Genomic DNA, 72,089 nt, shown 5'->3' on the forward strand with positions numbered 1-72,089 from the left:
GAAACTTTGGGGCACTCTTTGAAGTACTTTGTGTTGGTTGGATGAATCTGAGATTGTGTGATGCATATCGTATAATCATGCCCACGGATACTTGAGGTGACAATGGAGTATCTAGGTGACATTAGGGTTTTGGTTGATTTGTGTCTTAAGGTGTTATTCTAGTACGAACTCTTTGATGGATTGATCCGAAAGAATAGCTTTGAGGTGGTTTCGTACCCTACCATAATCTCTTCGTTTGTTCTCCGCTATTAGTGACTTTGGAGTGACTCTTTGTTGCATGTTGAGGCATTGTTATATGATCCATCTATGTTATTATTGTTGAGAGAACTTGCATAGTGAAAGTATGAACCCTATGCCTTGTTTCCTATCATTGCAATAATGTTTGTGCTCACTTTTATCATTAGTTACCTTGCTGTTTTAATTATTTTAGATTACAAATACCTATATCTACAATCCATATTGCACTTGTATCACCATCTCTTCGCCGAACTAGTGCACCTATACAATTTACCATTGTATTGGGTGTGTTGGGGACACAAGAGACTCTTTGTCATTTGGTTGCAGGGTTGTTTGAGAGAGACCATCTTCATCCTACGCCTCCCACGGATTGATAAACCTTAGGTCATCCACTTGAGGGAAATTTGCTACTGTCCTACAAACCTGTGCACTTGCAGGCCCAACAACGTCTACAAGAAGAAGGTTGTGTAGTAGACATCACTCCACCACCGACCTTATAGTAAAATTCCTGTAGCCGAGGCATTTGAACCATCGCCCTCCCCCGTCCACCACCATCTCCACCCACCATTACTAAAATTTTCAATAGTCATGGCGTATCCTCAAACACCACCCCACCCTCCCCCTCCACAGTCCCCCAACCGCCCCTCCCCCCTCAAACCCTAGCTCGCCGTCGGTGCCGGCGCCGCCAACCCTTGCCGGTATGCCCGTGCTTCCTAGCTTAGATAATAAAGTTTAGGTTACCCAACGATTCCCATAGAGTCGCCCCCTAAGTTTTTAGATGAGGCCTGCAGGGCCCCTCCCCGCCAGCTCCACATCCCCTGATCCAGAGAGTCGCAGCTTAAGCCTTACCACGTATCCCGGGGAGCCTGACGAGCGTTCGGCCAAAAAGAGGTTTATCATGGCCTCTCCAGTGGACGTTGGCGAGGTTGCTGTCGTTCGTCCCGACATGACGATCCCGGAGAAACACCTCGCCACGAAAGCCGGCGAGGACATTGACAACGTTGCCATGCCGAAGGCTTCATGTCAGCAAGCTAGCATATTACTGTATCTCGGGAAAGCTAGCTATAACATCAAGCTCATCGACAACGACGGCTTCACGCGGCCCATGTCACAGGTTAAGTGGTCCATCCACAACCCCTCTGGTTCAACCGTCGTCGATCTCTTCGAAGGCCCTGACGCTGATCTACTCCACCACACGGTCAAGGATTTGCGATCCTTGTATGCCATCGAGCCAATTTTGTCATTTCTGAAGGACACGTTCTACGGCGGCGGCTTGGGCTCCTCAATTTCCAAGTTAGATCTCATCGACCACCATCATGATACGTCTCCAACGTATCTATAATTTTTTATTTTCCCATGCTATTATATTATCTGTTTTGGATGTCTTATATGCATTAATATGCTATTTTATATTATTTTTGGGACTAACCTATTAACCTGGAGCCCAGTGCTAGTTTATGTTTTTTTCTTGTTTTTGAGTTTTACAGAAAAGGAATATCAAACGGCGTCCAAACGGAATAAAACTTCCGCAATGATTTTTCTTGGACCAGAAGACACCTGTGGGACTTGGAGATGAGTCAGAAGACCCTCGAGGAGGCCACAAGCCCTAGGGGCGCGCCCCAGGGGGGCGCTAGGCTTGTGGGCCCCTCGAAGGTCTCCTAACCCTAAACCTTGGCCCATAAATTCCCAAATATCCCCCCAACATCAGAAGCATCCATGAAAATAGTTTTCCATCGCCACAAGCCTCTGTTCCCATGAGATCCCATCTTGGGACCTTTTCTAGCATCCCACCGGAGGGGGATTCGATCACGGAGGGCATCTACATCAACTCTATTGCCCTACCGATGAAGCGTGAGTAGTTTACCACAGACCTACGGGTCCATAGCTAGTAGCTAGATGGCTTCTTGTCTCTCTTTATGATCTTCAATACCATGTTCTCCTCGATGTACTTGGAGTTCTATCCAACGTAATGTTCTTTTGCGGTGTGTTTGTCGAGATCCGGTGAATTGTGCATTTATGATCAGCTTATCTATGAATATTATTTGAATCTTCTCTGAATTCTTATATGCATGATTTATTATCTTTGTATTTCTGTTCAAATTACTAGTTTAGTTTGGCCAACTAGATTGATTCTTCTTGAAATGGGAGAGGTGCTTAGTTTTGGGTTCAATCTTGTTGTGTCCTCACCTAGTGACAAAGTAAGGGTAGTGAGGCACATATTGTATTGTTGCCATCAAGGGTAAAAAGATGGGGTTTATATCATAGTGCTTGAGTTTATCCCTCTACATCATGTCATCATACTTAAAGTGTTACTCCGTTCTTATGAACCTAATACTCTAGATGCATGTTGGATAGCGGACGATGTGTGGAGTAATAGTAGTAGATGCAGAATTGTTTCGGTCTACTTGACACGGACGTGATGCCTATATACATAATCATTGCCTTAGATATCGTCATAACTTTGCGCTTTTCTATCAGTTGCTCGACAGTATTCGTTCACCCACCATATGTTTTCTTTCAAGAGAGAAGCCTCTAGTGAAACCTACGGCCCCCGATTCTATTTACCATCATATATTTTCAGATCTATAAAACCAAAAAACCAAAAATACTTCACTGTAATTTATTTACTTTTATTTATTTTTAAGTTTTACTAATATTTTATATCTATCTCTATCATATCTCATCCTTGCAAGTGACCGTGAAGGGATTGACAACCCATTTATCGCGTTGGGTGCAAGTGTTTGATTGTTTGTGAAGGTGCATAGATTGGAGACTTGTTCGTACCTCCTGCTAGATTGATACCTTGGTTCTCAAAATGAGGGAAATACTTATCTCTACTTTGTTGCATCACCCTTTCCTCTTCAAGGGAAAAACCAACGCAAGCTCAAGAAGTAGCAGGAAGAATTTCTGGCGCCGTTGCCGGGTAGGTTCAACGTCAAGCCTAGCAAGTACCCATCATAAACTCTCATCTCTTGCATTACATTATTTGCCATTTTCCTCTCGTTTTACTCTCCCTCACCTCTGAAACATTTTCAGAAAATCACAAAAATGTTTGCCTTTTTATTCGCCCTTCTTTCCGTCCAATCCTTTGTTTGCTTGAACTCATCATCATGAGTGACTTTGGTATGGCAGAAACTGATGATGGTCTGACTCCTAAAATTGGACGTTCAGGAAATTTGGATGTTAAAACTTTAATTTGGGGACAAGGGAATTTTATGGGAAAAGAACATATACAAGAATTTTCAATTGTGTAGGCAAGTTGCCTCTCGATGATATTCCCATACTTCAAAGAACTAAGACTTATGCGGAAGCTATTTCAGCACTAGTTCTAAAATTTGAAAGTAGATTTATCCGTACTCATCCTACCTTGCAAAGATTGTTTTATGAGCTACCCGTTACAAAAGATCCTAAGGCTAAAAAGATAGCTACCCAAGTTCTTAGAAATGAATTTGATCACATAGTACGGGAAGCTAAGGAATTTTTTTGATCATTATGGTATGAGCCGTGAAAAGCCGGTGATAGATGAGATTCTTTACAATGGTGACTATACTTTGAGACATTTGTTTGGAAATAATCAAATTTTCGATGAAAATATCAAAAAGAAAATCCCCGTTTTAGATATGATCCAACACGTTTTCAATGATGTTAATCAACAGTATTCTTGGATTGTAGCCGGAAATCAAAGGGGATATGTAGAGGGGCAGCTTAATGATGCCAACATTTCTATGGATAATGTGTTCCAAGTTATCTTTGCAAAACCTTCCGACGAGAACACATCTATGGAAAAGCATACCAAAGATGACAACACTTAGATCTATGTTTTATGCCTAGCTAGGGGCGTTAAACAATAGCGCCTGTTAGGAGGCAACCCGATTTTATTTTTATGTTTTTGCTTCTGTTCTTGAATAATTGAACATTGTTACCTCTTTAGTAATTGTGTTTTGGTGTTTTAAATTAGTGTTTGAGCCAAGTAAAGCCTTTGGGATACTTTGGTATATCGTTGATTTGATCTTGCTGAAAACAGAAACTTTTGCACCCAGTAACAGAATTGTTTAAAATCATAGAAGTGCGATAAAATCCTGATTGTTTTGCGCAAGATTGATATACGAATTTCCTCTATTGTCCTAATTTTTCAGAATATTTTGAGTTACAGAAGCATACGAAGTTTCAAGATTACTAAAGATTGTTCTATTTTTGTCAGATTCTGTTTTCTATGTGTTGTTTGCTCATTTTGATGAACCTTTGGGTAGTATCGGGGGGTATGAACCATGGAAGTTGGAATACAGTAGATATTACAGCAATATAAATAAATAATGAGTTCACAATAGTACCAATACGTGGTGATTTATTTTCTTATACTAACGGATCTCATGAGTTCTCTATTGAGTTTTGTGTTGTGAAGTTTTCAAGTTTTGGGTAAAGATTTGATGGACTATGGAATAAGGAGTGGCAAGAGCCTAAGCTTGGGGATGCCCAAGTCACCCCAAGGTAATATTCAAGGACAACCAAGCATCTAAGATTGGGTATGCCCCGGATGGCATCCCGTCTTTCGTCTTCAATCCATCAGTAAATTTACTTGAGGCTATATTGTTATTTACCACATGATATGTGTTTTGCTTGGAGCGTCTTGTATGATATGAGTCTTTGCTTTTTAGTTTGCCACAATCATCCTTGTTGTACACACCTTTTGAGAGGGACATGCATGAATCGCGAATTTATTAGAATACTCTATGTGCTTCAATTATATCTTTTGAGCTAGGCAATATATTCTAGTGCTTCACTTATATCTTTTTAGAGCACGGTGGTGGTTTTATTTTATAGGAATTGTCGTACTCTCTTGCTTCACTTATATTATGTTGAGAGTCTCTAAATATCATGGTAATTTGATTAGGTTATGAATTTAGTCCTAATACTATGTGCATCCAAGAAGGATATAATAAAAACTTTCATATAAAGAGAACTGAATACTATGAGAAGTTTGATTCTTTGCATTTGTTTTGAGATATAAAGATGGTGATATAAGAGTCATGCTAGTGAGTAATTTTGGATTGGTAGAAATACTTGTGTTAAAGTTTGTGATTCACGTAGCATGCACGTATGGTGAACCGTTATGTGATGAAGTCGGAGCATGATTTATTTATTGATTGTCTTCCTTATGTGTGGTGGTTGGGGACGAGCGATGGTCTTTTCCTACCAATCTATCCCCCTAGGAGCATGCGTGTAGTACTTTGTTTCAATAATTTATAGACTTTTGAAATAAGTATGTGAGTTCTTTATGACTAATATTGAGTCCATGGATTATACACACTCTCACCCTTCCACCGTTGCTAGCCTCTCTAGTACTGTGCAATTCTCGCCGGTGCATTAAACCCACCATATACCTTCCTCAAAACAGCCACCATACCTACCTATTATGGCATTTCCAGAGTCATTCCAAGATATATTTCCATGCAACTTCCACCGTTCTGTTTATTATGACACGCACCATCATTGTTATATTGGTTTGCATGATCGTAAGATAGCTAGCATGATGTTTTCATGGCTTGTCCGTTTTTTGATGTCAATTCCTATGCTAGATCATTGCATATCCCAGTACACCATCGGAGGCATTCATAAAGAGTCATACTTTGTTCTAGAATCGAGTTGTAATTCTTGAGTTGTAAGTAAATAAAAGTGTGATGATCATCATTATTAGAGCATTGTCCATGTGAGGAAAGGATGATGGAAGCTATGATTCCCTCACAAGTTGGGATGAGTCACCGGACTTTAGGAAAAATAAAAGAGGCCAAAGAAGCCCAAATAAAAAAAGAGGCCAAAGAAGCCCACCAAAAAATGAGAGAAAAGAGAGAAGGGACAATGTTACTATCCTTTTTCCACACTTGTCCTTCAAAGTAGCACCATGATCTTCATGATAGAGAGTCTCCTATTTTATCACTTTCATATACTAGTGGGAATTTTCATTATAGAACTTGGCTTGTATATTCCAATGATGGGTTTCCTCAAATTTCCCCAGGTCTTCGTGAGCAAGCAAGTTGGATGCACACCCAGTTAGTTTCTTTTTGAGCTTTCATACACTTATAGCTCTAGTGCATCTGTTGCATGGCAATCCCCACTCACTCACATTGATATCTATTGATGGGCATCTCCATAGCCCGTTGATCCGCCTAGTTGATGTGAGACTTTCTCCTTCTTTTTGTCTTCTTCACAACCACCATATTCTATTCCACCTATAGTGCTATATACATGCCTCACGCTCATGTATTGCATGAAAGTTGAAAACGTTTGAGAATACTAAAGTACGAAACAATTGTTGGATTTTCATCGGTGTTGTGCATGATTTAATACTTTTTGTGATGAAGATGGAGCATAGTCAGACTATATGATTTTGTAGGGATAACTTTCTTTGGCCATGTTATTTTGAGAAGACATGATTGCTTTATTAGTATGCTTGAAGTATTATTGTTTTATGTCAATATTAAACTTTTATTTTGAATCTTACATATCTGAACATTCATGCCACAATAAAGAAAATTACATGGATAAATATGTTAGGTAGCACTGCACATCAAAAATTCTGTTTTTATCACTTACCTACTCGAGGACGAGCAAGAATTAAGCTTGTGGATGCTTGATATGTCTCCAACATATCTATAATTTTTTTATTTTTCCATGTTATTATATTATTTGTTTTGGATGTTTTATATGCATTAATATGCTATTTTATATTATTTTTCAGACTAACCTATTAACCTAGAGCCCAATGCCAGTTTCTGTTTTCTTCCTTGTTTTTGAGTTTTATAGAAAAGGAATATCAAACGGAGTCCAAACGGAATAAAACTTTCGCGATGATTTTTCTTGGACCAGAAGACACACGCGGGACTTGGAGATGAAGTCAGAAGACCCTCGAGGAGGCCACAAGCCCTAGGGGCGCACCCCCTAGGCTTGTGGGCCCTCAGAGGTCTCCTAACCCTAAACCTTGGCCTATAAATTCCCAAATATTCCGCCAACATCAGAAGCATGCACGAAAATACTTTTTCCGACGCCACAAGCTTCTGTTCCTATGAGATCCCATCTTGGGGCCTTTTTCGGCATCCTGCCGGAGGGGGATTCGATCACGGAGGGCATCTACATAAACCCTATTGCCCTACCGATGAAGTGTTGGAAATATGCCCTAGAGGCAACAATAAAAGTATTATTATTATATTTCCTTGTTCATGATAATTGTCTTTTATTCATGCTATAACTGTATTATCCGGAAATCGTAATACACGTGTGAATACATAGACCACAATATGTCCCTAGTGAGCCTCTAGTTGACTAGCTCGTTGTGATCAACAGATAGTCATGGTTTCCTGGCTATGGACATTGGATGTCGTTGATAACGGGATCACATCATTAGGAGAATGATGTGATGGACAAGACCCAATCCTAAGCATAGCACAAAGATCGTGTAGTTCGTTTGCTAGAGCTTTGCCAATGTCAAGTATCTCTTCCTTCGACCATGAGATCGTGTAACTCCTGGATACCGTAGGAGTGCTTTGGGTGTATCAAACGTCACAACGTAACTGGGTGACTATAAAGGTGCACTACAGGTATCTCCGAAAGTATCTATTGTTTTATGCGGATCGAGACTGGGATTTGTCACTCCGTGTAAACGGAGAGGTATCTCTGGGCCCACTCGGTAGGACATCATCATAATGTGCACAATGTGACCAAGGGGTTGATCATGGGATGATGTGTTACGGAACGAGTAAAGAGACTTGCCGGTAACGAGATTGAACAAGGTATCGGTATACCGACGATCGAATCTCGGGCAAGTAAAATACCGCTAGACAAAGGGAATTGTATACGGGATCGATTGAGTCCTTGACATCGTGGTTCATCCGATGAGATCATCGTGGAACATGTGGGAGCCAACATGGGTATCCAGATCCCGCTGTTGGTTATTGACCGGAGAACGTCTTGGTCATGTCTGCATGTCTCCCGAACCCGTAGGGTCTACACACTTAAGGTTCGATGACGCTAGGGTTATAAAGGAAGCTTGTATGTGGTTACCGAATGTTGTTCGGAGTCCCGGATGAGATCCCGGACGTCACGAGGAGTTCCGGAATGGTCCGGAGGTAAAGATTTATATATGGGAAGTCCTGTTTTGGTCACCGGAAAAGTTTCGGGCGATATCGGTATTGTACCGGGACCACCGGGAGGGTCCCGGGGGTCCACCAAGTGGGGCCACCTGCCCCAGAAGGCTGCGTGGGCCATGTGTGGGAGGGGACCAGCCCCTAGGTGGGCTGGTGCGCCCCCCACAAGGGGCCAAGGCGCAAGGGAGAGTGGGAGGGGGCAAACCCTAGTCCAGATGGGCCTTAAGGCCCACCTAGTGGGCGCCTCCCCTCTCTCCCCCTCCTGGCCGCCGCCCCCTTTGCCATCTAGGGCTGGCCGCACCCCTTGGGGGTGGGAAACCCTAGAGGGAGGCGCAGCCCCCTCTCCCCCTATAAATAGTGAGGCATAGGGCTGCCCATAAGGCGCGATTTGATCTCTCGTTGGTGCAGCCCTGCCCCTCTCCCTCCTCCTCTTCTCCCATGGTGCTTGGCGAAGCCCTACGGGATTGCCACGCTCCTCCACCACCACCACGCCGTTGTGCTGCTGCTGGATGGAGTCTTCCTCAACCTCTCCCTCTCTCCTTGCTGGATCAAGGCGTGGGAGACGTCACCGGGCTGTACGTGTGTTGAACGCGGAGGTGCCGTCCGTTCGGCACTTGATCATCGGTGATCTGAATCACGACGAGTACGACTCCATCAACCCCGTTCACTTGAACGCTTCCGCTTAGCGATCTACAAGGGTATGTAGATGCACTCTCCTTTCTACTCGTTGTTGGTCTCTCCATAGATAGATCTTGGTGACACGTAGGAAAATTTTGAATTTCTGCTACGTTCCCCAACAGTGGCATCATGAGCTAGGTCTATTGCGTAGATTCTTTGCATGAGTAGAACACAAAGTAGTTGTGGGCGTTGATGTTGTACAATATGCTTACCGTTACTAGTCCAATCTTGTTTCGACGGTATTGTGGGATGAAGCGGCCCGGACCGACCTTACACGTACTCTTACGTGAGACAGGTTCCACCGATTGACATGCACTTGGTGCATAAGGTGGCTAGCGGGTGCCAGTCTCTCCCACTTTAGTCGGAACGGATTCGATGAAAAGGGTCCTTATGAAGGGTAAATAGCAATTGGCATATCACGTTGTGGTCTTGCGTAGGTAAGAAACGTTCTTGCTAGAAACCCATAGCAGCCACGTAAAACATGCAACAACAATTAGAGGACGTCTAACTTGTTTTTGCAGGGTATGCTATGTGATGTGATATGGCCAAGAAGAATGTGATGAATGATATGTGATGTATGAGATTGATCATGTTCTTGTAATAGGATTCACGACTTGCATGTCGATGAGTATGACAACCGGCAGGAGCCATAGGAGTTGTCTTTATTTTTTGTATGACCTGCGTGTCATTAAAGAACGCCATGTAACTTAATTTACTTTATTGCTAAACGCGTTAGTCATAGAAGTAGAAGTAGTCGTTGGCGTGACAACTTCATGAAGACACGATGATGGAGATCATGATGATGGAGATCATGGTGTCATGCCGGTGACGATGATGATCATGGAGCCCCAAAGATGAAGATCAAAAGGAGAAAAAAATGATATTGGCCATATCATGTCACTATTTGATTGCATGTGATGTTTGTCATGTTTATGCATCTTGTTTGCTTAGAACGACGGTAGTAAATAAGATGATCCCTTACAACAATTTCAAGAAGTGTTCTCCCCTAACTGTGCACCGTTGCTACAGTTCGTCGCTTCTAAGCACCACGTGATGATCGGGTGTGATGGATTCTTACGTTCACATACAACGGGTGTAAGACAGTTTTACACAGCGAAAACACTTAGGGTTAACTTGACGAGCCTAGCATGTGCAGACATGGCCTCGGAACACGGAGACCGAAAGGTCGAGCATGAGTCGTATAGTAGATACGATCAACATGAAGATGTTCACCGATGATAACTAGTCCGTCTCACGTGATGATCGGACACGGGCTAGTTGACTCAGATCATGTAATCACTTAGATGACTAGAGGGATGTCTATCTGAGTGGGAGTTCATAAGATGAACTCAATTATCCTGAACATAGTCAAAAGACCTTTTGCAAATTATGTCGTAGCTCACGCTATAGTTCTACTGTTTTAGATATGTTCCTAGAGAAAATATAGTTGAAAGTTGACAGTAGCGATTATGCGGACACTAGAACGCTTATGTCCTTAATGCACTGCTTAGTGTGCTAAACCCCAAAACGTCATTTGTGGATGTTTCGAACATCGAACATACACGTTTTGATAACTACGTGATAGTTCAGTTAAATGGTTTAAGTAGAGGCACCAAAGACGTTTTCGAAACGTTGCGGAACATATGAGATGTTTCGAGGGCTGAAATTGGGATTTCAGGCTCGTGCCCACGTCAAGAGGTATAAGACCTCCGACGATTTTCTTAGCCTGCAAACTAAGGAGAGAAGCTCAATTGTTGAGCTTGTGCTCAGATTGTCTGAGTGCAACAATCACTTGAATTAAGTGGGAGTTGATCTTCCAGATGAAATAGTGATAGTTCCTCCGAAGTCATTACCACCAAGCTGCTAGAGCTTCGTGATGAACTATAATATATCAAGGACATATAAGATGATCCTTGAGGTATTCACGATGTTTGACACCGCGAAAGTAGAAATCAAGAAGGAGCATCAATTGTTGATGGTTGATGAAACCACTAGTTTCAAGAAGGGCAAGGGCAAGAAGGGATACTTCATGAAACGGCAAATCAGCTGCTGCCCCAGTGAAGAAACCCAAGGTTGAACCCAAACCCGAGACTAAGTGCTTCTGTAATAAGGGGAACAGCCACTGGAGCAGAATTACCCTAGATACTTGGTAGATGAGAAGGCTGGCAAGGTAGATAGAAGTATATTGGATATACATTGTGTTAATGTGTACTTTACTAGTACTCCTAGTAGCACCAGGGTATTAGATACCGGTTCGGTTGCTAAGTGTTAGTAACTCGAAATAAAAGCTACGGAATAAAACGGAGACTGGCTAAAGGTGAGCTGACGATATGTGTTGGAAGTGTTTCCAAGTTTGATGTGATCTAACATCGCACGCTCCCTCTACCATCAGGATTAGTATTAAACCTGAATAAGTGCTCTTGCACCTAAAGGAATGGTTTATTGAATCTTGATCGTAGGGATACACATTTTCATGCCAAAAGATATAAAATAGAATGATAGTACCACTTACTTGTGGCACTGCCAGGTAAGTCATAATGGTATAAAACGCATGAAGAAGCTCCATGTTGATGGATCTTTGGACTCACTTTTTTTGAAAAGTTTGAGACATGCGAACCATGTCTATTGGTATATATGCATGAAGAAACTCCATGCAAATGGACCGTTTGAACTCACTTGATTTTAAATCACTTGAGATATGCAAATCATACCACATGGGCAAGATGACTGAAAAGCCTCGGTTTCAGTAGGATGGAACAAGATAGCAACTTGTTGGAAGTAACACATTTTGATGTGTGTAGTCCAATGAGTGCTGAGGCATGCAGTGAATATCGTTATGATCTTACTTCACAGATGATTCGAGTAGATGTTGAGAATATTTACTTGATGAAACACAAGTCTGAATTATTGAATGGTTCAAGTAATTTCAGAGTGAAGTAGAAGATCATTGTGACAGGAGGATAAAATGTCTATGATATGATCATAGAGATGAATATCTGAGTTACAAGTTTTGGCACACAATTAAGACATTGTGGAAATTGTTTCACAATTAATACCGCCTGGAACACCATAGTGTGATGGTGTGTCCGAACATCATAGTTGCACCCTATTGGATATGGTGCGTACCATGATGTCTCTTATCGAATTACCACTATTGTCCATGGGTTAGGCATTAGAGACAACCACATTTACTTTAATAGGGTACCACGTAATTCCGTTGAGATGACACCGTATGAATTATGGTTTAGAGAAACCTAAGTTGTCGTTTCTTAAAAGTTTGGGGCTACGACCTTATGTGAAAAAGTTTCAGGCTGATAAGCTAGAACCCAAAGCGGATAAATGCGTCTTCATAGGACACCCAAAACAGTTGGGTATACCTCCTGTCTCAGATCCAAAAGCAATAAAGGATTGTTTCTTGAATCAGGTCCTTTCTCGAGGAAAGGTTTCTCTCGAAAGAGTTGAGTGGGAGGATGGTGGAGACTTGATGAGGTTATTGAACCGTCTCTTCAACTAGTGTGTGGCAGGGCACAGGAAGTTGTTCCTGTGGCACCTACACCAATTGAAGTGGAAGCTTATGATATTGATCATGAAACTTCGGATCAAGTCACTACCAAACCTCGTGGGATGACAAGGACACGTACTACTTCGGAGTGGTAAGGTGATCCTGTCTTGGAAGTCATGTTGCTGGACAACAATGAACCTACGAGCTATGGAGAAGCGATGGTGGGCCCGGATTCCGATAAATGGCTCGAGGCCATAAAATCCGAGAACGGATCCATGGACTTTGGTGGACTTGCCCGATGATCGGCAAGCCATTGAGATAAATGGATCTTTAAGAAGAAGACGGACGTGGATGGTAATGTCACCATCTATGAAGCTCGACTTGTGGCGAAGTGTTTTCCGACAAGTTCAAGGAGTTGACTACGATGAGATTTTCTCACTCGTAGCGATGCTTAAAGTCCGTCGGATTCATGTTAGCATTAGCTGTATTTATGAAATCTGGCAGATGGATGTCAAAACGAGTTTCCTTACCAGTTTTCGTGAGGAAAGGTTGTATGTAATACAATCAGAAAGTTTTGTCGATCCTAAGGATGCTAAAAGGTATGCTAGCTCCAGCGATCCTTTTAAGGACTGGAGTAAGCATCTCGGAGTTGGAATGTACGCTTTGATGATGATCAAAGATTTTGGGTTTGTACAAAGTTTATGAGAAACTTGTATTTCCAAAGAAGTGAGTGGGAGCACTATAGAATTTCTGATGAGTATATGTTGTTGACATATTGATGATCAGAAATGACGTAGAATTTCTGGAAAGCATATAGGGTTATTTTGAAAGTGTTTTTCAATGGAAAGCCTGGATTAAGCTACTTGAACATTGAGCATCAAGATCTATAAGGATAGATCAAAACGCTTAATGGTACTTTCAAAATGAGCACATACCTTGACATGATCTTGAAGGTATTCAAGATGGATCAGTCAAAGAAGAAGTTCTTGCCTGAGTTGTAAGGTACGAAGTTAAGACTTAAAGCTCGACCACGGCAGAATAGAGAGAAAGGACGAAGGTCGTCCCCTATGCTTAAGACGTAGGCTCTTCAGTATGCTATGCTGTGTACCGCACCTGAAGTGTGCCTTGCCATGAGTCAGTCAAGGGGTACAAGAGTGATCCAAGAATGGCTCACAGCACAGCGGTCAAAGTTATCCTTAGTAATTAGTGGACTAAGGAATTTTTCTCGATTATGGAGGTGGTAAAAGAGTTCGTCGTAAAGGGTTACGTCGATGCAAGCTTGACACCTATCCGGATAGCTCTGAGTAGAGAAACCGGATACATATGATGGAGCAATAATTTAGAATAGCTCCAAGTAGAACAGTTATTTGGATTAGCTCCAAATAGAGCGTGGTAGCTGCATCTAGGAGATGACATAGAGATTTGTAAAGCACACACGGATCTAAAAGGTTCAGACCCGTTGACTAAAACCTCTCTCACAAGCAACATGATCAAACATAAAACTCATTGAGTGTTAATCACATAGTGATGTGAACTAGACTAATGACTCTAGTAAACTCTTGGGTATTAGTCACATGGCGATGTGACCTGTGAGTGTTAATCACATGGCGATGTGAACTAGATTATTGACTCTAGTGCAAGTGGGAGACTGTTGGAAATATGCCCTAGAGGCAATAATAAAAGTATTATTATTATATTTCCTTGTTCATGATAATTGTCTTTTATTCATGCTATAACTGTATTATCCGGAAATCGTAATACACGTGTGAATACATAGACCACAATATGTCCCTAGTGAGCCTCTAGTTGACTAGTTCGTTGTGATCAACAGATAGTCATGGTTTCCTGGCTATGGACATTGGATGTCGTTGATAACGGGATCACATCATTAGGAGAATGATGTGATGGACAAGACCCAATCCTAAGCCTAGCACAAAGATCGTGTAGTTCGTTTGCTAGAGCTTTGCCAATGTCAAGTATCTCTTCCTTTGACCATGAGAGCGTGTAACTCCTGGATACCGTAGGAGTGCTTTGGGTGTATCAAACGTCACAACGTAACTGGGTGACTATAAAGGTGCACTACAGGTATCTCCGAAAGTATCTATTGTTTTATGCGGATCGAGACTGGGATTTGTCACTCCGTGTAAACGGGGAGGTATCTCTGGGCCCACTCGGTAGGACATCATCATAATGTGCACAATGTGACCAAGGGGTTGATCACGGGATGATGTGTTACGGAACGAGTAAAGAGACTTGCCGGTAACGAGATTGAACAAGGTATCGGTATACCGACGATCGAATCTCGGGCAAGTAAAATACCGCTAGACAAAGGGAATTGTATACGGGATTGATTGAGTCCTTGACATCGTGGTTCATCCGATGAGATCATCGTGGAACATGTGGGAGCCAACATGGGTATCCAGATCCCGCTGTTGGTTATTGACCGGAGAACATCTCGGTCATGACTACATGTCTCCCGAACCCGTAGGGTCTACACACTTAAGGTTCGATGACGCTAGGGTTATAAAGGAAGTTTGTATGTGGTTACCGAATGTTGTTCGGAGTCCCGGATGAGATCCCGGACGTCACGAGGAGTTCCGGAATGGTCCGGAGGTAAAGATTTATATATAGGAAGTCCTGTTTCGGCCATCGGGACAAGTTTCGGGGTCATCGGTATTGTACCGGGACCACCGGAAGGGTCCCGGGGGCCCACCGGGTGGGGCCACCTGCCCCGTGTTGGAAATATGCCCTAGAGGCAATAATAAATTGATTATTATTATATTTCCTTGTTCATGATAATCGTTTATTATCCATGCTAGAATTGTATTGATAGGAAACTCAGATACATGTGTGGATACATAGACAACACCATGTCCCTAGTAAGCCTCTAGTTGACTAGCTCGTTGATCAATAGATGGTTACGGTTTCCTGACCATGGACATTGGATGTCGTTGATAACAGGATCACATCATTAGGAGAATGATGTGATGGACAAGACCCAATCCTAAGCCTAGCACAAGATCATGTAGTTCGTATGCTAAAGCTTTTCTAATGTCAAGTATCATTTCCTTAGACCATGAGATTGTGCAACTCCCGGATACCGTAGGAGTGCTTTGGGTGTGCCAAACGTCACAACGTAACTGGGTGGCTATAAAGGTACACTACGGGTATCTCTGAAAGTGTCTGTTGGGTTGGCACGAATCGAGATTGGGATTTTGTCACTCCGTGTAAACGGAGAGGTATCTCTGGGCCCACTCGGTAGGACATCATCATAATGTGCACAATGTGACCAAGGGGTTGATCACGGGATGATGTGTTACGGAACGAGTAAAGAGACTTGCCGGTAACGAGATTGAACAAGGTATCGGTATACCGACGTGATCTTGACGTGAGCACATGCCTTGACGTGATCTTGAAGGTGTTCAAGATGGATCAGTCAAAGAAGGAGTTCTTGCCTGAGTTGTAAGGTATGAAGTTAAGACTTAAAGCTCGACCATGGCAGAATAGAGAGAAAGGAACGAAGGTCGTCCCCTATGCTTAAGACATAGGCTCTACAGTATGCTATGCTGTGTACCGCACCTGAAGTGTGCTTTACCATGAGTCAGTCAAGGGGTACAAGAGTGATCCAAGAATGGATCACAGGACAGCGGTCAAAGTTATCCTTAGTAACTAGTGGACTAAGGAATTTTCTCAATTATGGAGGTGGTAAAAGAGTTCGTCGTAAAGGGTTACGTCGATGCAAGCTTAACACCTATCCGGATAGCTCTGAGTAGAGATACCGGATACGTATAATGGAGCAACAATTTAGAATAGCTCCAAGTAGAACAGTTATTTGGAATAGCTCCAAATAGAACGTGGTTGCTGCATCTAGGAGATGACATAGAGATTTGTAAAGCACACACGGATCTGAAAGGTTCAGACCCGTTGACTATAACCTCTCTCACAAGCATAACATGATCAAACCCAGAACTCATCGAGTGTTAATCACATGGTAAATGTGAACTAGATTATTGACTCTAGTAAACTCTTTGGGTGTTAGTCACATGGGGATGTGACCTTGAGTGTTAATCACATATCGATGTGAACTAGATTATTGACTCTAGTGCAAGTGGGAGACTGTTGGAAATATGCCCTAGAGGCAATAATAAATTAGTTATTATTATATTTCCTTGTTCATGATAATTGTCTTTTATTCATGCTATAACTGTATTATCCGGAAATCGTAATACACGTGTGAATACATAGACCACAATATGTCCCTAGTGAGCCTCTAGTTGACTAGCTCGTTGTGATCAACAGATAGTCATGGTTTCCTGGCTATGGACATTGGATGTCGTTGATAACGGGATCACATCATTAGGAGAATGATGTGATGGACAAGACCCAATCCTAAGCATAGCACAAAGATCGTGTAGTTCGTTTGCTAGAGCTTTGCCAATGTCAAGTATCTCTTCCTTCGACCATGAGATCGTGTAACTCCTGGATACCGTAGGAGTGCTTTGGGTGTATCAAACGTCACAACGTAACTGGGTGACTATAAAGGTGCACTACAGGTATCTCCGAAAGTATCTATTGTTTTATGCGGATCGAGACCGGGATTTGTCACTCCGTGTAAACGGAGAGGTATCTCTGGGCCCACTCGGTAGGACATCATCATATGCGCAATGTGACCAAGGAGTTGATCATGGGATGATGTGTTACGGAACGAGTAAAGTGACTTGCCGGTAACGAGATTGAACAAGGTATTGGATACCGACGATCGAATCTCGGGCAAGTAAAATACCGATAGACAAAGGGAATTGAATACGGGATTGATTAAGTCCTTGACATCGTGGTTCATCCGATGAGATCATCGTGGAACATGTGGGAGCCAACATGGGTATCCAGATCCCGCTGTTGGTTATTGACCGGAGAACGTCTCGGTCATGTCTGCATGTCTCCCGAACCCGTAGGGTCTACACACTTAAGGTTCGATGACGCTAGGGTTATAAAGGAAGCTTGTATGTGGTTACCGAATGTTGTTCGGAGTCCCGGATGAGATCCCGGACGTCACGAGGAGTTCCGGAATGGTCCGGAGGTAAAGATTTATATATGGGAAGTCCTGTTTTGGTCACCGGAAAAGTTTCGGGCGATATCGGTATTGTACCGGGACCACCGGGAGGGTCCCGGGGGTCCACCAAGTGGGGCCACCTGCCCCAGAAGGCTGCGTGGGCCATGTGTGGGAGGGGACCAGCCCCTAGGTGGGCTGGTGCGCCCCCCACAAGGGGCCAAGGCGCAAGGGAGAGTGGGAGGGGGCAAACCCTAGTCCAGATGGGCCTTAAGGCCCACCTAGTGGGCGCCTCCCCTCTCTCCCCCTCCTGGCCGCCGCCCCCTTTGCCATCTAGGGCTGGCCGCACCCCTTGGGGGTGGGAAACCCTAGAGGGAGGCGCAGCCCCCTCTCCCCCTATAAATAGTGAGGCATAGGGCTGCCCATAAGGCGCGATTTGATCTCTCGTTGGTGCAGCCCTGCCCCTCTCCCTCCTCCTCTTCTCCCATGGTGCTTGGCGAAGCCCTGCGGGATTGCCACGCTCCTCCACCACCACCACGCCGTTGTGCTGCTGCTGGATGGAGTCTTCCTCAACCTCTCCCTCTCTCCTTGCTGGATCAAGGCGTGGGAGACGTCACCGGGCTGTACGTGTGTTGAACGCGGAGGTGCCGTCCGTTCGGCACTTGATCATCGGTGATCTGAATCACGACGAGTACGACTCCATCAACCCCGTTCACTTGAACGCTTCAGCTTAGCGATCTACAAGGGTATGTAGATGCACTCTCCTTTCTACTCGTTGCTGGTCTCTCCATAGATAGATCTTGGTGACACGTAGGAAAATTTTGAATTTCTGCTACGTTCCCCAACATGAAGCGTGAGTAGTTTATCATAGACCTATGGGTCCATAGGTAGGAGCTAGATGGCTTGTTCTCTCTCTATGATATCCAATACCATGTTATCCTTTATGTACTTGGAGATCTATCCGATATAACATTCTTTTGCGGTGTGTTTGTCGAGATCCGATGAATTATGGATTTATGATCAGATTATCTATGAATATCATTTGAATCTTCTTTGAATTCTTATATGCATGATTTGATATCTTTGTATTTCTCTTTGAATTATTGGTTTAATTTGGCCAACTAGATTGATTCTTCTTGCAATGAGAGAGGTGCTTAGTTTTGGGTTCAATCTTGCGTTGTCCTCACCTAGTGACAAAGTAGAGGTAGAGAGGCACGTATTGTATTATTGCCATCAAGGGTAAAAGGATGGGGTTTATATCATATTGCTTGAGTTTATCCCTCTACATCATGTCATCATACTTAAAGTGTTACTCCGTTCTTATGAACTTAATACTCTAGATGCATGCTGGATAGCGGTCGATGTGTGGAGTAATAGTAGTAGATGTAGAATCGTTTTGGTCTACTTGACACAAACGTGATGCCTATATTCATAATCATTGCCTTGGATATAGTCATAACTTTGCACTTTTCCATAAATTGCTCGACAGTAATTTGTTCACCCACCGTATATTTTTTTTCAAGAGAGAAGCCTCTAGTGAAACCTATGGCCCCCGGGTCTATTTACCATCATATATTTTCAAATCTATAAAACCAAAAAACCAAAAATACTTCGCTGCAATTTATTTATTTTTATTTTGTTTTATGTTTTAGTAATCTTTTATATCTATCTCTATCAGATATCATCCTTGCAAGTGACCGTGAAGGGATTGACAATCCCTTTATCGTGTTGGATGCAAGTGTTTGATTGTTTGTGCAGGTGCATAGATTGAAGACTTGTTCGTACCTCCTACTGGATTGATAGTGTGGTTCTCAAACTGAGGGAAATACTTATCTCTATTTTGCTGCATCACCCTTTTCTCTTCAAGGGAAAAACCAACGCAAGCTCAAGAAGTAGCAGACCACGAGGAGGGCACCCACAAAGGTTCTTCCAAGGTGAAACAGCCCATCTGCGACATCATAGATCACACCATGGGTATGTGCTCTTCCAACTGGAAGGATCCCGTCCATGACAAGTGCGGCAACAGCCTATCAGCAAATCTTACCTTTTCTAGCTAGCCAATACGTACCCTTTGTTGTAGTAGCTTTTCCCATGTGGTGTTTTAACTGTGCCGTGTTTAATTAATTCAGTTATGCAAAAAATGTAATGTTCAATATAAGGATATGTTATGTTTAAGTATTAATTGTCCACTTCAGTTTCACGAATGGCTATATTTGGTTGTTTATAGTGAGTAGATGCCTTGTTTATCTGTATTTTGTTGTTAGGTTGGTTGTAGCGAGCATTTGTCCAGTTATCAAGCAGATGCCTTGTTTATCTGTATTTGGTTGTTAGGTTGGTTTCAGTGAGTATTTGTCCAGTTTTCAAGCAAATGCCTTGTTTATTTGTATTTGCTTGTTAGGTTGGTTGCAGTGAGCATTTTGTCCAGTTTTCAAGCATATGCCATGTTTATCTATATTTGCTTGTTAGGTTGGTTGGAGTTAGACTCTGTCCAATTTTCAGATGGCTATGTTTGGTTGTTATACTGATCATTTATGTCTTGTTTATTTCAGTCATTCACAATGTGATGCTCATTATGTGCAAGTCGGAATTGTGCATCTCGATTTCACCAATACCAGTTTGAAGGCTATATTTGGTTCCAGTTATGCCTGGTGTAGTTAACACATGCCCTTTATTTCAGTTTTACACATTTATCTAGTGTGATGTTTAAGCATGAGCTATGTTCTATTCATTTTCGACAATACCAGTTTGAATTGCAATATTTGGTGGCTGTTAAGCCTGTTGTAGGTAACATTCCCTTTCATTGTATATCCGCTTTAATAACATGCTGAAACCAACACATCCAAGCTATCATTTGGAGATGATGTTGTTTACCTTGGCTATATTTGTTTGACGTTAAGCTTGTTGTACTTATCATGCCTTTCCACTACTTCTGCATGACAACAACGGGAGTGGCCAATATTTTTCGCCGAGGTTAGTTTCATCCCTCGGCTTGTACTCCCCCTGTCATTCCATAATGTAGTGCATATAGATCCAGACCTATACACTTTTAGCTTCTAATATTAACTTTGTTGCTTGTATGTACATATGCCTTGGCAAAGATCCACGCATTGACCTTTTTGCGTAGGGGGCAATGAGATATTCATGAACCAACATCAAGTGAGGAAACTGATAAGGATTATTAGCAAAAAGATACGAATGGTGGCAATCAAATTATTTGTGTACGCTCTATCCAACACAACAGTGAGCTGTAGGATGGTAACTACAAACTCTGTAGCCTTCTCTTTTTACTGCCCATAATGAGTTGTTAGACAACAATGTCTGAATCTTTTTCATTTGTAGTTGTTCCCAAAGCAGTTTAGTCAAGATTACCTCGCAAAGTACATGATTGGTGGACAAACAATGAAGGTTAAAGTATTTCATCGAGACTACAGTGAGCATCGAGAAGTTCTAATGAAGACAATGAAGGATGGGCGGGCAGCCATCACAAGGGGTTGGCCTAGAGTCGTGCGCGCATTACGCATGTAGGAGGGCACAATATGGGCATTCCGCTTCACCTTCTCCAGCAACAAGAATGTCTTTCGCCTCTCTCTTTACAGTCTTTAGTACAATTGTGGTTCATCATTCTTTACTTGGTGCTTGTAGTTCTTTAGTATATGTACATGTGCATCGAATTATGCATTCGTGCTTGAACCTATATTTGGAATAAACATGGTTCAATATGAAATAAGTGATTGCCTACTTTCAAATTCAAAATCTAAGATTTTTAAATGCAGGGTAAATTAGGGATTACACCGCACATGGTTTGTGAAAGCAAAATGTTTGCGATAAACGTACAGACCAGACACGTTTCCCGGATCCACTACGTGTGCAATCAATCTCTACTGCACACACGATCAGCCAAGAAAAAACGTGTGAGATTAACAACAATAGCACACATAGTTCCTTCTTATTAAATGTTTGGAAAAGTCACCTTGTCACACACGCTTGAAATTATGGACTGTTTGATGTCATGCTCATCGTAAATGTTTGCTCATAGAAGAACGTGTGCGATAGGCCCTCATCCGATGTGGGTAGGACGGATGAATCGTGTGGGATATATTCAAGCTTTGCATACAGTTTTATAGGGATAATTGTATGCACTCTTACATCGAATCGCATACAGTCGAGGAAAAGTAAATGTGTGTGATTGTCTTCTTATCATACACATTCTATAATAGTGAACTGTTTGTGATGGGGCGCGCATCGTAAATGTATTATCACGGAAGACCGACTGCGATAGTAATACAAGCACAAACAGTAGCAAGGATGGAGCGTTTGGGATATGCGAGATATCACAAACAGTTGTCTGAAGACTCGCGTTTGGGATACATGCCAGCAACACATACACTTAGTTATGCAAAACGTGTGCATTGCTACTCTCTATCACCAGCGGTTTCTAGGTCGTGTGGGAAGGACCCCCTATCGACAACACTCGCTAGGCAACGTTCAAAATGCCATCACGAAAAGGGGTTAAAAACTGTTTGTATAGCAGCTCGTTGTACCAGTGAGAGTCTTACTTCAGAAAGTATAATAAGGATATGTGTTACTTTACATGATTTGTATGATCTCAAATACGCGCTCCAACTCTCTAAATTTATCATCTTGAGGAATATGTAGAGTCAAAATCTGAAATTTAACAACCATTATCTTGAAAATATAAAGTTATAAGATTAGCCAAACAAAATTCTTAAACAATATCAAGTTATTTTTGGATTTGAATGTATTTCAAGATTTTATCATCAAAGGTGGACTATAGAAACATCCTTATAGTGAAAAAACACTTTCTAGAGAACCATAAAAAGGTACAGTATTTAATGTTATTTTCAAATCCAAAAATAATTATAGTTATTCCTAGAAATAACTCTAATGTTATTTTCAAATGTATCATGTTCATGCATCAGTGGCCCGGCCGGGGAAGGCGAAGGACAAGGAGATAATGGACGTTGCGATTCAGCGGCTTAGTCATTTCCGTCCCATCGCACGGATACCCCATCACTAATCCCTTAGCTAGCCTTTTAGTTATAAGTCTCCGGACTCGCCTTGAGCTGTTGCTATGTATCTGGGACCCTCTCTTATTCGTGCCTTCCGCCGCAAAATGGAGATCAAAATTCCTTTGTAGATCTAAACGCGGACCTTTTTCCCTCCCGGGTCACCGTCGTGCAGCGACTGGGGGGATCCTGAGCCCGCCGCTGCACTGGGGTTCAACTGGGAAAAGCATGACAGGAGCCAGCGGCGGCAGGGCCTCTTCATTCCCACGACATCGAAGGTTGGCGTGGCGCGGCCGCACGCGGGGCTATTGGTGGCCTCTGGTGCTTCGGTCGGGCCGCGGGGCGCATGGTGGTGGCTGTGGCAATGGGGGTTGGCATACCAGATCTACGGGGCGGCAGCTGCTTATGGCGAGGGCCGAGGATGACACTGATGGTTGTGCGCACCTCGCTATGGCGGCCAGCTTGGCCGGCAGGCGCCGCGGGCTTAGATGGTGTTGGATGGCTGCCATGGCTCGGTCTTGGGCGTGGTGGCTCGTGATGGCGGGTTCGGCCCTGATTAGCGTTGGGGTTAGGCTGGGGCTAAGCAGTGGTGCGCACTTGGAGGAGCAATTTGAGAAAATGCCACACCTTTTCTGAGACTTTGGTCCTATAGCACGCCTTTCTTTTTATTAGACTAAAAAATAGGACAGCTTTGATTGATAGCTAGACAAAATACCACAAGTTAATGTTTTTACTACTTTTTCACGTCCTGGCCACATCTTATATTTGTTAGGACTAAACTGCCCTCAGATCGTTGCCTGGTCATATGAAACGAACGAGACAGAGAACAAAGCACAACGCCAGCGCCTCACCCTTCCTCCTGCCCTGAGCCGCCGCCTTGCCGTGCTTACTTCCCGGCGCGCCGCCGCCTCCCTGTGATTCATCCCGTCGTCCCCTCGTCCTGCTTCTTTTCCTCCCGGACGCATGAACATGTTCATTCTGCTGCCTCGTCCGACAGGTCTGACATGTGTACTCAGGAACCCTAGATCATGGGACATTATGATGGAGGAGCGCTAGTGGGCAAGCTTCAAGTGTACGAGTAGAACCTGTTGTTCATATGGTGAAAATGCTGTCGAAAATTTGATTCTATCCGTATCAACAAAAACTATACGTCAACACATGTTACGTCCATCCAATCTGAATTTTGATACAGCCATATAAAGAAGCATCCATATCTTCTTGTAATAGTTGCTACAACCATCAACACGTAAGACAGTTGTTAGTGTGTGTCACTAGTATTTGAGCCATATGCTAACAAAGCTAGCAACGAGCAGCTACAGCAGGCTCCAGCGAGCACTTCTCCATCTAGGCAGCAGATGCAACGAGCAGCGCCTGGACGGGAGACATGGGGGAGGAGGAACGACGAGGTGCTGGTGCGGGGAAGGAGGCACGGCCAGGCAGCGGCTCACCGGGCGGACGCACGGCGAAGCGGCAGCGTCAGAAGGACACACGTCGAGTCGGTGGAGCACTGCTTTGTCTCTCTGACTCCTTGGTTTCATATGGCCACGAAACGATCCGAGGGCAGATTCGTCCTAACCAATATGATATATGGGCCTGGACGAGGAAAAGGAGAGGAAAAACAAATTTGTGCTAGTTTGTCCAGCTATCAATCAAAGGTGTGCTATTTAATCCAATTAAAAGAAAGGTGTGCTATAGGATCAAAGTCTCAGGAAAGGTGTGGCATTTTCTCAAATTGCCCCACTTGGAGGTGCTACAGTGTCGTGGGTGCTATAGGTTGCAGGTGTCGAGGGGTGGCGGTGGCGACCTCCTTCTCTTGGATGTATGCCGGAGGCAGGTGCAGATCTAGGGTTCGTGCTCGGGTGGGCCAGGTCGGGGCCCCGGGCGGATTGTGGCTTGTGCTCCGGGTAGGAGAGGTCGGGCTTAGCCTAGGAGGTGCCTGCGGGTGGTGCTCGTGCTCTCCTCGCAGGTGCGATGCTCGATGGTGGTGGTCGTGTTACCGTTGTGTCGGAGCACGGATCAGCGCCGTGACCATGGACTTGGCACCGTGTGAGCTCGCCTGGCCATGGGCCCCGTGCTGGCTTGCCGGTGGCCGTCGGCAGTCTCGGAGTCATGTCCCCCCAGTCCACCTGGCACTGGCTGGGGATGCAGGTGTGGGTGTCTCCTACGGTGGAGGCGCCTACGCAGACCCGAGAACTGATATCGTGGTTGAGTGTGTTGTGATGGGTGCGGCACACGGTATCTAGCGATAGAGATGTCGGGCCCCGGATGGCGGCCTGCATGGTTGCTCTTCAACAGGCACCATTGCGGTGGTGGTGGCTTCACTCCCCAGTTGTGTGGGCAACGGGAGGTGCTGCGTCGGGTAGCTCGGACGTGCCCCCTCCCCTGGATGGGTGGCGCCCCAATCTGGATCTGGGGTTATGTCATCGTTGCGCTCCTCCTGGTGGCCTCGTAGTGTCTCTGGTGAATTGCCGAGCGAAAGCTTCGTGCCTCGGCGCCGCCGACGACGACACACGAGGGTGCTGATATCTTCTTGCAGACGTCGTTGTGCTTCTTCTCTCCGTGTTAGGGCTCCGGGTGAATACCCATTCTGGTGTGGACTCGGCAGCAGCGACGCTGTGTGATGTTTTCCCTCTTGAGAGCGTTGTCGTGGAGCTTAGGTGTGTTAGGTCGTAGCGTGGGGATGTTTAGTTCTTCCGGTGTTCGTTGCTGGTAGCGTAGTCGTGTGTGTTCTACATGTGCTGGATATCTCAAGATCGGTTTTGTAAGAGAGCTCCTCATCAATGCCTGTTTCGAGAGAGATCTAAATGCTCTTATATTCTTTACGGAGGGAGTACCTCTTTTATGGCATGAAGGAGCCTAGCCGCCTCTTTGACACCGCAATTCTATTCGCTTGCTACTATGTTAGATGTCATTGTAAGAACACTTGACTACTTTGCATGTTTGATGATTTATTAATTTAAAGCCGAGCACATCTTATGCCTCTCTTCTAAAAACAAGAATCAAATGTGCAATTGTGTATACCAATATGCTGGAGACTTAAGCTTCCCCAAATAAATATTGGAGGACAAATATTTTTGCCGGTCCAGCAAATTTACTTTAAGAAATTGCTGCTTCATGGATAGAACCACAAGCCCACAACAACGTTGTAGAAATGACACATATGTCACAAACTTGTGGCCCCATGACTCATGCCTATTTCTAGGTCTTTCCCTTCTCGATATTAAGGGCATGTTTGGATGCCGCCCACGCCCGCCCTACCAAATTGGGGCGCAGCCATCGAAACGCCTCGCCCACGCCCTCGGTCAACAATAGGATTTTGGTAGGGTGGTTACTGGCTGCAATCCAAACACGCCCTAAGTGCATATACAAATTCAAATTTTATGCAAATTGGACTACTCGAAAGTAACACACGTCAACAGGAGGCAGTGACTCTAGAAACAGGCCCTAAGTGCAGATGCAAATTGTACTAAATCAAAAGTAACACACGTCAACAGAAGGCAGTGACTCTGGAAACAGGCCACAGACTCCGTTCAGACATGGAGTTAGAAGGTAACCACTGATTAAAGTACTAGTACAAGTAACCGTTACAGCAATGGCAGAAATCACAATGAACAGCCCAGAACAAATTGAAAAGTCTCTCCTAATTAAGGATCACGTAAGAACATCACCTATCACTCTATCAGATTAGGGCTAAATTGTCCTCACTCTAGCCTAGCTTCTCCCCCAACTGGACTGCTGATGTAGCTGATTAGGATAGAACCCAGTCAACGCCCTGCAAAATGTGTCAGTGATGAGGAGACCAAAACAAAACGGCAGCAGATTCTACTCCTGGGGAGTCAAGCAGAGGTTGATATCAGGGGAAGGCCTGTGACCCATGATGGGTTGTGCGCCAACAGGCCAGCCGACCATGGTGAAGCCTGCGGAGCTTGAGTTGAGGTTCATGGGGCCGGTGGTTGCAGTGTGCTCCACATTGGCATGGACTTGCAGGGGCGCCATGGGGACTGGAGGCCCATGGCGACCATTGCTGGGAGCCGCCTGAGAGATGGGCATTGCAGCTGTGAGCACCGGAGGAGGGGCGTCAGCCACCGGCAGCGCCGGAACGGCAGATGGTTGCGGGTGCAGGCCCATCCTCCTCTGATGCTGCTTCAGACTGTTTGGTAGGAAGCTCCCCACAATCACCTGTTCAGACGGTTTGTGTTAGACAAGGAAGAAAAGATGGTTTCAAAATGCAAAAGGTGTGAGAGATCTTGAAAAGCCGGGGCTATACCTGGATTGGAGTGGCAGCACGCAGCATACCGGCGACTACTCCGCCAATGACACGACCATCGGGGCCAGCAAGTGACACACTGAGCCCACCGGTCCTCTTCCGGCCACCCTCCTCGGCCATTGTAAAGGAGCCAGTCAGCTGAAGAATCTCAAACAGGCCCTGGAAATCATATGCACCAAATATTTTCAGTTTGAATCAGTAAGACACAACAGACCAGTTAAAATCCACATATGTACATAGCCATTAGCCAATTTGCATTGTGTACTACTAAACAATACTGTAACCTAAATAAAGACAAATTTGCAGAGTCCAAACTACTCAGGGCAAATGAAACATTCAACAGAGATTCACAATAGCAATTCTTGTAGAATGTTTGGTTGCTCTCTCTCTCTCTTAATACATAGGCAGGCAACCAAAGGGTGCGCGTTCTTGAAGGAAAAAAGTGATAAGAGGCAAACAGCAAATTCTTGATGTCATTTTTTTTGCATAGTAGTACCTCGTAGGTGAAGGTGCTATCAGATGAGCCAGAAGAGCCAGGCTTGTTGAATGCCACATTGGAGATGGTCCCACTGGCAGCGAGGATGCAGACCGAGCGCGGACCCCTCTGGGAGAATGACATTATGCGCGCCGCCACATCCTACAAACCAAATCGGACAAGAACATGGATGTGTTTCTCAAATTACAACACCCATCCGCCACAAGATCACAAATTCACAATGTAATGGAAAAGTAGAGGTTTAAGATGTCAAAGACGCTAATTAATTAATTACCTCTCTAGCTGGGACGATGATGACATGCGGTGTGAAGCTCCCTCCAGCTGAGAGCGCATACCATTCCCCTTCACAAATCACAAGTATTTAAGGATTGCAATCAGGCAAACAATTACACTAGTTTTCTAGGTCGCTGAACTACTGGAGAGCATGAAACAAGGACCTTAATCAAGGTTAGCATATAAGTACGAAATCATCTAACTTTCTAACGGACCAGAAAAATCTGACAATAATGCGTACGCAAGCTAGGTTGGTGAGAATAAATGGGAGAAGAGCACAGGTAAAGGTTGGTGAGAATAAGTGGAGATTAAACATAGGAATCACTTTAATAACATAGGAGATGGATGCGACAACATGAGAGTCAAGAACAGCAGAACTGTCCTAACAGATACCGCCCAAACTGGACCCCATTCCAGCACTGGAATAGAAATGCACAAGGGGGAGCAAACATGGCAAGAGCCCGAACAGCAAAAATGGAAGCTTTGGGTCGCTCAAGAAGAAGGTTTGGATTCCAGAAGGAGCATACGGACCTAGGGTGGCTAGGATCTGTCGTCTCCCCGAGCCGCGCGGCCGGCCCCTGCGCCGCCCGGAGCTCAAGCCGGCCACCTGCTCGCCGTCACCCGCCATCTGCATGCCGTTGCCGTTGCCCTTGTCCCCCGCGCTGGCCTCGCTCGGCTTTTCCTGCTCACCGCCGAAGCTCCACGCATGCGGCGTCGCTGCCGCGTACCCTCCTCCGTGGCCAGCCGAGGCCTGCGGCGGGGACGGCGTCGGGGAGGTCGACGGCGAGGAGGGAGAGGAGCGGTACTCCACCTTGGCTGCTCCTTGCGGCTCCGCCATGGAAACATCTGCTCTGAACAGGCCGAGACCGGCTTCATGGCCACCTGCCACCGCAATGCCCACCCTCCCCTCCATGTAGCATGTGGGGGTAGCTTGCTTGGCCGGTCTTTGGTTGGGTTTCTTGGTTTGCTGGCTTGGCCTCAAAACGAGGAAGAAGACAGACCAGAGGAGAGGAGACGCCTACTCTAGTTTTGCAAGTTTGCTTTCTTTCCCCGGTTGCTCTAGCCGAGGCACCAGTAGCACTGTTGTAGTACTAGTAGCATATGCCAAAGTTCTATGGGGGGAAATATTTTAAAGACGAGGGAGAGAAATGGTGGCAGAGATAAAACAGAGAGAGGTTATCTGGGGGCAAGAAACTGCACAAGAATGGCGGGGTTCCTGCTCTCTCTCTCTGCACAAGAAACACCCACACACACTCTCTCTCTCTCTCCATTCTTTAAGGAACGACCTCTCTCCTTTGACCAACCAGCTGATTGGTTGGACTGCAAAAGTGTACTGGAGTATACAGCATACTTCCAATATAATATAATGAACAGTGGAATACTGTGTGCAATAAGACAAACTACGGCAAATGATATTATGTATTACTTCCACTATAATGAACAGTTCAAAAATGAATGAGACAAATGATATTATGCACTACTATTTCAAACAGCTTAAACTATGAAATTGGGTTTAATGGTGTGGTGCTTACACTTGACTAAAGTGCAATGTATCTAAGAATATGCAATGATTTAGTCAGTGGCAATGCAGATTTACAAAGAAAAATTGCCCCGAGAACAAATTCAAATTTTACAGAGAAGATTGTGGGGCTCTTGGGATGACCCTTTTTCCCCTCCCACCCCTCCCTCCTCTCCGGAGACCCACCACCCCCTACCACTGTCATTACAACTCAAACCGCAACTCCACCATTGAAGGTCGCATCCCATCACCTTCCTGGCATGAACATGACTACTTTTGGTCCTCTCAGGTTGCCTTCTGGAACACACTCGTCACGGGAAACACCATGGGCATGGACTTCGAAGAAAAGATCCGCTACCACACCTAGGTGCCCTCACCCCTACCCAGAATCCAACAACAACACCTGCCTCCAACATGGCAATGGGTACCCGCTACCCGCGAACCTGGCGGGTAGAAACCCTAGTAGGGTAAGGCTTTCGAAAAGTTAAGTACCCATAAATAGGAAAAAATGTACTCGTCGGGTAAGCCGAGTACGGGAAACACAATACCCATACCCGCGTACCCACCTACCCACATATTAGTACATCTTACAGGTAGGTCCCCAATGTCATTCACTAAAAGGGGGAACCGCTAGCCTAACCCAGCCACAGCCCGCACACAAAACCCCCTCCCCTCACCCACCCATCACGCCGTCACACAACACAAACCCCATCTCCCTCTCACCTCGGCTGCAACCCTAGGCGGTAAGCGCCACCGGCTCTTCCTGGAGTAGGGGAGCGACGTGACCAGGCCATCTCTCAAAGCACCTCTTCCATTGCAAGATAAATCAATCTAGTTGGCCAAACCAAAGGGATAGATCAGAGAGAAATATAAAACTATAACAATCATGCATACAGAGTTCAAAGAAGACTCAAATAGTATTCATGAATAATCTGATCATAAATCCACAATTCATCGGATCCCAACAAACACACCGCAAAAAAGGATTATATCGAATAGATCTCCAAGAACATCAAGGAGAACATTGTATTGAAGACCAAGGAGAGAAAAGAAGACATCTAGCTGCTAGATATGGACCCGTAGGTCTGTGGTAAACAACTCACACATCATCGAAAGGGCATCAAGGTTGATGTAGAGGCCCTCCATGATTGATTCCCCCTCCGACAAAGTACCGGAAAAGGTCTACAGATGGGATCTTCGAAGAACAGAAATTTGGGCGGCGGCAAAAAAATTATTTTGGGTGGTTGCCTAATGTATTGGGAATATTTGAGAATTTATGGAGCTAGAATTACGTCAAGAGGTGCCATGAGGGGCCCACAAGCCCGGGGAGGCGCCCCTGGGTCGTGCCTGACAGGCTTGTCGCTCCCTCGTGACTCTTCAGGTCTTCTGCCGAAGCTTCTAGGGTCCCTTTTGGTCCAGAAAAAATATCAAAAAGTTTTGTACCGTTTGGACTCTGTTTGGTAGTGATTTTCTAAAAAGCCAAAAATAAGAAGAAAAAACAGCAAATTAATACTCGGGCATACCAACAAAAAATCATGCCTTTTGAAATATCAATGCTAAAGAACGCTATCCCTACAAAATCATATAGCCTTGTCATGCTCCATCTTCTTAACACAAAATATAAATCATGCACTACCCGGTGTCAGCCAAGCAATTGGTTCATACTTTTTAACGCGCTTCAGCTTTTTCAACACCCACGCAATACATGAGCGCAAGCCATGGATATAACACTATGGGTGGAATAGAATACGGTGGTAGAGATTAATATGGAGAAGACAAAAAAAGGAGAAAGTCTCACATCGATGATGCTAATCAACGGGCTATGGAGATGTCCATCAATTAATGTTAATGCAAGGAGTAGGGATTGCCATGCAACGAATGCACTAAGAGCTATAAGTGTATGAAAGCTCAAAACCAAAACTAAGTCGGTGCCCATCCAACTTGGTTTCTCATGAAGACCTCGGGCATTTGAGGAAGCCCATAATTGGAATATACAAGCCAAGTTTGTAAGTGCATCTAGTGCCACCCCTAGTTGGTTTTGGAGTATTGATGACAAACCTGGTTGAGGGACTAATGTGTTTGTGAGAATTGCAGGATAACACAGGTAGTAGTCCCTCCTTGATTCGGTTTACCTACCGGAGTTGACCCCTAAAAATGTGTGAAGACATTAAAGACAATGGTGGTCTGTGAAGATATTCACATTGAAGACTATGACACGAGAAGACATTGAGTGAAGACTATGGAGCACGAAGACTTAGTTGTTTCGTTGCTTCCTTTTCTTCTTTGTTGAGTCATAGGAACCACCGCACTGTTAAGTGGGGTCCAAGTGAACAAAGTAAGAGTGACTGGAGTGATGCTCAAACCAAATCCTATGTCTTCGAGCGAAGACAATGAGAGAAAATCTTATCCTGTGTCGGATAAGTCAGCTTTACTTGTAGCCCAAGTCAAGCTGTCGCGTGTGTTTGAAATTTGACAGTTGCGACACGTGTCAGTTTCTTAGTGACCCAAGGTCATTTCGGACAAATCCGGTCGGGTTGCCCAGTGGCTATAAATAGCCCACCCCCTACACCATAAATTGGTGGCTGCTCAGAGTTAGTACACGGCTTTTGTCGTTTGAGAGCAACCCACTGCCGAAGCTTTCGAGAGAAAATCCTTGCGAGGACAAAGCCCAAACCACCCATAGCCCAAAGAGTGTTTGGCATCACTGAAGTCTTTCTGTCCGCGTGATCTGAAGACTTGTTACACTTGAGGACTGTGAATCCTCCAGCCGGTTAGGCGTTGCGTTCTGAGCATCCAAGAGCCAATGTGTATTGCCGGTGAACAAAGTCTATGAAGGTTCGGAAGCCTACCTTGAAGACTTAGCAGAGTGATTGGGCGGGGACTAAGTGTCCTTAGCTCAAGGGGAATAAGGTGAAGACGCAGTCTTCTGAGTTGAATCTCAGTCTCCCTAACCAGACGTATAGTTGTCACAGCAACTGGAACTGGTCGAACAAATCCCTGTCCTTCTGAAGCCACTGGTTCTATCTCTTACTTCTCTTTACTTACAGTTTGTCTTCGTGAAGTCATTGCCTGCTTGTATTATCTGTTTGACTTCACTGTGTGACTATCTGTTCTGATTGGCTTCATGCTATCTTCCATCCTGATCTTTACTACCTAGCTGCTATTAGTCTTCATGCTTTCACTCCATTGAATACTTGACTATGGCTTGTCTAGTGTAGTCTACCTTCCGCTGCATTAGAATAGTGTTGTTTATATTGTCTGTCTTCGAAACTCCCATGTTTTGAAGACTTCCATAAAAATCGCCTATTCACCCCCCCTCTAGTCAATAACTAGCCCTTTCAAAGTTCTATAATAAAAATTTCTAACTAGTTATATGAAAGTGAAAGCATAAGAGACTCTCTATATGAAAAACATGGTGCTACTTTGAAGCATAAGTGTAGAAAAGGATAGTAACATTGCCCCTTCTCTCTTTTTCTCTCATTTTTTTCTTTTCCTTTTTTCTCTTTTTTGTTGGGCTCTTTTTGGCCTCTTTTCTTATTTTCTCCCTTGGGACAATGCTCTAATAATGAATAATGATGATCACCACACTTATATTTACTTACAACTTAAAATTACAACTCAATACTAGAACAAAATATCACTCTATATGAATGCCTCTGGCGGTATACCAGGATGTGCTATGATCTAGCGTAACAAGTATGAAAATGAGGAACGGTGGCTGAGCCACAAATACTATGTCAGCTATATGATCATGCAAAGAAATATGACAATGATGATGTGTGTCATAAAAATGGAATGGTGGAAGTTACATGGCAATAATATCTCAGAATGTCTATGAAAATGCCATGATACGTAGGTATGGTAGCTGTTTTGAGGAAGATATAAGGAGGCTTATGTGTGATAGAGTGTATCATATCACGGGGTTTGGATGCACCGACGAAGTTTGCACCACATCTCAAGGTGAGAAAGGGCAATGCACGATACCTAAGAGGCTAGCAAATGGCAGAAAGGTGAGAGTGTGTATAATCCATGGACTCACATTAGTCATAAAGAATTCACATACTTATTGCGGAAGTTTATTATACCTCGAAGCAAAGTACTACTATGCATGCTCCTAGGGGAGTGGGGGGTTGGTAGGAGTTAACCATCATGCGCGCCTGACCTTCACGCAAAGGAAGACACTCAATAATAAATCGTGCTCCAACTTCTTAGCATAACGAGAGACCATACGTGCATGCCTCGGGAATCACAAACCTTAACACCGATATTCTTAATAAACCACAATCATTCACTATTACCTCCCACATATTACCATATTTATATCACAAAACTATTGCAAGGAATCAAACTTATCATATTCAGTGATCTACATGAAAGTTTTGATGATATCCCTCTTGAATACATATCATATTAGGACCAAATTAATAACCCGTGCAACTTGCCATTACTATTTATCGAACTCTCAAAATAATATAATTTAAGCATGAGAGTGCAACTATTTCTTTAAAATATAACCACTATAGTGCTCTAAAAAATATAAGTGAAGCACTAGAGCAACTGCCTAGCTCAAAAGATATAAGTGAAGCACATATAGTATTCTAACAAATCACGAATAATGTGTGTCACTCTCAAAAAGGTGTGTTCAGCAAATAAGATTGTGGCAAACTAAAAAGCAAACAAAGAAAAGACTCATATAATACACGATGCTCCAAGCAAAACTCATATCATGTGATGAATAAAAATATAGCTCCAAGTAATTTATCAATCGTTGGTAGACAAAAGAGGGGATGCCATCTGCGGCATACCCAAGCTTAGATGCTTGGTGTTCCTTGAATATTACCTTGGGTGCCTTGGGCATCACCAAGCTTAGGCTCCTGCCACTCTCAATTCCTTCATCCATTGTGTGCTAACGGATCTCACAAGTTTTCTGTTGAGTTTTGTGTGCCGAAGTTTTCAAGTTTTGAGTGAGATCACAATGGATGAAGGAATTGAGAGTGGCAGGAGCCTAATCTTGGGGATGCCCAAGGCACCCCAAGGTAAAATTTAAGGAACACCAATCATCTAAGCTTGGGGATGCCCGGGATGGCATCCCCTCTTTTGTCTTCAATCCATCGGTAAATTTACTTGATGCTATATTTTTATTCACCACATGATATGTGTTTTGCTTGGAGCATCTTGTATGATATGAGTCTTTGTTTTTAGTTTGCCACAATCATCCTTTCTGTACACATCTTTTGAGAGGGACACGCATTAATCGTGAATTTATTAGAATACTCTATGTGATTCACTTATATCTTTTGAGCTAGGCACTTTGCTCTAGTGCTTCACTTATATCTTTTTAGAGCACATAGGTGGCTTTATATTTTAGAAATTGATGAACTCTCATGCTTCACTTATATTATTTTGAGAGTCTTAAACAACATGGTAATTTGCTTAGGTAGTTTGCTCTAGTGCTTCACTTATATCTTTTTAGAGCACAACGGTGGCTTTATTTTTTAGAAATTGATGAACTCTCATGCTTCACTTTTATTATTTTGAGAGTCTTAAAGATCATGGTAATTTGCTTAGGTTATGAACTTAGTCTAATATGATGGGCATCCAAGAGGAGTATAATAAAAACTTTCATATAAAGAGCATTGAATATATGAGTAGTTTGATTCCTTGCATTTGTTTTGAGATATAAAGATGGTGATATTAGAGTCATGCTAGTGAGTAATTGTGGATTGGTAGAAAAACTTGTGTTAAAGTTTGTGATTCTTGTAGCATGCACGTATGGTGAACCGTTAAGTGATGAAGTCTAAGCATGGTTTATTTTTTGATTGTCTTCCTTATGAGTGGTGGTCGGGGACGAGCAATGGTCTTTTCCTACCACTATCCCCCCTAAGAACATGCGTGCAATACTTTGTTTTGATGGATAATAAATATTTGCAATAAGTATGTGAGTTCTTTATGACTAATGTTGAGTCCATGGATTATCCACACTCTCACCCCTCCATCATTGCTAGCCTCTCTAGTACCGCGCAACTTTCGCCGGTGCATTAAACCCACCATCTACCCCTCCTCATAACAGCCACCATACCTACCTATTATGACATCTCCATAGCCATTCCGAGATATATTTCCATGCAACATCCACCATTCCGTTTATTATGACACATACCATCATTGTCATATTGCTTTGCATGATCATGAAGTTGACATAGTATTTGTGGCAATGCCACCGTTCAATTTTTTTATAGATGTTACTCTTGATTATTGTACATCCCGGTGTACCGCCGGAGGCATTCATATAGATTCATATCTTGTTCTAGTATCGAGTTGTAATTCTTGAGTAGTAAGTAAATAAAAGTGTGATGATCATCATTATTAAAGCATTGTCCCATGTGAGGAAAGGATGATGCAAGCTATGATTCCCTCACAAGTTGGGATGAGTATCCGGACTTTATAAAAAAATAAAAGAGGCCAAAGAAGCCCAAATAAAAAGGCCAAGGAAGCTCAAACAAAAAAAGGAAAAAAGAAAAAATGAGAGAAAAAGAGAGAAGGGGCAATGTTACTGTCCTTTTTCCACACTTGTGCTTCAAAGTAGCACCATGATCTTCATGATAGAGAGTCTCCTACTTTGTCATTTTCATATATTAGTGGGAATTTTTCATTATAGAACTTGGCTTCTATATTCCAGTGATGGGCTTCCTCAAATTTCCCTAGGTCTTCGTGAGCAAGCAAGTTGGATGCACACCCGCTTAGTTTCTTTTTGAGCTTTCATACACTTATAGCTCTAGTGCATCCGTTGCATGGCAATCCCTACTCACTTGCATCAATATCAATTGATTGGCATCTCCATAGCCCATTAATTTGCCTAGTTGATGCGAGACTTTCTCCTTCTTTTTGTCTTGTCCACAACCACCATATTCTATTCCACCTATAGTGCTATATCCATGGCTCACGCTCATGTATTGCGTGAAAGTTTAAAAAGTTTGAGAACATCAAAAGTATGAAACAATTGCTTGGCTTTTCATCAGGGTTGTGCATGATGAAATACTTTGTGTGATGAAGATGGAGCATAGCCAGACTATATGATTTTGTAGGGATAACTTTCTTTAGCCATGTTATTTTGAGAATACATTATTGCTTTATTAGTATGCTTGAATTATTATTGTTTTTATGTCAATATTAAACTTTTGTTTTGAATGTTATGGAGCTGAATATTCTTTCCACAATAGAGAAGATTACATTGATAAATATGTTAGGTAGCATTCCACATCAAAAATTCTGTTTTTATCTTTTACCTACTCGAGGACGAGTAGGAATTAAGCATGGGGATGCTTGGTACTGATGAACCACAAGTATATGGGATCAATTGTATCCTTTTCAATAAGTAAGAGCGTCGAACCCAACGAGGAGCAGGTTTTCAGCAAGGTAATGTCTGCAAGTACTAAAATTGTAAGTAACAACGTAGTTTGATAGCAAGGTAATTTGTAACGAGCCAGTGATGATAATAGTAACAAAAGTGCAGCAAGGTAGCCCGATCCTCTTGAGGTAAAGGACAGGCCAAAATGGTCTCTTATAATAGGCAAAGCGTTCTTGAGGGTACACGGGAATTTCATATAGTCGCTTTCATCATGTTGATTCAATTCGTGTTCGCTACTTTGATAATTTGATATGTGGGTGGACCGGTGCTTAGGTGATGTTCTTACTTGAACAAACCTCCTACTTATGATTAACTCCATGGCAAGCATCCGCAACTACGAGAAAAGTATTAAGAATAAATTCTAACCATATCATTAAACTTTTGGATCCAATCGGTCCCTTACGGAATATCGCATAAACTAGGGTTTAAGCTTCTGTCACTCTCGCAACCCATCATCTAATAACTACTCCACAATGCATTACCTTAGGCCAAAATATGGTGAAGTGTCATGTAATCAACGTTCACATGACACCACTAAGGGAATAACAACATACATACCATCAAAATATCAAACACATATCAAGTTCACATGATTACTTGCAACATGATTTCTCCCGTGACCTCAAGAACAAAAGTAACTACTCACAAGTGATAAACATGCTAATGATCATAGGGGTATTAAATAGCACAATGGATCTGAACATATAATCTTCCACCAAATAAACCATATAGTGATCAACTACAAGATGCAATCAACACTACTAGTCACCCACAAGCACCAATCTATAGTTCCGGTACAAAGATTGAACACAAGAGATGAACTACGGTTTGAGAGGAGATGGTGTTGTTTAAGATGTTGATGGAGATTGCCCTCCCCAAGATGGGAGAGTTGGTGGTGGTGATGATGATGATGATTTCCGCCTCCGGGAGGGAAGTTCCCCTGGCGGAATCACTCCGCCGGAGGGCAAAAGTGCTCCTACCCAAGTTCCGCCTCGAGACGGTGACGCCCCATCCAAAAAGTCCTCTCCTTATTTTTTCTAGGTCAAAATGACTTATATACCACAAGATGGGCACCAGAGGTGGGCCGGGCTAAGCACAACCCACCAGGGCGCGCCTGGGGGGCCAGGCATGCCCTGGTGTCTTGTGCTCGGCAGGTGGCCCCCCTCCGGTGGTTACTTGCTCCAGTATTTCTTATTTATTCCATTAAAAATCCTCATGAAGTTTCAGCCATTTCGAGTTGTGGAGAATAGGTGGCCTGACGTAGCTTTTCCAGGTCCAGATTTCCAGCCGCTGGAATGCTCCCTCTTTGTGTGTACTTTGCATATTATGAGAGAAAAGGCATTAGAATTACTCCAAAAAGCATTATTATGCATAAAAACATTATAATAACAGTAGGTAAACGTGATGCAAAATGGACATATCAACTCCCCCAATCTTAGACCTCGCTTGTCCTCAAGCGAAAACCGAAATCGAAAACATGTCCACATGCTTAGAGAGAGAGGCGTCGATAAAACAAAATACGGACAGAGAAGCATCATGTGAATTATTATAATAGCAACAAACTTTAACATAAAACCTTTGTCATAGAACTTCTATCATAAACTTCTCAAGAATAAGTAACAATTCATCACACTATCAAAGTATAAAGCATAAACTCTATTGAAAACCAACAAACTATGTTCTCAGTCAACTTTGCAACTACAATTCATCGTCTTTTAAGGAAGGGTCACATATCAGAGCCTTTAGGCAAGTCCACATACTCAACCATCATATAGTCTTCTATGGTTGCTAACACTCACCACATACACATGAGCAAAACGTTTCAACCGAACACATAGAAAGATAGGGGCTTATAGTTTCGCCTCCCAACGTATTCACCTCAAGGGTGATGTTAACAATAATAAGTTATGCTACCCATATTCAACTGTACATATGTGCCTAGATCTTTCCTCACCACATGATGCTTGCCAAAGGAGAAAAATAAAAAAGGAATAGAGAGAAAAACTTTGACTCTTGCATAAAAGTAAATACATAAAAGTACGCTTATTTGTTTGTATGCTCAACCCCTTAGTGCAAAAGAACGTCACGTTATATTGCCCCTTATGATAGCAACCTTTATTATGTAGTCTGTCACTTTTATTCTTTGCTATCAGAAGTTCATACAACTCTCAATTTTCTCTTACACTAAATGATCTAACACTTTTAGAAGCAATTTTTATTGCCTTATTGCACCGATGGCAACTTACTTGAAGGATATTACTCAATCCTTAGGTAGGTATGGTGGACTCTCGAAAATAAGATTTGGGTTTAAGGGTTTTTGGATGCACAAGTAGTATCTCTACTTAGTGTGGAATTTTTGGCTAGCAAAGATGGGGGGCAAGCACCACATGTTAAAGGATCTATGACAATATAACTTCTATGTGAATATGAACAAACATAAATCAATACGTTGTCTTCCTTGTCCAACGTCAAATTTTTTGGCATGTAATATTTTGATGGGGGCTCACAGTCACAAAAGATTTCCAGGATAGTGTATTTATATGTGAATCTTCTCTTCCCTTATTAATTCTTTCATGAGTTGCATCACTGACCAATGCTATGTTTGCCAATCTCTAATAAAATTTTCTACTTATACTTTTCCTTATGTGGTGTCATTACCTACCATAAGATTAGAATATGATCATTTTCATTTATTTCCTTTCTTTTTATTGGAACATGAAAGTAAAGAAAGCAAAAACTCAAACTAAACTTTATTATATATCTCGCACATGATTACACGGATAGATCACTAAGCAAACTCTCAAAAAGAAAGGATCGAACTAAACTTTTGTTCATCTAAAGAAAAGGATAACTATGGATCAAACTAAGATAAGTAAAGGCAAAAGATAGTGGGGGTGATACGATACCGGGGCACCTCCCCCAAGCTTGGTGGAAACCAAGGGGAGTGCCCATACCCAATACTCAATTTTATTTTGGTGATGAAGAAGGTGGTGGTGATGCAGTAGAGGGTTTGTCCTTCTTCCTCAGCTTACGCGTGAGGATGGAATTTTCCTCCTTCAATTCACCAATCTCCTGCTCAAGCTCCAGTACCTTTTTGCATAAATCTTGCTTATTTTCCTGCAAAATGTGGAAGGGCATAAACTAAACCTTAGGCCTCTTTGCTTTGTTGGGGAGGCTTGACTTCTTGAATTCCACATGCATGTCCCCAGGTTGAGGCAATGGGGCTTCGTCCTCATGTGAGCTCGTCTCCTCCTTCTCCCTAGGATAATAGTTTTCCTCTTCCTCCGAAGTCCAGCCATAATGCTCCACATCCCCATAAGACTTGGGGTTTGCAATAAAATCAGCAACATGGCTCTCACCCTTAGAGTCTTGGGATGACATATTTTCAGAACTACCAGGAAAACAACAAGAAAATAAAATAGAAGATTTCTCCGTGATACGGTGGTCAATAGGTTCAGGGGGGTATATAAAGATTTTTTATCTTGGAAAACAAGCAAACATAAAAAAATGTAGTCCGGAAGGTACCGGAGGTGGGCACAACCCACGTGGGTGCGCCCTTGTGTCTTGTGCTCACGAGGGTCACCTTCCCGGTAGTTTCTTATTTTCCTAATTTTTGTTATTTTCCAAAACGGGGAAAAAATTGTAGATTTTTTGGAGTATGTTTACTTACCGTAGCACGTACCTCCTCTTTTTCACGATTCTGGAGTGTTCCGGAAGGTCTCTTTTATGTGTTCTTCTGGTGTCATAGTTTGGATAATATTACTTTCAACATTAATGGGCGTAGCTGAGATATAATGTCTTATTCATTAGCCATTAACAACCTTCAGGTTAGTACCTTCAGCATTATTTATTTTGATAGCTCCAGACTGATAAACCTCCTCGATAACATAGGGTCCTTCCCATTTGGAGAGGAGTTTTCCTGCAAAGAATCTGAAACGAGAGTTGTACAAAAGAACATATTCTCCATCTTTGAACTAACACTTTTGAATTCTTTTATCATGCCATCTTTTAACTTTTTCTTTAAATAACTTGGCATTTCCATAAGTTTGGGTTCTCCATTCATCTAATGAGCTAATATGAAATAAGCTCTTTTCACCAGCAAGTTTAAAATCATAGTTTAGTTCTTTCATTGCCTAATAAGCTTTGTGTTCTAACTCAAGAGGCAAATGACAAGCTTTTCCATAAACCATTTTATAAGGAGACATACCCATAGGATTTTTATATGTTGTTCTATAAGCCCAAAGTCCATCATCTAATTTCTTAGACCAATTCTTTCAGAACCTATTGACAGTCTTTTGCAAAATTAATTTTATTTCTCTATTGCTAAGTTCAACTTGACCACTAGACTGAGGATGATAAGGTGATGCAATTCTATGGTTAACATCATACTTGGCAAGCATTTACGGAAAGCACCATGAATAAAGTGTGAACCACCATCAATCATTAAATATCTAGGGACTCCAAACCTTGGGAAAATAACTTCCTTAAGCATTTTAATAGAGGTGTTGTGATCAGCACTACTAGTTGGAATAGCTTCTACCCACTTAGTAACATAATCAATAGCAACCAAAATATGTGTATACCCATTAGAGGAAGGAACATGTCCCATGTAATCAAAACCCCAAACATCAAATGGTTCAACAACAAGTGAATAATTCATAGGCACTTCTTGATGCTTACTGATATTACCTATTCTTTGACATTCATCACAAGATAAGATGAACTTACGAGCATCCTTGAAAAGAGTAGGCCAATGAAACCCAAATTGCAATATCTTATGAGCAGTTCTGTCTCCCGCATGATGTCCTCCATAAGATTCGGAGTGACATTTCTGTAGGATTTGTTCCTGTTCATGGTCAGGTACACAACGTCTAATAATACCATCTACTCCTTCTTTATAAAGATGTAGGTCATCCCATAAGTAATGTCTTAAATCATAGAAGAATTTTTTCTTTTGTTGGTATGTAAAGCTAGGTGGTAAATATTTAGCAACAATGTAATTAGCACAGTCAGCATACCAAGGAGTGTTACGAGAAACATTTATTGCAGCTAACTGCTCATCAGGAAAACTATCATCAATAGGTAGTGGGTCATCAAGCACATTTTCAAGCTTAGCCAAGTCATCAGCTACAGGGTTCTCTGCTCCTTTTCTATCAGTGATATGCAAATCAAATTCTTGTAGCAAGAGAACCCATCGAATAAGTCTAGGTTTAGCATCTTTATTTTCCATAAGATATTTAATAGCAGCATGGTCGGTGTGAACAATAACTTTTGAATCAACAATGTAAGATCTAAATTTATCACAAGCAAACACCACTGCTAGAAATTCTTTTTCAGTAGTAGCATAATTTCTTTGAGCACTGTCTAGAGTTTTAATAGCATAATGAATAACATTTAGTTTCTTATCAACTCTTTGTCCTAGAATAGCATCAACAGCATAATTACTAGCATCACACATAATTTCAAAAGGCAAGTTCCAGTCAGGTGGTTGAACAATAGGTGCAGAAATTAAGGCTTTCTTGAGTGTTTCAAAGGCTTCTAAACAATCATCATCAAAAACAAAAGGAACATCATTTTGCAAAAGATTTGTAAGGGGCCTAGAAATTTTAGAAAAGTCTTTGATAAATCTCCTATAGAAACCAGCATGACCTAAGAAACTATGAATACCTTTGATATCTTTAGGACATGGCATTTTCTCGATTGCATCAACCTTAGCTTTGTCCACTTCAATACCTCTTTCAGAAATTTTATGGCTCAAAACAATACCTTCATTAACCATAAAGTGGCACTTCTCCCAATTCAAGACAAGATTTGTTTGCTCACATCTCTACAAAACTCGATCAAGATTGCTTAAAAAATCATCAAAAGACTTCCCATAAATGAAAAAGTCATCCATGAAAACTTCAACAATCTTTTCCAAAAAGTCAGAGAATATAGCATTGCATAAACCAAAAGGCATACGTCTATAAGCATAAGTTCCAAAGGGACAAGTGAAAGCGGTCTTTTATTGATCAGGTTGAGAAACATGTATTTGTGAAAAACCAGAGTATCCATCAAGGAAGCAAAAATGTGTGTGCTTAGATAATATTTCTAGCATTTGATCAATAAAAGGAAGAGGGTAATGATCTTTTCTAGTTGCTTTGTTTAATTTTCTAAAATAAATTACCATTCTATAGCCTGTAACAATTCTTTGTGGAATAAGTTCATTCTTATCATTAGGAACAACAGTAATACCTCCTTTCTTAGGGACACAATGAGCCGGGCTTACCCATCTACTATCAGCTATAGGATAGATTATACCTGCTTCCAGAAGCTTTAATATTGCCATTCTTACCACTTCTTTCATCTTCGGATTTAACCGACGTTGGTGATCAACAACGGGTTTAGCATCAGGTTCCTTATTAATCTTGTGCTGACATAGCGTGGGACTAATGCCCTTTAAATCATCAAGAGTATATCCAATGGCAGCTCGGTGCTTCCTTAGAACTTTCAATAATCTTTCTTCTTCATGTTCTGAAAGGTTAGCACTAATAATAATAGGATATATCTTCTTCTCATCAAGATAAGCATATTTCAAAGTGTTTGGCAATTGTTTTAATTCAAACACAGGATCACCTTTAGGTGGAGGAGGACCTCCTAGAGTTTCAATAGGCAAATTGTGTTTAAGCAGAGGACGTTGTTTAAAGAAAATATTATCTATTTCATTTTTTCATGCATATGCAAATCATTTTCATGGTCTACCAGATATTGTTCTAGAGGATCAGTGGGAGGCACAACAGTAGAAGCAAGACCAATTATATCATCCTTACTAGGCAATTCTTTTTTATGAGGTTGTCTACTAAACTTTGAAAAAATAAACTCATGAGACTCATCACCAAAGCTAACACCGACAATTGGTTTCTCACAATCTATTTTAGCATTAACGGTGTTCAAGAAAGGTCTACCAAAGATAATGGGACAAAAATCATCTTGTGGCGAACCAAGAACAAGAAAATCAGTAGGGTATTTTATTTTCCCACACAAGACTTCAACATCTCTAACAATCCCAATTGGTGATATAGTGTCTCTATTAGCAAGTTTAATAGTAACATCTATGTCTTCTATCTCTGCGGGTGCTATGTCATTCATAATTTCTTGATATAAGGTAAAGGGAATAGCACTCACGCTAGCACCTATGTCACATAAACCATGATAACAAAGATCTCCTATTTTAACTAAGACAACAGGCATGCCAACAACAGGTCTATGTTTGTCCTTTTTATCGGGTTTGGCGGTTCTAGCAGCTTCTTCATAGAAGTAAATAACATACCCATCTATATTTTCTTCCAGGAGATCCTTAACCATAGCAACACTAGGTTCTACTTTGATTTGTTCATCGGGTTTAGGTGTTCTAATATAACTTTTGTTGACCACAGTTGAAACTTTAGCATGTTCCTTGATCCTAACAGGGAAAGGTGGTTTCTCAATATAAGCAGTAGGAACAACTGGATCAACATTATAAGTAATAGTTTCCTCTTCAGCTAGTACCGGTTCTTTGATTTCTTCTTTAATAGGTGGGTGATATTTAAACCACTTCTCCTTAGGGAGATCAACATGAGTAGCAAAAGATTCACAAAAGGAGGCTACTATCTCAGAGTCAAGTCCATATTTAGTGCTAAACTTTTGAAAAGCATCGGTATTCATAAAAGATTTAACACAATCATACTTGAGCTTAATACCTGACTCTTTACCTTATCGAGTTCCCAATCTTCAGAGTTGCGTTAAATTGTTCCCAAAAGATCCCATTGGAATTCAATAGTCTTCTTCATAAAATAACCAACACAAGAAGTATCAAGCATGGATCGATCATTATGAGAAAGTCGAGCATAAAAATTCTGGATAATAATTTCTCTTCAGAGCTCATGATTGAGGCATGAATATAACATTGACTTAAGCCTCCCCCAAGCTAGAGCGGTTCTTTCTCCTTCACGAGGCCAAAAATTATATATATAATTCCGATCACGATGAACTAGATGCATAGGATAATTTTTTTGGTGAAACTCCAATTTCAATCGATTCCAATTCCAAGATCCAATACCATACCAATGCTTTTCCCTTCAAAGATAAAGGGAAAACCTTCTTATTAACTTCATCTCTGGGTAAACTCAAGCTTAAATAATCCACTAATTTCTTCCACATATATCAAGTGCATATCAGGATGTTCGGTTCCATCTCCTGCATAAGGATTAGCTAGCAGTTGTTCTATCATACCCGAAGGAATTTCATATTCAATATTTTCAGTAGGTGCAGTAGGTTGAGGGGTAACTAATTGTGGTTCCGGTCAAGGTGAAGATACCCCGAACAAACCCCTCAAAGGATTGTTTTCCATAGTAACAAGTGACAATAAATTTTAGCACGTAGTAATAATTTTTCCTTGTCGATTTCCACTTACCAAGAGCGCTTCACTCCCCGGCAATGGCGCTAGAAAATAGCCTTGATGACGCACAAGTATATGGGATCAATTGTAGAATTTTCATTAAGTAAGAGTGTCGAACCCAATGAGGAGCAGAAGGAAATGACAAGTGGTTTTCAGCAAGGTAATGTGTGCAAGTACTGAAATTGTAAGTAACAGTGTAGTTTGATAGCAAGGTAATTTGTAACGAGCCAATAACGATAATAGTAACAAAAGTGCAGCAAGGTAGCCCAATCCTTTTGAGGCAAAGTACAGGCCAAAACGGTCTCTTATAATAAGCAAAGCGTTCTTGAGGGTACATGGGAATTTCATCTAGTCACTTTCATCATGTTGATTCAATTCGTGTTTGCTACTTTGATACTTTGATATGGGGTGGACCGGTGCTTAGGTTCTGTTCTTACTTGAACAAACCTCCTACTTATGATTAACCCCCTCGCAAGCATCCGCAACTACGAGAAAAGTATTAAGAATAAATTCTAACCATAGCATTAAACTTTTGGATCCAATCGGTCCCTTATGGAATAGCGCATAAACTAGGGTTTAAGCTTCTGTCACTCTCGCAACCCATCATCTAATAACTACTCCACAATGCATTCCCTTAGGACCAAATATGGTGAAGTGTCATGTAGTCAAGGTTCACATGACACCACAGAAAGATCGTGGATGTCGCCTAGAGGGGGGGGGTGAATAGGTGCTTTAAAATAATTACGGTTTAGGCTTGAACAAAAGCGGAATAAACCTAACGGTTAATTTGACAAGCACAAAACCTAAAACAACTAGGCTCACCTATGTGCACCAACAACTTATGCTAAGCAAGATAAGCAACTATGTGATAGCAAGATATATAACATGAAACACTATGGCTATCACAAAGTAAAGTGCATAAGTAAAACGGCTCGGGTAAGAGATAACCAAGGCACGCGGAGACGACGATGTATCCCGAAGTTCACACCCTTGCGGATGCTAATCTCGGTTTGGAGCGGTGTGGAGGCACAATGCTCCCCAAGAAGCCACTAGGGCCACCGTAATCTCCTCACACCCTCGCACAATGCAAGATGTCGTGATTCCACTAAGGGACCCTTGAGGGCGGTCACTGAACCCGTATAAATGGCAACCCTTGGGGGCGGTCACCGAACCTGTACACTTTGGCAACCCTTGGGGGCGGTCACCGGTACCCGTCAAATTGCTCGGGGCGATCTCCACAACCTATTTGGAGACCCTGACGCTTGCCCGGAGCTTTACACCACAATGATTGAGCTCCGAACACCACCAACCGTCTAGGGCGCCCAAGCACCCAAGAGGAACAAGCTCAAGGGTACCAAGCACCCAAGAGTAATAAGCTTCTCAACTTGTAAATTCCACGTATCACCATGGAGAACTCAAACCGATGCACCAAATGCAATGGCAAGGGCACATGGAGTGCCCAAGCCATTCTCTCCCAAATCCCACCAAAGCAACTAATGCTAGGGAAGAAAATGGGAGGAAGAACAGGAAGGAGAACACCAAGAACTCCAAGATCTAGATCCAAGGGGTTCCCCTCACACAGAGGAGAAAGTAATTGGTGGAAATGTGGATCTAGATCTCCTCTCTCCTTTCCCCCCAAAACTAGCAAGAATCCATGGAGGGATTGAGAGATAGCAAGCTCGAAGAAGGTCAACAATGGGGGAAGAACACAAGCTCAAAGGATAAGGTTCATTGGGGAAGGCGAACCCCTTTTATAGGTGGGGAAAAATCTAATTGTTATGCTCACAGCCCGCACAGAGCGGTACTACTGCTCGAACTCACGGTACTACCACTAGGGGCAGCGGTACTACCTCAAAGGGTAGCGGTACTACTGCTTGCGAGCGGTACAAAAAAAATACATCCGTGCCTACCACCGCTGGACTTGTGATGAGTTTTTGATCCAGAGAGGAAGTAGCCACGGACGTGGTAGTACTGCGCTCCAGCATACAGTCATAATTTAGTATGAAAGATACGGCTCTGTGGCTAGGAAAATATCTCCAAGTGGTAGTACCGCTCCCAAGAGCGGTAGCAAAAAATTACATCCCCTCCAAGCAGTAGTACCACTCCCACGAGCGGTAGTACCGCTGCAGCTTTTATAAGGACACCAAAACTGACACAACTTCTGCAAATGGACTCCGAATTCAACGCAACCAAGTTTGTTGGAAAGCTAGAGACAAGGGCTAACACAATATTGATAGAACTAACAATAAGAAGGAAATTATAAAATTCCCATGATAAAATGGTGAGAACCCTTCCTCGAATAAGACCAGTAAAACCTCCAACACCAAAAACGCAAAAGAAGAAGCGTATGAAATCCGTTTTCGATGAACTAGAGCTTGTCACGAAGATAACCACAAGATCTATAACCTCAAAATAAAATAAAAATAAGAATCAAGAAAGATGATGCAAGGATGCAATGGTTTGAGCTCTCGACAAACGATACAATTAAGCTACTCACTTGAGAGACCCCTTGATAGTATGGCTATCGATCCTATAACCCGGTCTCCAAACTACCACCAAGAGACCGGAAAAATAGAAAACCTATCAAGGGCAAACCTTTGCCTTGGGCATGATCCACTTGAGCTAGATGATGAAGATCTTGTCCTCCTCAAGATGGACCACCTTTCTTGATTGCGTTGGGTCGATGAAGACTAGATGATTGCTCCCCCATACTCCACTATGGGTGAGCCACTCTTCGGCACATCTTCACAAGTCAATTGACAACATAATGGATGGCAAGCTTCAAGCACTTGATCTCTTCGTGATGATCCACTTGAACTTGCACACGACAATCTTGATGACGATCACCACTTGATGTCATCCTTTCCATGGGTTGAGTGATATCTTCCTGTTGACGCAAGCCCATGAACACGTACCCAACCCCACATAGAACTCTCACATAGACCATGGGTTAGTACACAAAGCACAATGGACAATGCTTACCATACCATGGGATCACTTGATCCCTCTCGGTACATCTTCTACGCTTTGTGAGTTGATCAACTTGATTCACTCTTGACTTAGTCTTGATCAACCTTGGATCTTTCCAACTCTCTTCATTTGTATGATGTCGTGAAGGTAAACATGAATGATCACACAATCTTCTTCTTCAAGATATGCTTGCCATAAGCTCAACACTCACATGACCAATCTTTGGATAATTCCTTAATAGCACCTTGGTCAACTCATAAACTCCTTGAAACCAACACATGGACTTCAAGAAAAGCCTATGGACAAATCCTTCAAATATAACTCAAGACAACCATTAGTCCATAGAGATTGTCATCAATTACCAAAACCAAACATGGGGGCACCGCATGTTCTTTCAACCACTAAGGGAATAACAACATACATACTATCAAAATATCGAACACATATCAAGTTCACATGATTACTTGCAACATGGTTTCTCCCATGAGCTCAAGAACAAAAGTAACTACTCACAAGTGATAAACATGCTCAAGATCAGAGGGGTATTAAATAGCATAATAGATCTGAACATATAATCTTCCACCAAATAAATCATATAGTAATCAACTACAAGATGTAATCAACACTACTAGTCACCCACAAGCACCAATCTATAGTTCTGGTACAAAGATTGAACACAAGAGATGAACTAGGGTTTGAGAGGAGATGGTGTTGTTTAAGATGTTGATGGAGATTGCCCTCCCTAAGATGGGAGAGTTGTTGGTGATGATGATGACGATGATTTCCCCCCTCGTGAGGGAAGTTCCCCCGGCGGAATCGCTCCACAAGAGGGCAAAAGTGCTCCTGCCCAAGTTCCGCCTCGAGACGGTGGTGCTCCGTCCCGAAAGTCCTCTCCTTATTTTTTTAGGTCAAAATGACTTATATACTAGAAGATGGGCACCAGAGGTGGGCCGGGCTGAGCACAACCCACTAGGGCGCACCTGGGGGGCAGGCGTGCCCTGGTGTCTTGCTCTCACCAGGTGGTCCCCCTCTGGTGGTTATTTGCTCCAGTATTTCTTATTTATTTCATAAAAAATCCTCGTGAAGTTTCAGCCCATTTGGAGTCGTGCAGAATAGGTGGCCTGACGTAGCTTTTCCAGGTCCAAATTCCCAGCTGCTGAAATTCTCCCTCTTTGTGTGTACCTTGCAAATTATGAGAGAAGGCATTAGAATTACTCCAAAAAGCATTATTATGAATAAAAACATTATAAATAATAGTAGGTAAACATGATGCAAAATGGACGTATCAGGTACGTCTCTAATGTATCTATAATTTTTTATTGTTCCATGCTATTATATTATCTATTTTGAATGTTTATATGCTTTAATATGCTATTTTATATTATTTTGGGACTAACCTATTAACCTAGAGCCCAGTGCAAGTTTTTGTTTTTTCCTTTTTTTTGAGTTTTATAGAAAAGGAATATCAAACGGAGTCCAAACGGAATAAAACTTTCGCGATGATTTTTCTTGGACCAGAAGACACCCAGAAGACTTGGGGAGGGGGTCAGGAGACTCACAAGGAGTCCACAAGCCCTCAGGACACGCCCTCCTGGCTTGTGGACCCCTCGGGAGTCCCTCGACCCTAATCTTTGCACTATAAATTCCCAAATATTCCCCCAACATTAGAAGTGTCCACCAAAATACTTTTCCGCCGCCGCAAGCCTCTGTTCCTGTGAGGTCCCATCTTGTGGCCTTTTCGGTGATCTGCCTGAAAGTGCAATCATGTCCTAATCATATTTTGATGTTGATGACAACATGTATGTTGGGACTAATCATAATTATCAAGTATATCTCAGGATTATGTCTCAAAGGCCGTGAGTGGATCATGACTAGGGACAAACGCATATAACTCAAGATCGGAGATACAAGACATTAGCCTTGGCTTTGTTTACGGTTTGTTCTTGAGTATAGGGATCCCACACTATTAAGAGGGGATCGTTGGATCTAGTGAAAGATTTCCTCAAACCCACCAACTCCACTTTTTCTCTCTAGACGTCCGGTACACTACGGACGTCCGATCCCTCTCAGCTGGCTGCACGTCCGGCTCTCTATGGTCGTCCGGTGGTTCTCTTACAGAACGTTATTCATAGATTTCCGAACCTCTCCGGACGTCCGGTCTCCGAACGACCGGCACGTCTTAGACGTCCGGTATTTCCACCACATAACCATATTTACGGATTTTTGGGCCTCTCCGGACGTCCGGGCTCCGGACGACCGACACGTCTCGGACGTCCGTGTGCTGTGTACTGATTCATGGCTTATGTGTTCCCAGCGGCCGGATGACCGATAACTGTCGGACGTTCGGACATATTTGTGCCACCGGACGTCCGGTGTTGTCCGGACGTCCGACCTCTTCTGTGCACTTAAGTGGATCAAATGGTTACTTTTTCCACACCCACTATATATAGGCTTCTCCCTTCCACGAGATGAGGTTGACCATTCAGTTTGAGCTTGCCAAGAACACTTTTCATTCTCTCTCTCAATCCTCTACACCAAATCCTAGATCCCCAAGTGATTTAGGAACATTTGAGAGAAGTTCTCAAATCAAGTGATAGATCCACTCCTTCCCCTTCTTTGCACCAAAGGAATTCGTGATTTGAGCAAGTCTTGAGCTTTTCCCCATCGTTCTTATTACTCTTGGAGGTTGGAGACTCCTGGGTGGTAGGAGTCTTTCAGAGAGGAATCGACCTTTGTGATTACCCCTGGAAAAGTTTGTGAGGGTTTGGATACCACTCCAAGGTCTACCACTAGTGGTTGAGAAACGCCTCTGTGGTGTTGTCTCAAAGGGAGAATAGGGTGAGCCTTCGTGGCGTTGGTGTGCCTTCGTGGTAACATCCACCTCTCTAACGGTGACTAGCTTTCCTCCAAGGAAGTGAACATCGACATACATCCTCGTCTCCCGGAGTTGCGGTTATTCCTAACCCTAACTTTCTACTTGTGGTTACTTGTCTCTTAGCACTTACTTATATCATATTGTGCTTGCTTACTTACATACTCGTGTTACTTGCTTAGTACTTGGTACTACACTTGCAATTGTTAGGCTCGCCTTCATATTCTGCATTATTGCCTAAAATTGCTAAGTAATAATTAAAATTTGTAATTTTACCTATTCACCCCCCTCTAGGTCCATCTCGATCCTTTCAATTGGTATCAGAGCCTCGTGCTCTATTCTTGTGGCTTTACCGCCCTAGAGCAAGATGAACCCCGATGGGACTCCCCTAGTTGCAGATCCGAAGGATAAAGGGGAGGCTTCTTCTAAAGTCAAGTCCTTTACGTCTGAGGATCTGGAACGGGCCCTTGCTAAGCAAAAAGAGGAGCATGATGCTTCTCTTGAGGCCTTGGTCCAAATGAGATTAGCCACATTTTCCATGGTGCTTGCACCACTCTCGGGTGGTGCGGCTTCGAGGCCAACTGTGCCTGCTCCGTCACTTGGTCAACAACCTCCTAGCAATGAACGCTCCCTTGTTCCTTGGCTTTATGCAAGACCTCAGGTTGATAAACCGAAATATAATCCTCAAGGAAAACCTCCTTTACTTGATGCCACTTCCGATTTTTCCTTGTGGAGAGTTGCTATGCAGGATCATCTTCGATATGGAAATGATGAGATGCTGGAGATCTTGGAGTATGGTTACCATGTGGTTGATCCAAAGAATCCTACACCAAGAGAAATTTATGACAAGAATCTCAATGAAACTGCAACCATGTGTATAAGGAGAGGTATGGTTGAAAAGCAAAGGAGACCGTTCATACACATCACAAGTACCAAGGAACTATGGGAAAGTATTATAAGATCCAAGACCGGCACCTCCACCCTCCGGAGTGCTCAATATGAAATTGCCAAGTGGCAATTGCAAAACTTTTGTATGGAGAAAGGTGAAACCCCCAATCAACTCCTTGAGCGTCTCATGACTCTCACTGCTGACATTGAGTCGTGTGAGTGTGACAAGACACAAGATGGATTCAACATGACTAAGTGATTCCTTGTAGATAAGTTGCTTCATGCTCTTGCCCCATATCACCATCAAATGGTGTGGGACATAAGACAACACCATGCCTTCAAGGAAATGACTACAGATGACATCATATCCACCTTCCAACTATTTGAAGAGTCAAAGGCAAATGCCACAAAACATCTTGCCATGCATGGTACCCTGACATCAAAGATCAATCTTGCATTGAAGGCCAAGCATGTATGTGAAGATGAGGTAAGTGAAGAATAAGATGATGATGATGATGATGATTATGATGATGACGGTGATGAGATTGAATCCGATGAGGGCCCTTCATATGAAGACATGGCTCTCTTTGTCAAGAAGTTTAGCGCGGGAAAATCCAAGGGAAGATTTCAAAAGAAGAAAGTAAGAAAATGCTACAACTGTGAAGAAACCAACCACTTCTCCAACGAGTGCCCTTATGAGAAGAGAGAGGATAAACCAAGGTTTCCCAAGACCTTTCCAAAGAAGAAGTTGCCAAATCCTTTGAACTCCAAGCTCAAGAATAGAGATGGGAAAGCAATGGTTGCTCAAGAAGAATCCGATCCGGATGATGTTAGTGGTGTTGCCGGAGTTGCTCAAGACCCTCAAAACACTTTGAGGTTAGTGAACAAGAGTGGTGATGTGGTCACCTACAACTACATGAAAGACTACAAGAGCAATGCTCACAAGTGCCTAATGGCAAAGGCCGTGGTAGAAGATGGAGAGGACCAAAGCTCCCCTGACAAGGTCAAGGTAACCCCACGATCAAATGCCCCTCTTTTCACTCCTTCTACTCCTAATGATGAGTATCTTGATGTTGAGGATAGTTATGAGGATGATGATCTAGATGATCCTATGCTTGCTAAACTTAATAAGTTCATGTGCTCCCTCAAAGGAAAGAAGCTCACTAAGTTTCGTATGCTTATGGAGATGGTGAGTAAGCACACCATCACCATTAAGGAACTCGAAACCCTCGTTATCGAGGAAAAGGAAAAATGTGAAATCCTTGAGCGGAAAGTCCAATATGAGGAAACACGAAATGATGAACTATGCTTAAAAATTGGTGCAAACATTGATGTTCATACTAAAGATCTTGCCTCCTTGAAAAAAGGCTATTGACTCTTGCGAAGAGTTGATGAATGATAAAAGTAAGCTTGTGAAGTATGATGCTTCTCTCTCTAAGGATTGTGAGCTTCTATCCGTGTCCCTCAAGACTAGGGAACAAGAGCTCACCCTTCTTACAAAGAGTTTTGAGACGCTCAAACTTACTTATCTTGAAACTCTAGCCAAGGCTTACTCTTCTCCTATTATCAATGTTGATGCTTGTACTACTAACTCTAGTAGTGATCTAGCATCTATTCTTGAGGAAAATCGCTTCCTCAAGGCTCAAATCGATGGAGTAAAATGGGTGATTGATAGTGGATGTACCAATCATATGACCGGAGATAGAAAATTGCTCTACGATTTCATGGAAGCTATTCAACCATTCATGAGTATTATGTTTGGTGGCGGTTCAAAAGGACAGGTACTCGGGTTGGGCAAGGTGGCTATCACAAATGACATGTCTCTTGCAAATGTCATGCTTGTTCAATCCCTTAAATACCATTTGTTTTTTGTTTGCCAATTGACTTCTGTTGGTTATGATACACTCTTTGGACTAACAGATGTGAAAGTCTTTAAGAGAGATACTCTCGAAGTGGCCTTTGTTGGAGAGTTGGGTGGAAACCTTTACACGGTTGATTTCTCGAAAGAGAGCACATTCCATGCAACTTGTCTAATGGCCAAGGCCGACAAGGGGTGGCTTTGGCATCGCTGGCTAGCCCATGTCGGCATGAGAAATCTTCAAGATCTCTTAAAGGGAAATCACATCCTTGGACTAACCAATGTCTCTTTTGAGAAAGATCATGTGTGTAGTGCATGCATAGCCGGGAAGCAACATCAATCAAAGCACCCACCCAAGAACACTGTGTCTACTTCAAGGCCTTTGGAGCTCCTTCATGTGGATCTTTTTGGGCCTCCTTCATGGGATAGTCTTGGTGGGGAAAAGTATGGAATTGTCATTGTTGACGATTACTCAAGATATACATGGGTGTTTTTCCTCAAGTCCAAGGATGAGACGAAGATCACCTTCATTGATTTTGCCAAGCAAGCACAACGCAAGTTTGACAAAGAAATCTTGGCAATAAGAAGTGACAATGGATCTGAGTTCAAGAACTATACCTTGGAAGAATTCCTTAGTGATGAAGGGATTGAGCATCAATATTCAGCTCCATACACTACTCAGCAAAATGGTGTAGCTGAAAGGAAGAACTGTACAGTTGTGGAGATGGCAAGGTCCATGTTGGATGAATACAAGTCACCACATAGTTTTTGGGCCGAAGCTGTCAACACTGCCTGCCATGCATCAAATCGGCTCTTTCTCTGCACTATATTGGAAAAAACTCCATATGAGCTCCTAACTGGGAACAAGCCAAATGTCAAGTACTTTCGTGTATTTGCGGTGCAAATGTTTCATCCTCAAGAAAAGAGAACGGTTAGGAAAATTTCAATCCAAAACAATTGAGGGCATATTTGTTGGCTATGGATAAAACTCTCACGCCTATAGAGTAACAAATCGAATGGATGTGTTGTAGAAACTTGTGACGTGGTGTTTGATGAATTTAATGGCTCCCATGGGGAGCAAGTTGATCTAAGTGATGTAGGTGAAGAAGATCCCTCTCAAGATATTTTGACCATGGGTGTTGGTGCACTTCTTCCAATGGAACAAGAACCTCATGATGATGAAGAAGAAGATGGAAGTTTCACACATCATCAAACTACTTCAACACCCATACCACCACAAACTCCTATTCTTCAACCGATTCCCTTAGTCCAAGTACAAGAAGATGATCAAGTTTCTCTTCATGATAATCTTCAAGAACAAGATCATCATCAAGGGCAAGAACAAGAAAGTCCAATCATTGATGATGAACCTCAACAAATGCAATATGAACAAGAAGATCTTCCACCACACATTAATGATCCATATGTTGAGGACGTGGATGATGGACATAAAGTTGAACCTCGAGAAACCCTAACCTCCATCATGCCTCGAGTCGCCGGTCATGTTGATTTTGACAAAATATTCACCGGCATATCGGAAGGTAGATTCACTCGCAAACATTTGACAAACTTTTGTGCTCACTTCTCGTTTGTGTCTTGTGTTGAGCCCCTCAAGCTACAAGATGCATTGATGGACAACGATTGGCTCGTTGCTATGCAAGAAGAGTTGAACAGTTTTGAATGCAACCAAGTGTGGTCATTAGTCAAGAGGCCACCTACCGAGCACAACGTCATTGGAACAAAATGGATTTTCAAGAACAAGCAAGATGAGAATGGTGTAATCATCCGTAACAAGGCAAGGTTAGTGGCACAAGGGTACTCACAAGTTGAAGGTTTGGACTTTGGTGAGACCTTTGCCCCCATTGCCCATCTTGAATCCATTCACATCTTACTTGCTTATGCCGCTTTTAATGGTTTTACTTTACATCAAATGGATGTGAAGAGTGCTTTGCTTAACGGTCCTCTACAAGAAGAAGTATATGTGTCACAACCACCTGGGTTTGTTGATCCCGGTCACAAAGACTATGTGTACAAACTTCATAAGGCTTTGTATGGCCTCAAACAAGCACCTCGTGCTTGGTATGATCATTTTAAGAAGTTTTTACTCGATGATGGTTTTGTGAGAGGGGTGATCGATCCCACTCTTTTTACTAAGAGGGACAAGGGTGGTTTGATCTTATGCCAAATCTATATAGATGATATCATTTTTGGTTCTCCTAACATTCATTTGTGCAAGAAGTTTGCGGCTTCAATGACCAAGAATTTTGAAATGTCACTCAATGCGGATTTGAAGTTCTTTCTCGGATTTCAAATTCAACAATTTCAAGAAGGAATTTTCTTCTCTCAAGCAAAATACCTCAAGGATATCCTAGATAAGTTTGGCATGCCTGATGCTAGTCCATGCAAGACATCCATGCCAACCAAAATTGCACTCAGTGAAGACACAAATGGTATTCCTTTCGGCCCATCTATTTACCACTCGATGATTGGTTCATTGCTTTACCTTTGTGCATCTAGACCAAACATCATGTTCAGTGTATGCATGTGTGCTAGATTTCAAGATTCCCCTAGGGAAAGTCATCACAAGGCGGTTAAGTATATTCTTAGATACCTTGTTCACACCCCAAAGTTGGGTTTATGGTACCCCCAAGGATGCTAAGTTCGATCTCATTGGGTACACGGATGCAGATTGGGCTGGAGAGAAAGTGGATCATAAGTCCACCTCCGGCGCATGTCAGTTTCTTGGACGCTCCTTGGTAAGTTGGTCCTCGAAGAAAAAAAATTGTATTTCCCTCTCTACCGCAAAAGATGAATACATTGCAACCGCCAGTTGTGCAACTCAATTACTATGGATGAGACAAACCTTGAAGGATTATGGTATCACCTATAGACATGTGCCTCTCCTATGTGATAATGAAAGTTCCATCAATATTGCTGAGAACCCCAAGGATCATACCCGCACCAAGCACATTGATATTAGGTATCACTTCTTGAGAGATCATGTGGAAAAGGATGATATTCACATTGATCATGTTGGTACGGATTTGCAAGTAGCAGATATTTTCACCAAACCATTGGATGAAGCAAGGTTTTGTTGACTTAGGCGTGAACTTGGTATCTTGGAGCTTGACAATATTATGTGAAATCTAGTACCCATTCATGCATGAAATTAATGTCTTGTCTTGATGTAGGCATATATTTAGGGGGAGACACTCAACTCATGAGTATCCTCACCCTATGAAATGCATAAAAAGAACAAACACTCTCAAAGCTACCATGTCATCTAACTATGGTGCTTTCCATGATGGAGTAGTGATTATGCACTCAAAGTTCCAATCTTTCCATGCCATGTCACGTATACTCATACATGATGGCAGTAGCCACCACTCTTGTCATTAGAACAATATATGAGCGGTATATGTTTTATTATTGTTGGCATAGGATACTCGTTGCTTAACAGATTATGCCTTTGCATCCTACTACGTACTGTAATCATCATCTCCTCATCATGGTTAGTAGCACAAATAATTGCACCCTACTCCTCTAAAAAAAATCTTATATGCTTTCGGACGTCCAGACTTTTCTCTGACATCGGACGTCCGTCGCACTCTGGTCGTCCGTAAAAAGCCTTCTGTTGACCTCAGGCCGGTCGTCCGGCCTATCCGGAGGTCCGTTAATTTTCCTGGCCCAGGCGCCGAACGTCCGTAGATCTCCGGTCGTATGGACGTTTTCTCGGGCACCTATATATAGCGCGGGTTGCGTTTCGGGTCAGTTACCCTAATCTATTCGCCTCCTCTCCTCTGTTCCCCACCGCCACCGCCCCTGTCTCGCGGCTCCTCGCTGCGGCCGCACGCCGCCCGAGTCCCTTTCCATGGCCGCTCACCGCTCGGTCCCCTCGCCGTCGCCACGCCACTCGCCGTGGCCACTCGGCCCGCTGTCTGATTCCCTCCGGTCGTTGTCTTCCTCCGAGTACTTCACTCCCAGGCAGCACCCATCACTTCTTCTCTCATCCATCGATTCGTCGATCTATGGTGGTGGGTTGTTGATTTGGGTTTCCCTCCTCTTCTAGGTCGGAATGGTGAAGACCAAGAGCACTACTCGCAAGGACCGCCCATCTTGGCCCTCTCGTCCCTCCCGCCATGGTGATTTCGACGATTCCCAAGAACGGGCTCGTCCTAGGAAGCGTGTTCCTCCTCCTCGCTGGTCTCCAAGCGAAGACTCGTCGGAGGGCTATGACTATGAAGATGAGCTGGCTCATATGGAGAGAGGAGAGCCTGTCCCTGTTCGCACCATTGCTCCCAAGCCCGGGACTCGGCGGCCCACGTTCCAGCCTCCTCCTCCTCCGGTCCAACCTCACGGTGATGCTCGCATATCTCGCTTGAACCTCCTTTACCACACGGCCGTCACGTTAAGCGGTTCAACCTGGTTCCCATTGCCTCCCTTCTTAAGTTGCATCATGATGTTGATCAATTTACGATTGCTCGTGACTCTAGGGACACTTGTTTTCGCACTAATGTCCAAGCTGACATTTTTACCACTATCATCATTCCTAAGGGTCTTTCTCTGCATCTGTGCTTTGATTTAGAGCATATTCGTACTCATCCGGAAAAATATTCCGGGGCTATTGAGCTCATTGAGTACTCCAATCTTGCTGCCCCATTTACATTTCAACATGACTTTAACCAAGCCGCCATTCATCAATTTTATGCCACATGTTTCTTTGGTCCAAATAACACTGTTACTTGGATGACCTCTGACACAAAGCTCTCGGCTTCCTACTCTCAATTTGTTGCTTCCCTTGGTTTTCCTGACACCGGGTTCAAAATTCACAATGATAACCCCGACCATAGACCCAAGGGCCCTGATGCATGTGCTGATCTTATCAAACCCATACCCCAACTGACTGATGATGAGAAACATAAGGGTTTTAACCAAGTTTCCATTTGGCGTGCTCCTTTCTTCATTATATATCAATGTGTCATTCGCACCATTTATCCTAAGATGGGTGACAAGGGGTCCTGCAGTAGCTACTGCATCGATCTCATGCATCGCCTCTATGTGGCTCCAAAAGGGAAGATCAATGTGCCTCATTTTCTATGGCATGAGATTCGCCTTGCTTCGTTTTAGCACAAGCGGGCCTTTCCTCATGCTCCCTTTCTTCAGGCTTTCATCGAGAGTGTGGCTTGGTTTCCTATTGCCCGCACTCATTTGCATGAGCGATGGTTCATTCCCCCACACATGGCCGATAACTATGTTCCCAAGGACTCTTCCTCTTTCGCTCATCCGCGCCGCACTGCTGCTAGCATCCCTCGTTCTGCTCCCTCCGGATTTGCACCCTTTGGTCGCATTGCTCGCTTTCTGGGGAAGGCCCACTCTGCCTTGATGAAGGCTGTTACGTTTAACTGCTCCCAAAATCACGATGTTGTCACGCGCCTTATCACCTCTAAGAATGCTCTGAAGACTCGTTTGAGAGACTACGGAGTGTTCGACGTGAGTGATGATGACCGTTTTCCTAATGATCCACCTTCTGATTTTGGTTTTTCCTCGGGTCCTGAGTGGGCTGACTTCTTTGACGAGGCTGGTGGCAGTGGTGCACATGATGATGATGATGATGATGATGCTCTCTGATGCTGTTATGACCCCCCCTTTGGTTATTTGATGCTAAGGGGAGTAGGCACTATGCGATTCTATTATTAGCTTGTAATCGAACTCATTGTTATGTTTTTTATTAGCTTGTATCGAACTCATGTTATGAGATTTTAGAGACTTATGTTCTATGCTATGAGTGATGAACGTATATAGAGCTTATTGTCTTGATTATCTTGGTTATGAGATTTGGTTGTGTTGGTATCATATTGAGGGGGAGCTCTCTTCATGTTTATTCGCTATGGTATCATATTGAGGGGGAGCTCTCTCCATGCTTATTCTTTATTTATTGAGCTCCACAACAAATCCTTTCGATTTTTATTTTTATGTGTGTGCATATATGTTGTCATCAACTACCAAAAAGGGGGAGATTGAAAGTGCAATCATGCCCTTAATCATATTTTGATGTTGATGACAACATGTATGTTGAGACTAATCATGTTTATCAAGTATATCTCAGGATTATGTCTCAAAGGCCGTGTGTGGATCATGACTAGGGACAAATGCATATAACTCAAGATTGGAGATACAAGACATTAGCCTTGGCTTTGTTTACAGTTTGTTCTTGAGTATAGGGATCCCACACTATAAAGAGGGGATCGTTGGATCTAGTGAAAGATTTGCTCAAACCCACCAACTCTAGTTTTTCTCTCCGGACGTCCGGTACACTACGGACGTCTGATCCCTCTCAACTGTCCGGATGTCCGACTCTCTACGGTCGTCCGGTGTTTCTCTTACAGAACGTTATTCACGGATTTCTAAACCTCTCCGGACGACTGGCACATCTCGGACGTCCGGTATTTCCTCCACAGAACCATATTTACGGATTTCCGGGCCTCTCCGGACGTCTGGGCTCCAGACGATCGGCACGTCTCAGACGTCCGTGCGCTGTGTACTGATTCGTGGCTTATGTGTTCCTAGCGGCCGGACGACCGATAATTGTCGGACGTCCGGACATATTTATGCCACCGGACGTCCGGTGTTGTCCGGACGTCCGACCTCTTCTGTGCACTTAAGTGACTCAAACGTTACTTTTTCCACACCCACTATATATAGGCTTCTCCCTTCCACGGGATGAGGTTGACCATTCACTTTGAGCTTGCCAAGAACACTTTTCATTCTCTCTCTCAATCCTCTACACCAAATCCTAGATCCTCAAGTGATTTAGGAACATTTGAGAGAAGTTCTCCAATCAAGTGATAGATCCACTCCTTCCCCTTCTTCACAACAAAGGAATTCGTGATTTGAGCAAGTCTTGAGTTTTTCCCCATCGTTCTTATTACTCTTGGAGGTTGGAGACTCCTAGGCGGTAGGAGTCTTCCGGAGAGGAATTGACCTTTGTGATTACCCCTGAAAAAGTTTGAGGGTTTGGAGACCACCCCAAGGTCTACCACTAATGGTTGAGAAACGCCTCTGTGGTGTTGTCCTAAAGGGAGAATAGGGTGAGCCTTCGTGGCGTTGGTGTGCCTTCGTGGTAACATCCACCTCTCTAACGGTGACTAGCTTCCCTCCAAGGAAGTGAACATCGGCATACATCCTCGTCTCCCGGAGTTGCCATTATTCCTAACCCTAACTTTCTACTTGTGGTTACTTGTCTCTTAGCACTTACTTATATCATATTGTGCTTGCTTACTTACATACTCGTGTTACTTGCTTGGTACTTAGTACTACACTTGAAATTGTTAGGCTCACCTTCATATTCCGCATTATTGCCTAAAATTGCTAAGTAATAATTAAAATTTGTAATTGTACCTATTCACCCCCCCTCTAGGTCCATCTCGATCCTTTCACTGCCGGAGGGGGATTCGATCAAAGAGGGCCTCTAAATCAACCTTGCTGCGCTTTCGATGATGCGTGAGTAGTTTACCACAGACCTACGGGTCCATAGCTAGTATTTATATGGCTTCTTCTCTCTTTTTGATCTTCAATAAAATGTTCTCCTCAATGTTCTTGGAGATCTATTCAATTTAATACTCTTTTGCGGTGCGTTTGCTGAGATCCGATGAATCGTGGATTTATGATCAGATTGTCTATGAATATTATTTGAGTCTTCTTTGAACTCTTTTATGCATGATTAAGATATCTTTGTATTTCTCTTCAAACTACCGGTTTGGTTTGGCCAACTAGATTGGTTTTTCTTGAAATGGGAGAGGTGCTTAGTTTTGGGTTCAATCTTGCGGTGTCCTCACCCAGTGACAGAAGGGGTAGCGAGGCACGTATTGTATTGTTGCCATCAAGGATAAAAAGATGGGGTTTATATCGTATTGCTTGAGTTTATCCCTCTACATCATGTCATCTTACTTAAGATGTTACCCCGTTCTTATGAACTTAATACTCTAGATGCATGCTGGATAGCGGTCTATGTGTGGAGTAATAGTAGTAGATGTAGGCAGGAGTCGGTCTACTTGTCACGGACGTGATGCCTATTCATGATCATTGCCTTAGATATCGTCATAACTTTGCGCTTTTCTATCAATTGCTCAATAGTAATTTGTTTACCCATTGTCGGTGTCAAAACCGGCGGATCTCGGGTAGGGGGTCCCGAACTGTGCGTCTAGGCGGATGGTAACAGGAGACAAGGGACACGATGTTTTTACCCAGGTTCGGGCCCTCTCGGTGGAGGTAAAACCCTACTCCTGCTTGATTAATATTGATGATATGGGTAGTACAAGAGTAGATCTACCACGAGATCAGAGAGGCTAAACCCTAGAAGCTAGCCTATGGTATGATTGTTGTTCGTCCTACGGACTAAAACCCTCCGGTTTATATAGACACCGGAGAGGGCTAGGGTTACACAGAGTCAGTTACAATGGTAGGAGATCTACATGTCCGTATCGCCAAGCTTGCCTTCCACGCCAAGGAAAGTCCCATCCGGACATGGGACGGAGTCTTCAATCTTGTATCTTCATAGTCTAGGAGTCCGGCCAAAGATGATAGTTCGGCTATCCGGACACCCCCTAGTCCGGGACTCCCTCAGTAGCCCCCGAACCAGGCTTCAATGATGAGAAGTCCGGCACATAGATTGTCTTCGGCATTGCGAGGCGGGTTCTTCTCAAAATTCCATGTACTTGTCAAATAGTGTCCGGCTTCTTATAAATGCTGCGCTCCTTGGCTTCCACGCCCAATAATGGCCATCTTCCACATGTCGAACGAATGCGAAAAGCCAGGGCATCTTTATATTTACCCCCCTAGCTACGCAAATGAGCCATCTATAAAAGAGACAGGGATCTAGATCCAAATCACACCATCCTCCCTCCGCGAGCATTCATCGGAGCGCCTCTGACAAAAATCCATTCCATCATGGACAGTCGACGCGGCTCCTCCTCTCGCGCTCCCAGCCCTTAGCCTAGAGATTGGGAGAGATGCTCAGTCCCACATAGTGAGTTAGTGATGTTCCAAGCCAAGGGATTTCTTCCCCCAGCCTTTATGGTTCCGGTTTGAGCCGGACTCGCCACCTACAAGGGCAGAAAGCAGGCGGAGAGCGTCCCCAATCCCTCCAAAGGAGAGCGGGTATGCTTTGTCTCTTATCTAATAAGAGGACTCAGAATTCCAATACATCCGTTTCTCCCGGGGCTCCTGGAGTTCTACGGCCTCCAGCTGCACCACCTTACGCCTGCCTCCATTCTGCACATCGCGGGCTTCGTGGCTCTTTGCGAACTGTTTTTGGGCATTGAGGCTCATTTCGCGCTGTGGAAGAGATTGTTTTGCCTGGTACCCCGTTCTCATGAGGGGTCAATATATCAAGTGGGCGAAGCCGAACTATGGCGCATCGCCGGGACCGGATATCTGTCCGGAACCCCGAAGAAGGCGTCTGAAGACTGGCCTTCGGAATGGTTTTATGTAGAAGACGCCCCGCTACCGGATCCCATTCGGACCGGCCTCCCGGAGTTCAGCAATGCTCCCTTGAAGAAACGCCTAAGGTGGCGCCCGCGGAGCCCCCAAAGGGAAAATGACAGAGATGTCCTCTACCTGATGAGCCGAATAAGGTTATTAGCTCATTCCGGCCTGACTATGATCGGAGTCATGGCCACATGCATTATGCGGGGGGGTGCAGCCGCTCCAGTATAGGGGCCACCCCATGTGGGATTTCAACGGGGAGGATGATGCCACCTGCCATGGCCGTAAGGGGCCGGGATCGGTCGCTGATCTGGTGAAGATCTTGTCCGGCCTGTACAAAGGGGAAAAGGAGGATTTTCTCCGTGTTAGTCCATTGAACGGATTTTCTATGAACAACCCTCGAAGCTGGGTAAGCGGACATTTCTTTTTGCCTATCCGATCCATATTCCCATGGTTAAGTATCTCATTTTGTGATTTTGACGCAGGAACTGTGTTGGGCCGTAGAGGATATACACAGCCCAGCTCCACAACCCGAGGATCCAGAACGGTCCCTCGATCCGGCCTCCGAAGAGGATCTGGACATAAAGGTGGAGCTGATCGATGGGGTGTTCCACCAACTTAGCATTGACAATGCTTTGGTCGCCATTACGGCCGACTACCATGGAATATTTCCAGCTTCCTAGGTAAGTGTGACCGAAGTCTTGATACCATGACCCATCCGTGCTTATTTCTGATCACCGCATACCAATGGTGTTCCGTAGGGGGTGCCTCTAAGGCGGGAAGCCGAGCCCGCAGCGGCTGGCCAACAAGGGGTAGATCGGCCTAGCAGGCAAAAAAGAAGTGCTGTGCGGATTGAGACATCGCCGCAACAGTATGGCGCGCCTCCGTGTTTCAAGGAAAGATTCCTGGAAGGCATACTAACGCTCGTGATCTTTTCAGGAAAAAGAGCGCTCGCCGGACTATGTCCGGAGAGGTTGCCAATCGAGCCTCCATCAGCCAGGCTTCAAAGCCAGGTCCGGAAGGGGAGGCGAACACAAGGCGCGCGTCGGATGCTCCTCCAACGAAGGAAGCCGACAGATTGTCCGCCACCAAATCTGAGGTGGAGAGCGCCATGAATCATAGGCGCCACCGGACAATTCTTCGTGACGCATGTTTCTCCCAAGAGGCATTGAATGCCTTTAATTCGGGAGATGCGCACCTCCGTGCCGCTCAAGATGGTCTAGCCAGAGCCACGGAGCAGTATGTGAAAGACATACGGGTGAGGAATTTTGACAGTTATATGTGCCAGTAGCCCCCGAGACTTAAAATAGTTAGAATAACTGATTTAAGGATCATTTGTTATGCAGGATCTTACAGAAAAGAATACCCAACTGTCCCAGGAGCTTCAAGAGTGCAAGGCCCAACTTGAGGCCGCACTAGCGGCCGCAGGGGGAGCCACAGAGACCCCCTCTGGTAATATATACTTCAAAAGATAAGTAGTTTGTGAAGTGCGGCGTGTGTGTAAGTCTGACAATAATATTGCAGATGGCGCCGGGGTAGATCCAGACAAGCAACAGCTCCTGCGCCGGTTAAAAGCCGACGAGAATGTGCTTACAAGGGTGCGGCAAGAGAAGAATAACCTCCAAGATGCCAACACCCAGCTGGGCGAGGAACTAAAAGATGTTCGTGCCCAGCTGTCTGACTCCGTTAAGGAGAATCGGCGACTTCGTCGTGGCATTTTCAGTAAGTGCTTGAACGAACCTTAAAAACAAGAGTTCCGCGAGAAAGTCGACTAACAGAAATATGTCTGTAGGTATGCTCACAGGTCGTCCTGCAAAGGAAATGCCCGGTTCAACGGGTGACCTACTTCCCGAGCTGGTGCAACTGCACGAACGAGTTCGGCAGGTGATGAAAGGCGTCGCCCAGGCCTTGTGGCCATCCATCTCCCTACCCGAAGGCCTTGGACAGCTTGCAGAGAAGCTTCAGGGAGCACGGCGGCGCTTCCGGCTATGGAAGATATCAGCCTGCCGTCAAGGCGCCAGGGAGGCTGACCCAAACCACATGGCCGAGGTCGGACCTGTGGGGCCCGATGGGAAGGAGATCCCTGTGAGCTTAGTGTACGGCCAAGTAGAGTTGGCCGCAAAGTATTCCCAGCGGGACTGTAAACTAGACAGCCTATTAGATGGTATTGAAGAGGAATACAATCAGTCAATTTGACTATGTAATTTAAAATGACATGTAAAATGCCTTCTAGCCGGATTGTAGATCGTTTGTCGTAGCGGACCTTTTCGCTTCAACCTCGGGACCCGACAGTCCGGAGTGTGTCCGAATACCCTCGCGGTTATATAAAGAACCGGGGCATGCGTGGAGACCAGGAGTAGGGGTCATTAGTGCTTTATCAGACAAGTGCCCAACTAGTTATGTTACATTACATGGTTAGTAAGAAACATCTTCCAGGGAGAATAGTTTCGTTAGGGGTTCCTTTCCCTGGGAGGCATGCCCTAAAGTGCATGTCCGGATTGCGAAAAAAGCAGGAAAGCATCTGGGGCAGATAAATAAATAGGTAAGAAATCGTCTTTTAGTTCACCGACCGAATATTCCCTTAAGAACGCTAGCTTTCGGCTTCACCCAGTCAGAGGTACACATCCGGCTGACCCGGCGATAACAATCGCAGAGGTGCTCCCTTTACCACCTAGCCGAACAATCCGGAACGTAGGGGTAAGCACAGGAGCCAGGCAACCCAGCTTGGCCAAAGCTTAAGTCATATCGATGCATATAATGGTGAATAAAAGGTACATGCGGAAGTGTGACACATGTGTTGGGCATAAAGCCCGTATAAATAAGCTTCTGTTAAAGAAGCCCCCAGGTATAATGAGCGCGAGTAGCACGTCAAGTGTGTGCGAACAATGCGCAGACAAGCCTCCAAAGGCTTTAAGAAAAAGGAGGGAGAAGGAGAGAAATAAAAAGACAGCTAAAGTATAAAATGTAGACGGAGGAAGGAGACGAACTCAGAGTCCGGCGCTAGGCGTAGAAGCTTCGAAGACGGGCTGCGTTCCATGGGTTCGGCTCTAGTCGGTTATCCGATGCGTTTCGCAGACGGTACGCTCCGCTGGTCAGGACTTGGTTGATGATGAAGGGACCTTCCCATTTGGGCTTGAGTTTGTCCTTTTTCTTGTCGGGCAGGCGTAGAACTAGTTCGCCAACATTTTAAGTTTTGGCCCGTACTTCTCTGCTTTGATATCTTTGAGCCTGCTGTTGATAGAATGCGGAACGAGCTTTTGCCAGGTCGCGCTCCTGCTCTAAGGCGTCCAAACTGTCCTGCCAATCCAACTCGGCTTCGCTTTCTTCGTACATGCGCACGCGAGGTGAGTCATGAATTATGTCGCAGGGCAAAACTGCCTCTGTGCCGTATACCATAAAAAATGGTGTGAATCCGGTAGTGCGATTCGGCGTGGTCTGCAGCCCCCAGAGTACGGAGTGGAGCTCCTCTACCCAGTGCGTGTTAGATTCCTTAAGGGACCGCACTAGTCTGGGTTTAATGCCGCTCATGATTAGACCATTTGCTCGCTCGACTTGACCGTTAGTTTGAGGGTGATAGACTGAAGTGTAGTCAAGCTTGATGCCCATGTTTTTGCACCAGAGTTTAACCTCGTCGACCGTGAAGTTCGTGCCGTTATCAGTGATGATGCTATGCGGGACGCCGTAACGGTGTACTAACCCTGATATGAAGTCTATCACGGGTTCGGATTCGGCCGTCTTAACTAGCTTGGCCTCTATCCATTTGGTGAATTTATCCACCATGACCAATAGGTATTTTTGCTTGTGGGTTCCTCCTTTAAGGGGTCCAACCATGTCAAGCCCCAGACCGCGAATGAACAGGTGATGGGTATAGTTTTCAGGGCGGTGGGTGGCATGTGGCAGCTGGCAACCGACGCATCGTTGGACTAAGTCCTGAGCGCCTGCCCGGGCCGTTGGCCAATAAAATTCTGTACGGAAGGCCTTGCCTACAAGGGCCCGGGCTGCGGCGTGGTGCCCACCGAGTCTGGCATGAATTTCAGCCAGAAGATTTCGCCCTTCCTCTTCGGAGATACACCTTTGAAGGACTCCGGTTGTGCTTTTCTTATAAAGCTCTCCCTCATGGACCTTATAGGATTTAGATCGCCGTACTATGCAGCGGGCCTCGTTTTGTTCCTCGGGAAGTTCCTGCCTAGTTAAGTAGGCTAGGAATGGTTCGGTCCACGGGGCAATGACTGCCATTATTTCGTGGGCTGAAGGTGTTATTTCGTTGGCAGAACCACCGATTGTGTCAGAATGTTCGGTGTCGGGCAGTGCGGTTGGGTCCGGATTGTTGTTTCCGGACTCCCCTTCCCATAGTACAGATGGCTTGAAGAGCCGCTCCAGGAAGATGTTGGGAGGGACGGCGTCGCGCTTTGCGCCGATGCGTGCCAATACGTCCGCCGCCTGGTTATTATCCCGGGCTATATGGTGAAATTCGAGCCCTTCAAACCGAGCTGACATTTTTAGGATGGCGTTATGGTAAGCTGCCATTTTCGGATCCTTGGCGTCGAAGTCTCCATTTATTTGGGATATCGTGAGGTTCGAATCCCCATGCACCTCTAGGCGTTTAATGCCCATGGAGACCGCCATCCGGAGGCCATGTAGGAGGGCCTCGTATTCGGCTGCATTGTTGGAGTCCGTGTACATTATCTGGAGTACGTATTGGACTGTGTCTCCGGTTGGGGACATCAGGACGACGCCAGCCCCTAGGCCAGCCAGCATTTTGGAGCCGTCGAAGTGCATGATCCAATTGGAATATGCGTCGTACTCTTTAGGGAGTTCGGCTTCAGTCCATTCGGCGACGAAGTCAGCCAAAACTTGTGACTTGATAGCTCGCCGTGGTTTATAGGTTATGTCGAATGGGAGGAGCTCGATGGCCCATTTGGCAATCCGGCCCATTGCGTCTCGGTTGTTTATAATGTCATTAAGAGGTACTTCGGAGGCTACTATTATCGAACACTCTTGAAAGTAGTGTCGCAGCTTCCGGGATGCCATGAACACCGCGTATGCTATCTTTTGATAATGTGGATACCGGGACTTGCATGGAGTTAGGACAGTGGACACGTAGTAAACTGGTTTTTGAAGGGGAACTTGTGTCCGTCCGTTTCTCGTTCGACGACGAGCACCGCGCTTACAACTTGATGTGTTGCCGCGATATATAATAACATTGGTTCGCCCATGTTGGGCGCGGCCAGGACTGGATTTGTTGCCAATATGGTTTTTATTTCTTCGAGTCCGGCCATGGCGGCATCCGTCCACTCGAAGTGTTCGGTGCGCCGGAGGAGGCGATAAAGGGGTAATGCCTTTTCTCCCAAACGGGAGATAAAGCGGCTTAGAGCCGCCACGCATCCAGTCAATTTTTGTATTTGTTTGAGGTCTTTTGGGATATCCAATTGTGACAGAGCTCGGATCTTGGCTGGGTTTGCTTCAATTGCTCTACCAGATATAATGAAGCCCAAGAGCTTTCCGGCTGGTACGCCGAAGATGCATTTTTCCGGATTTAGCTTAATGTCGTATGTTCGGAGATTGTCGAATGTGAGCCTCAAGTCGTCTACTAAAGTTTTGACATGCTTGGATTTGACGACCACATCATCTACGTATGCCTCCACTGTTTTGCCGATCTGGTTTGCCAGACATGTCTGAATCATGCGCTGAGATGTTGCGCCAGCGTTTTTGAGCCCGAAGGGCATTGTGTTGAAGCAGAATGGACCATATGGAGTGATGAATGCCGTTGCGGCTTTGGTCTGGTTCCGCCATCTTGATTTGGTGGTAGCCGGAGTATGCATCGAGGAAGCACAATGAATCGTGCCCTGCGGTAGCGTCGATGATTTGATCGATGCGGGGGAGGGGGAATGGATCCTTTGGGCAAGCCTTGTTAAGGTCCTTGAAGTCGACACATAGGCGCCAGGATTTATCCTTCTTTGGTATCATCACCAGGTTTGCTAGCCAGTCCGGATGTTTTATATCTCTGATGAATCTGGCTTCCAAAAGTTTGCCTAGCTCCTCTCCCATGGCCTGTCTCTTGGGTTCGGAAAATCGCCGAAGAGCCTATTTGATTGGCTTGAATCCTTTTAAGATATTTAGGCTGTGCTCGGCCAGCCGGCGTGGGATTCCTGGCTTGTCTGAAGGGTGCTAGGCAAAAATGTCCCAATTTTCCCGTAGGAATTCTCCTAGTGCGGCGTCTACATCAGGGTTTAACTATGCCCCAATGGAGGCCGTCTTTGTAGGGTCCGTTGGATGGACTTGGAATTTGACTATTTCGTCCGCTGGCTTAAAAGAGGTGGACTTGGATCTCTTATCGAGTATCACATCGTCCCTGTTCACCGTGGAGCGCAGCGCAGTGAGTTCCTCGGCCGCTAGGGCTTCGGATAGTGCCTCAAGGGCTAGTGCAGCTGTCTTATTTTCGGCGCAAAGTGCTATGTCTGGATCACTGGCAAGAGTGATGATTCCGTTGGGCCCGGGCATTTTGAGCTTCATGTACCTGTAATGGGGTATAGCTTGAAAAATTGTGAATGCCTCTCGCCTTAATAAAGCGTGATATCCGCTGCTGAACGGGGCCACTTGGAACGTGACCTCCTCGAACCTGTAATTGTCCGGCGAGCCGAACACCACATCCAGTGTAATTTTTCTTGTGCAGCATGCTTCCCGACTAGGGATTATTCCTCTAAAGGTTGTGCTGCTTCGCTCAATGCGGCTCCAGTATATTTCCATTTTTCGGAGGGTTTCCACGTAAATGAGGTTTAATCCGCTGCCGCCATCCGTGAGTACCTTGGTAAGGCGAAAGTCGTCCACTATTGGACTGAGGACCAATGCGGCTGGTGCTCGGGCTGTTCGGAATTTAGGTTCGTCACTGGCGTTAAAGGTAATGGCCGTGTCACTCCATGGATTTATTGTTGCTACTTGGTAGACTTCGGCAAGGCTGCGGAGTGTTTGTTTCCGCATATTATTTGATGCGAAAGTCTCGAAGACTGTTAGTACCGTACTGGTGTTGCTGGGCTGATTCTCTAGAGCTAGAAGCTCTTCGCCACTTTTGGCCACCTGCCGTAGTATCCAACATGCTCGAAGGCTATGAGTTGGAGTGGCGCCCTCTGTACTATGAATTTTGTAGGGTCCATTGAGCCATCCTTCCAGTACGGTTCCGTGCCCTTTAGGGTTTTTTTGCTTTTTGGTATTTAACCCAGGTGCTTGGCAATGATGCACCCTTTTATTTCGGACTAGGGTTGTATTCGGGGCCGGATTATCCCAAAATTTGGTTTCGGTTTTCCAGGCACTCTCCATCGCACAGTACTTTCGTACTATGGACACCAAGTCGGCAAAGCGTGTAATTTCACGACGACTTATGGCGTTTAGGATTCCCTTGTCCGTGCAATTATTGCAGAAAAGTGAAATTGCGTCTTCCTCGCGGCAGTCATTTATCCTGTCCATAACCAGGAGGAATCTGGCCCAGTAATGGTGTACTGTTTCAACGGGCTCTTGCCGGATTCGGGATAGATCGCTTATGTTTGGGTGGGCGGGTGGAATTAAATTCAGAACCCCGTCCAATCTAAGACTCAAGGGACGAAAAGTTTCCGAACTTGGAAGCTTGGGTTTTTGGATATTGTCCAACGAATCCAGCCCGCTGCCTGACTTTAGGTTCAGGACTTGATCGACGTCCGTCCCTTCACGGGAATCCGGCATGGAGGGGTCAGGAATCCAGACATAGCTAGTCCTTAATATAGAAGAAGGGTCGCCGTACTGTTCCTCCACCACGGCAACGTGGTGGGTAGCCCGGGGAGAGTTGATCTCTCTGAGATCAGTTTTAGGCCCAATCTGATCGTAGTCTGTAGCGACTCCCAGGGCAGCGATGCGATCCAAGAGCTCGTTTAAGGAAGAGAGCTCCATCAGATCTAGCTGCTCGGGAAGTTCCGAGTTAACGTGAAGATTCCTCTTGATGACCCGAGAAGTCATCGTTGGCGCGGTGGCCGAACAGGCGGTCATGACAAAACCGCCTAGCCAGAGAGTTTGGCCGATGGCCAAAGCTCCTTTAGCAACGGTGCCGTCTTTAAAGACGGGACGAGGCATCCTTCCTGATGGCGATGGCACAGAGGAACTCTCAATGAAAGCACCAATGTCGGTGTCAAAACCGGTGGATCTCGGGTAGGGGGTCCCGAACTTTGCGTCTAGGCGGATGGTAACAGGAGACAAGGGACACGATGTTTTTAACCAGGTTCGGGCCCTCTCGGTGGAGGTAAAACCCTACTCCTGCTTGATTAATATTGATGATATGGGTAGTACAAGAGTAGATCTACCATGAGATCAGAGAGGCTAAACCCTAGAAGCTAGCCTATGGTATGATTGTTGTTCGTCCTACGGACTAAAACCCTCCGGTTTATATAGACACCGGAGAGGGCTAGGGTTACACAGAGTCGGTTACAATGGTAGGAGATCTACATGTCCGTATCTCCAAGCTTGCATTCCACGCCAAGGAAAGTCCCATCCGGACACGGGACAGAGTCTTCAATCTTGTATCTTCATAGTCTAGGAGTCCGGCCAAAGATGATAGTTCGGCTATCCGGACACCCCCTAGTCCGGGACTCCCTCACCCATCGTATGCTATCTTCAAGAGAGAAGCCTCCAGTGAAACCTATGGCCCCCGGGTCTATTTTCCATCATATATTTTCATATCTATAAACCAAAAAACCCAAAAATACCTTGCTGCAATTTATTTATATTTACTTTAGTTTGCTCTTTTATTTATCTTTTATACCTATCTCTTTTAGATCTTACTCTTGTTCGTGACCTTGAAGGGATTAACAACCCCTTTTTCGCATTGAGTGCAAGTGTTTGCTAGTTTGTGGAGGTGCATAGATTGGAGACTTGCTTGTGCCTCCTACTGGATTGATACCTTGTTTCTTAACTAAGGGAAATATGTATCTCTACTTTTCTGCATCACGCTTTCCTCTTCAAGGGGAAAAACAATGCAAGGTCAAGAAGT

At 44.1% G+C, this 72,089-nt stretch overlaps 1 protein-coding gene across 1 annotated transcript; it reads right to left on the reverse strand.

The window, feature by feature from the left end:
- Positions 1-26,116: 26,116 nt before the first annotated feature.
- Positions 26,117-28,800, reverse strand: LOC119308283 (AT-hook motif nuclear-localized protein 7-like). The gene is made up of 5 exons (XM_037584383.1): positions 28,197-28,800; positions 27,667-27,734; positions 27,393-27,533; positions 26,897-27,055; positions 26,117-26,808 (listed from the first exon to the last, which is right to left on the reverse strand). Exons 1-5 carry the CDS (start codon positions 28,576-28,578, stop codon positions 26,452-26,454), a joined length of 1,107 nt encoding a protein of 368 aa, XP_037440280.1. The 5' UTR covers positions 28,579-28,800; the 3' UTR covers positions 26,117-26,451.
- Between the last annotated feature and the right edge of the window lie 43,289 nt (positions 28,801-72,089).

This window comes from Triticum dicoccoides, chromosome 5B (assembly GCF_002162155.2).
Source record: "Triticum dicoccoides isolate Atlit2015 ecotype Zavitan chromosome 5B, WEW_v2.0, whole genome shotgun sequence".
NCBI classification, from domain to species: domain Eukaryota; kingdom Viridiplantae; phylum Streptophyta; class Magnoliopsida; order Poales; family Poaceae; genus Triticum; species Triticum dicoccoides.

Bases quoted from the DNA above. Each gene is read 5' to 3' on its own strand.
- LOC119308283 (XM_037584383.1), bottom strand. From the start codon at position 28,578: ATGGAGGGGAGGGTGGGCATTGCGGTGGCAGGTGGCCATGAAGCCGGT. The intron at 27,534-27,666 runs GTAATTAATTAA...TTTGGTTTGTAG, and splicing joins TCATCGTCCCAGCTAGAGAG to GATGTGGCGGCGCGCATAAT. The intron at 26,809-26,896 runs GTATAGCCCCGG...CCGTCTGAACAG, and splicing joins GTGCTGCCACTCCAATCCAG to GTGATTGTGGGGAGCTTCCT.